Genomic DNA, 72,089 nt, shown 5'->3' on the forward strand with positions numbered 1-72,089 from the left:
AATTAGAGGTACTGATTTGTTTACATCACTGGGAAGCATTTTCTGCTTTTGGTATTGGTCAGACTGTTAAACTTCAGAAACAATGTGGCCTTATAGCAAAGGCACTAAGCCAGAAATCATGACACCTGGATTCTCACCTTGACTCTGCTACTCTCTATCAGTAAGACCTGGAACAAAAAGCTCTCTGAGCTCCTTCAGGAGGGCAAAATTTCTCCTTCTTTCTTATACTCAGAGTCCAGAAGAGCACCTAGAACAAAGTAAAAAACTACAAATAAATGTTTGTTGAATCAAGAAATACTTTAGTCAATTAGACAATCAATCAATACAGGAATTGTAGGCTAAAGAACTTGGTGCATTTTCAGCTGGTTACCCTGTGGTCATGCTTTGGGTCTGGATAGACTATGACAGGTGAGATGAGGAATGAAAACGTAAAAAACAGATTTTGTAAGGCTATAGCTGCCATAGGTAGTGATTCCTATGATGGATCTGGGTGAAGTAAATTGAAAACCTTTTGGAAAGGATTCCCTATTCTAGATGCCATTAAGAACATTCATGATTCATGGGGAAAGGTCAAAATATCAACATTTACAGGAGTTTGGAAGAAGTCACAGATGACTTTGAGGGGTTCAAGACGTCAGTGGAGGAAGTAATGGCAGATGTGATAGAAATAGCCAGAGAACTAGAATTAGAAGTGGAGCCTGATGTGGTCAATTAATCTTTGACAAGGGTCCCAAGAGTACACAATGGGGAAAGGATAGTCTCTTCAATAAATGGCATTGGGAAAACTGGACCACTATCTCATATCATACACAAAAACTAACACAAAATGAATTAAAGACTTAAATGTAAGACCTGGAACCATGCAACTCCTAGAAAAAAACATAGAGAAAAAGTTTCTTGACATTGGGTTTGGCAATAAATTTTCAGATATGACACCCAAAGCACAGGCAACAAAAGCAAAATAAACAAGCAAGACTACATCAAACTGAAAAGCTTCTACACAGCAAAAGAAACAATTAGTAGAGTGAAGAGGCAACCTATGGAATGGGAGAAAATATTTACAAATCAGATATCTGGTAAGGGCTTAATTTCCAAAATATATAAGGAACTCATACAACTTAATTACAAAAACAAAAAAACCCCAAATAATCCAACGTAAAAATGGTCAAAGGACTTGAATAGACATTTTTCCAAAGAAGACATATAAATGGACAACAGGTACACAAAAAGGTGTTCAACATCACTAATCATCAGGGAAATGCAAATCAAAACCACAATGACATATCATTTCACATCTGTTAGGATGGCTATGATAATAATTTAAAAAAGATTAAAAAGGTAGGCAAAGATGTAGAGAAAAAGGGACCCTTGAACACTGTTGGTGGGAATTTAAATTGGTGCTGCCACTGTGGAAAGCATTATGGTGGTTCTTTAAAAAATTAAAGACAGGGCTTCCCTGGTGGCGCAGTGGTTGAGAGTCCACCTGCCGATGCAGGGGACACGGGTTCGTGCCCCGGTCTGGGAAGATCCCACATGCCGCGGAGCGGCTGGGCCCGTGAGCCATGGCCGCTGAGCCTGCGCATCCGGAGCCTGTGCTCCACAACGGGAGAGGCCACAGCAGTGAGAGGCCCGTGTACCGCAAAAAAAAAAAAAAACAAACAGAACTGCCATATTATCCAGAAGTCTCATTTCTGGGCATATGTCTGAAGGAAACAAAATCAGTATCTTGAGGAGATATCTTCACCCCCATGTTCATTGTAGCATTATTCACAACAGCCATGACATGGTAACAATCTAATTGTCCATTGATGAATGAACAGGTAAAGAAAATGTGATATCTATATCTATGTCTGTATATCTATGTCCATATCTTTTGCTTTGATACGGCATACAATAAACACATGTCACTTTAAAGCTTATTTTTTTCTGTCTTTCAAATGAAAATGTAAGGGTTATATTCCATTTGATTATTTGTACTGTCTCCTGCTCTGCCTGATCCTTACTTTCTAACCCTGCAATGTTAAATAAAAAGAGATTCTTGTCTCAGAAAAAAAAAAAAAAAAAAAAAAAAAGTAGAGCCTGAAGATGGACTGGATCGCTGCAATCTCATGATGAAACTTGAACTGATGAGGGATTGCTTCTTATGGATGAACAAAGAAGGTGGTTTAATGAGATGGAAACTACTCTTGGTGAAGATGTCGTGAAGATTGTTAAAATGCAACAAAGGATCTAGAATATGACATAAACTTAGTTGATAAAGCAGAAGCAGGGTTTGAGAGATTGACTCTACAAGTTCTAGTGTGGGTAAAATGCTATCAAACAGCATTGCATGCCACAGAGAAACTGTTCATGAAAGGAAGAGTCAATCGATGCAGCAAACTTCACTGATGTCTTATTTTAAGAAGTTGCCACAGGGCTTCCCTGGTGGCGCAATGGTTGAGAGTCCGCCTGCCGATGCGGGGGACACGGGTTCGTGCCCCGGTCCAGGAGGATCCCGCATGCCGCGGAGCGGCTGGGCCCGTGAGCCATGGCCGCTGAGCCTGCGCGTCCGGAGCCTGTGCTCCGCAACGGGAGAGGCCACAACAGTGAGAGGCCCGCGTACCACACACACACGTACACAAAAAAAGAAAAAGAAGTTGCCACAATTGTCCTACCCTTCAGTAACTGCCACCCTGATCAGTCAGCAGCTGTCAACATGGAGGCAAGACCCTCCACCAGCAAAATGATTACGACTGACTGAAAGTTCAGATAATGGTTAACATTTTTTAGCAATAAAGTATTTTTGAATTAAGGGATGTACATTTTTAGACGTAATGCTATGGCACACTTAGTAGACTACAGTACGATGTAGATATAATTTCTGTATGCACTGGGAAACCAAAATCCATTTGACTCGCTTTATGGCAATATACCCTTTATTGCAGTGGTCTGGAACCAAACCCACAGTATCTCTGAGGCATGCCTGTATTTGCTAGCTTTTTAAAATGGATATTTTTAAAATTTATTTTCTTATGTAAATATTTATATTCATACCTAATTTTATGTTTTTAAGTTTGCTTTTTTTCCCTAAAGTATCCACAAATTGCATAAGCTTCAGGCTCCATGAAACTTGGATCTGTCCCACCTCTATTACATTCCCCACAGGAGACACTAAAGATGCAGTCATCTTTCCAGAAGGACATATTTAGGGCCTCTCCTTCAAGGCTTCTGCCCCATACATGTGAACATATGAAAATGAGCCTTCAACTGTGGAATTTCAATCCCCAGCTGACAAAGCCGCATATATTGCCCTTCAACTCTTGTCATGTGAGTATGTCTTTCTTCTTCCTTTTTCACTCATGCGGCTTCATCCCAGTCTTCCACTTGGTGACTCTTGATCCAGTGCTTCTAGCTCTCACCCCATGATTTTTCCTTCTCTAAGAGATCCCATGCCTCACTCCCAGCCACCCCTGGAAGCTTTTACCACAAAGGTCCCTGCTCATCAAACACTGCTCATCAAACATGGTTTTATACTCCAAGCCTTAAAGACACAGCTAATGGAACCCTTCATCGGGAATCCTGCTTCCTTGCTGGTTACCGCTGCAAGGGACCAGAGTCATCTTGTTGTCCTTTCCAGAACAAGGAAGTCCAGACAAATCCTGTTTCTCCATGAGGCACCCTGAGAAAGAGAGGGGAAACCCCTTCTATCAAAGTTTGGAACTTGGATCTCAAGAGCTTATAACAGAGAAAGTAATGTTCTTGGCTGCTTGACTTGACCTGACCCATGGAATCATAAAAAAGAGAAAAATAGTGTTTAAGTCAGTTACTGCCTGGCTTAAATGGTTTTCTGTGAGTAAACAGGAAAATTAACCACCATTCTCAACATTGTTTTGAAGGCAAATTGTGCTCTTACATTACAAATGACTGTCTTAATAAATGATTGTTGGGGACACAAACTGTTGGTACATTGAGTAAACAAACTGTTTCTTTTCAGTTTGTGAAGCTAAAACTCTTTCCCGCTCTTCCTGTAATTGGAGCTGGTTGTGACATAAGACATCACAGAATTGATCACCCAGGTGTCACTATGGCTAATTATTAAGACGAATACAAGTACATGGTATTTACCATCCTTCACCACCTTTATTTCTCTTCTAAAGTATAGAGTGGACCTTGACAAGGTTCACTTAAGTTCTGCAAGAAGGTTCGTAATGGGGAAGAAACTTTGCATTCTATTACAAGTTAATCACTAAAGGGATGTCACCTATAAGCTCAAATTATACACAGTGGCCCATCTCTGGGAGCCCTGCCTCCCAGGTAATGATCATTAAGCTAAAATACCTTTTGCTCACAGGAAACATCCTGACCAGGCCCATGTGTGAATGACGGCAGGAAGAAGGAAATTAGCACATCCCCTCAGAGGCTGACTGGAACCAGGAAATGTTGGACTTTATTCCCTCCCTTTTTATTATAAAAGAAGGCTGAATTCTAACTCAGGCAAGATGGTTCTTTGGGACATGAGTCCACTATCTTCTCGGTTTGCTGGCTCTCTGAATAAAGTCGCTCTTCCTTGCCCTAACAACTCGTCTCTCGATGTATTGGCCTGTCATACGGCAAGCAGTACGAGTTTGGACTCGGTAACAGGTTCCAAAGCTGCAAGAACTCTCATTCCCTCTCCACTGCTGTGGCCTCTGGGGATCACCCACTGTTTTCCGTTTAATGTTGCTTTAATCTGAGATTCAGTGCAGTAGGTCAGTGGAAGGTCCAGGTCTGACCTGGGGTAGAAGGACAGGGACCACGGCTCTCTGCACATTGCAAGAGTCTCCGTTCAAGTCTTCTAAAGCTGCCTTGAGCCACTCCAGTTCCCCATGGCTCATTAGTTTTAATTCAAGGAGGTAGAACTAGGCCTTATGATGACGCCTAGGCCAGTGCCACCCAAAGCGTGATCCTCAGACCAGTGCTGGTCCACAAGCTGCTGCCAGTCAAAGACAAGGGAAATACAGAAATTGAGAGAATGCTTTAAAAAACCTTTTGTAGGCAGCTGACATTGCTGTGCAACGTCACATCTAAGTACATATACCATCATTTTGTTAGGGGGAACAGACAGTTTGGTTGTTATCAGACTCCCAGAGTGAGTAACCTGTGATGTCCTGCACAGTAAGACCATGTGTTGGTCTGCAAGAAAGCAGAAGTGCGAAAAAAAAATTTTTTTTAACTAGTTCTCCATGATAGATTTTAAAGCTTTGGTCTAGGCTACCAAGAGGGAGCTGGGAGGCAGGGGAAATTGAATGAATGCAAATTGGAAAGAACCTGGGACCTCTGTAGAGACAGTCCTGATTTCTGCACAGTCTCAGAGTACTCTCCAGCTTTGCCATGCCCTTGGACTTGAAATTAGTGTACTAGGGCTAAGCTGTGTTGGCTCCCAGCTTGGTTGATATTCCACTGTAAACAGCCTCTTCAGAGACTGTGATGCACTTTCCTTCCAGCCAGGAGAGCAAAAAAAACTTGCAGCTTGTACAGTACTGGTGTCCAAAAGAAAAGCCACACAGGGACATCTAGTGGTAATAGGAAATTGCCAACCTGCTCCAAAGGAGTCCAAGAATTTCCAAACTACAAGCTGCTTGGGGACTTTAGATTCATTTATTGAATTTTACCCCACACTCTAGCAAATTAGTCACTGCATTTGAAGGTACTAATCCGTGTGATGTGCGGCCCCGGAAATGAAGCTGGACACCCTGGCCACCTGTTAGGACACCTCTAACAAGTCTCTGTACACCCAGAATGAAGCAAAGAGTGAAGGCAGTAGACAGATTCTTCAGGCGAGGGTGCTGGGGAGAGAATACAGATAGGAGACCCTCATTTTATGGACAATTACTTCAGCAGTGTCTTTCTAGCTGGCTGTAAAACAGACCTGACCCCAGAGAAGTAGAAAAGAGGCAGAGCTCCAAAATAAACTGAATACATTAAGAACGGTCCTCCAAACTTGCTGATCTATAAATAAGCATCTGCAGAACTCTTCATGAGTTATTGTGAGCTCTCCAGCAAGACGACAACGCCAAATCAAAGCTAGCCACCCAGACTGATAGAAACAAAGCCCTTAGAAGAAGCAGGTTTCTCCTGGCCTTTGATGGAAAGACTGAAGATAAAATAGATACAGTTGCATCAGATTTTTGTTGTCAAGCTGACTCTTTCACAGGCTGACAGATGTGCAAATAAATTAAATTAGGTCTAAATTAGCTGGTAAAAATCATAGTAGATTTTACCATGAAAAACATATCTAGGGCTTCCCTGATGGCGCAGTGGTTGAGAGTCCACCTGCCGATGCAGGGGACACGGGTTCGTGCCCCGGTCTGGGAAGATCCCACATGCTGTGGAGCGGCTGGGCCCGTGGGCCATGGCCGCTGAGCCTGTGCGTCTGGAGGCTGTGCTCCGCAACGGGAGAGGCCACAACAGTGAGAGGCCTGTGTACTGCAAAAAAAAAAAAAAAAAAAAAAAAAATATATATATATATATATATATATATCTCTAAAGTCTATAACTGCTGATTTTTGCCTCTTCTATGTGTAGCGAGGTCAAATTTTACATACTACAACTCATGCATCCTATCCTAATGTATAGCTTTAGAAAAGTACCTAATTGATGTAATAACAAAGTCCTTCTTTCGACCCACTTATCCCCGCCCATCTAATGACAAGAAAACTCTTGAACTTGTCCATTCATGCTCACTAGCCCCCTTCTTGATTACAATCACCCATTGCAGTTGAACTTGTATTGCAGTTCAAACTATTTATTCTAACAACTCAAGTTTCTCTCCCTTTCCCAAGTGAAATTTGGGCACAAGAAGATTAAACTGGGGAGGTGGTCTCTAGTCCCTGTGCTGTGTTTCTCTCCTGGCTCCTGCGTCTCTGAGTTGTAACTGGTTTCTCCAGCTCTCTGTTCTCAGACTGTCCTATCTAAATCCATGCTAAGTCCACGCTGGGGAAATCCATGGTCTGTTCTGTCAGCTCCTTTTGTGCCTGGTATTATCTCACTCTTCCCAACCAACCTCTTCTTAGGTCCCCACCTCTTCTATCTACCTCTCCCTGCAGTCCCTGCTGCAACTCTCAACGGAGTCATCCCTCACCACAGGGATCTCTTGATGGGTCCACCGGTTTCTCCACGATGCCACCAAGAGCATGTCAGAACTCCAGGAAACAGTCTGGGAAAGTGAGTCAATGGAGACCTGGAGCTCTCCCAGACCACTCCCATGACACTGATATTACTACTCTTTCAGCCTCTCATGTCACTTCAGAGGACCCTGTGAGATGCGCTCCTCCCACAGTTCCCTATGAGAAGCAGGGTGTGTTTGTTCTAGGGCTGCAATAGCAATTATCACGAATTCAGTGGCTTAAAGCAACAGAACATTGACTCTCTTCCAATTCTGGAGGCCAGAGTCTGAAATCAAGTGGTCAGCAGGGTGGGTTCTCCCTGGAGGCTCTGAGGGAGAATCCGGTCTATGCCTCTCTCCTAGCTTCTGCCGGCTTCTGGCGACTCTTGACATTCCTTGGCATGGGGCTGCATAACTCCGGTCGCTGCCTCTTTCTTCTCATTATCTTCTTCCCTCTCTATCTGTGTCTGTTTTCCCTTCTCATCTCTTATAAGGATTTGCCATTGGATTCAAAGCCCATCCTAGTCCAGAATAATCTCATCTCGAGATCATTAACTTAATTATATCTGCAAAAACCCTTTATTCCATAAGGTCACATTTATGGGTTCCAGGGTTTAGGACCTATACACATCTTCTTTTTTCTTTGGGTCGGGGGGTGCACTATTTAAACAAGGTAGGGGCCTCTACCTTCTCACAAAGGCCAGGGGTATGTACGTCCCTCCAGGGGATCCCAGTAGCATCCCAATCCCAGATCCATTCTCTCTGAACCCCTTCCTTTTTGCACCAGAATTGTTTCTGCTTCCTGTCCCTTTTCTATGAGGAATTCACCTGTCACATCTGCCCTCTTCCTACCTCTGGGCCTCTTTTTTTCTAGAAGGTACCTACCTTCCTCTTCCCTGGGGTGATAAAGACTCAAGGCATGCACTAGTGGCAAAAAAAAGTGTGCTTTAAGAGAGAGATTATATTATTTGTGAACATATTTCAAAAACATTATCTCCATTATATATATACAGACATACACAGAGTCTGTTATATTAAGACATTGGCCCCACATGACAACATCTTAACCAAAACTTTAAAGGAGAAATCCAGACTTGGAAAATAATCTAAAGATTTACTATGTATAAAAAAGATGACCACAGACATCCACTAATACAACTCAGCTTACATATAATCTTCCTCTCTAGAGGACAAGATATTGTTAAAGTGTTCGCGCAATGGGCAACTGTAATTGATAAGCTATAGGTTTTGATAAGCTGTAGTTCTAGCTTAAGTTTTGATAAGCTATAGTTCTAGGTCTTGGAAGAATTTGCTCACCTCTACCCTCTATGTTTTAATATTTTATTTTAGAACATCTCAAATATACATAAAAGTAGAGCAAACAGTATAACAATTCACCATGTACCTATCACTCAGCTTCAACAGTTCATAAACCATGACCAACTTTGTTCCCTTATACTTGATACCTTCGTGTCTCTCTTTATCCCATCCCTGAATTTTGAGGTTATCTTAGACATCACGTCATCTGTAAATATCTCATAGATTTTTCTAAAAGATAGAGACCCTTTTTTGCATATTCAATAACATGATCATACCTGAAAATGTTAAAATATTCTCTAATATCAAATATTCAATCATGCTCACATTTCCCCAGTTTTTTTGTTTTTTTTTTTCCGGTATGTGGGCCTCTCACTGTTGTGGCCTCTCCCGTTGCGGAGCACAGGCTCTGGACGCGCAGGCTCAGCGGCCATGGCTCACAGGCCCAGCCACTCCGCAGCATGTGGGATCTTCCCGGACCAGGGCACGAACCCATGTCCCCTGCATCGGCAGGCGGACTCTCAACCACTGCGCCACCAGGGAAGCCCATTTCCCCAGTTTTTTATTTTATCATTTTCACTTTGTTTTTAGCTTGTTTTTTGAATTAGAATCCAAATGACATCTATACATTGAGATGATAAATGTCTCAAATTGCTTTCAGTCTTTAGGCTCTCTGTCTGTCTGTACCTGTCTCCCTCTTTTTCTTTTCTCTCTTGAAGTTTTTGTTTTTTGATTTTTTCTCTTGAAGTTTTTGTTGAAGAAATGGGTGGTTTGTCCTATGAAGTTTTCTGTCTGAATTTTTCTGACTTTATCCTCTTCGTGATTTTTGTCCTCTGTATTTTCTGTAAATTTGTATTCAAAATAAGGTGGAGATTTATGAGGGATTTTTTGTCCAGACATCTTCATAGGTGGTGTTGTATAACACCCTCAGGGATGAATAATAATCCCTGGTTGTCTTCTTTTTGTGATGTTAGCAGACATTGATAATCATTGCTTAGATCCAATAATTCTTAAGGTGTTAAAATGATAAATTATTTTAAAATTCTTAGCTGGTAAGCTTCTAAGAGATATTTCCCCCTCAGGAGCAATTGTTTATGCTGAGGTACAGTTTGCATAGGAGAAGCAAGATGAATGCTTGGTTCTTTTTTTATATATATGTGGTCTTCTATATATATAATATTATATATAATTATATATAATATGTATATACATACAAGTATGTGTGCGTATATGCATGTATTTATTAACACATGGATTTAAACATCTTTTTTTTTTTTCGGTACGCAGGCCTCTTACTGTTGTGGCCTCTCCCGTCGCGGAGCACTGGCTCCGGATGCACAGGCTTAGCGGCCATGGCTCACGGGCCCAGCCACTCCACGGTATGTGGGATCTTCCCGGAACAGGGCACGAACCCATGTCCCCTGCATCGGCAGGCAGACTCTCAACCACTGCGCCACCAGGGAAGCCCTAAACATCTTTGATGCCTTACAACATATTGCAATTATTATACGTAGTGATACTCAAGTCATCCTCCCTTTGACAAGGGAGTCTCTTCACTTAGACTTCTGAGTCCTTTGGGGATGACACTAGTAGTCTTGAATAGAATCCTTGTTTTCTGATGTGACAAGATTCATCTTGCATTTCCTACAACTGGCTGCGAGGTCTTTTCAGTGGCTATAGATAGAAAATATTGTTATCTTTGTTTTGTTTTAGATAAAACACATCATAAGTTGAAACTAATACTTCCAATTCAAATTCAGGAATACGAGGTTTTTACTTAACCTAGCTGATTTCATATCTGTTTCTCTCTTCTGCCATGCCCCAAACCCTGGTTTCAATGACACCAATATAATTATTTATTTGCTTTATCAATACTACATACACGATGGTCTCAGAATAATATAAACACTACCGCCAACTATATCATTACTGTAAACAGGGTTTTTTTCTTTTGCAATTTATTTTGTCCCACTGGGGATGCACACTCCAACCGTTACGCCTTTAAAGTCACTTGGGAGAATTTCTCTGTGAGAGGATCAACAGGATACACTTTGAGGTTTCTTTTTCTTTTCACTTTCGATATTTAGGAGTTGCATTTTGTGTTTAATTTTATTTTTTTATTATGTAAAACATTTACATTTCCAAAGTTGCATCTTCAAAACAAGGTATCTAAAGAATAAAAAATAGGGGCTTCCCCGGTGGCGCAGTGGTTGAGAGTCCGCCTGCCAATGCAGGAGACATGGGTTCGTGCCCTGGTCCGGGAAGATCCCACGTGCCGCGGAGCGGCTGGGCCCGTGGGCCATGGCCACTGAGCCTGCGCCTCCGGAGCCTGTACTCCGCAACGGGAGAGGCCACGGCAGTGAGAGTCCCGCGTACCGCAAAGAAAAAAAAAAAAAAAAGAATAAAAAATAGTTTCTATCCCCCTTCCTTCCATCTCTTCCCTCCTTCTCCCATAGTTAGCTATTTTTTTAAACTTCATCGTTTGTCTTTTCATTGAGTTTTAAATAATCACACACACACACACACTCACACACACACAAACACACATTCTTATATCCTGGAGATTATTCCATAGTAACGTAGAGATTTTTCTGATTCTTTTTTTACACCTGCATAATAATCCATTGTGTGAATACATCATAGTTTATTCAACCATTTCTTATTGGTGAGTATTTGAATTATTTGCTATTATAAATGGTGCTTCAGTGAATAGCCTTGTTCACAAGTACTTTTATATTTTTGACCCATGTATCTTTGGAATAGATTCCTAAAAATGGAAATCTATGTAATTTTTCTAGTTCCTATTTTGAAATATAATTGAAAATACTAACTCCGAATTCTAAACATAATAGTTATTGGTTTTGGTTTTGGTAAAGGGCTTGGCGTAATTTTTGAATTAGTAAATTTAAAATTTGTTTGTGTGGCAGAGCAGTCACGATTTTCCTAGTGGAACAGTGTACTATTTCTCTATAAAAGAGTAATACATATAAATCCATCAAAGAAACTAGGGCAATTCTAAAAGCAATAACTGTGACTATGTTATATGTATGCAATATAAAATCACCATCATGAGCATAAATGTCCCAGGAAAAAAACAAAGATGTTAAGTTAGACCTCTGAGTTTTCCGTTCAGTCTCATTTGGCCATAGCTTATTCTGCTCTCTATTAGTGTAAACTACTTGGCATTGGGTATGAAGTGATTAAACATGAATGGTTTTAACTATCATTTCTGAGAAGTGAGTGATGTAACAATAGAGTTACACTGGAAGTGTCATGATTTCTATATATCTACTCCAAGCAAAAGGAGATTTTTCCAGCCAAGGGGGTTTTAAAATTTCAATATCCATCACAGTAGCATCAGGAGCACTGATCTCAGAAGACAAATACCATATGATATCACTTACATGTGGATTCTAAAATACAACAGAAATGAACCTCTCTACAAAACAAAAACAGACTTACAGACATAAACAGACTTGTAGTTGCCAAGGGGGAAGGGGGTGAGGGAGGGAAGGACTGGGAGTTTGGGATTAACAGATGCAAACTAGTATATATAGGATGGATAAACAACAAGGTCCTACTGTATAGCACAGGGAACTATATTCAGTATCCTGTGTTAAACCATAATGGAAAAGAATATGAAAAAGAATATATTTATATATATATGTATATATACATATTTATAAAACTGAGTCACTTTGCTGTACAGCAGAAATTAAGCACAACATTGAAAATCAACTATACTTCAATAATTTTTTTAAAAAAGAGCACTGATCTTAGAAAATTCAGCTACCAGGGAGAGAGCACATACAGACTCAAAGCATGCTGGTAAGAAGCTGTGTTTTCATAGAGGTCAATTAACAATATCTCAATCCTTTAACAATTAAGAAAATGCTTATAAGATTACAAATATTCCAGCATATAACATACCATATAGGACATAATAATTTAGAAAATAGATAATAATTTAAATATAAAAGGATCAATGTTGAAATAAAGTTTTCTTAGTCATTTTGATTAAATTCAGTTATTTAATGAAAAAGAACTAGAAAAATTTTCTGTATCCATTCATATTCTTTATATTCAATTGTATAGATCAGGCATTGACAAACTTTTTCCGTAAAAGGCCAGACAGCAAATATTAGACTTAGTGAGCCAAGGGGCAAAATCAAGTGTGTTATGTAGGAACTTATATAACAAATGAGAAAACAAATTTCCACATTTTCTATTGTTGAAATTCAAAAAATAATGATGATGGAGCACAAGTTTTTGTAATTCAGATCTACTAGTGAAAAGAATGGAATTTTATTCAAAGGATAATATTTTGCTTAAGTGGGTTTCAAGGTTAGCGTTCTCAATCATCAAATTTATTGCAAATGTTCATTCGGAAAAAAAAACACTTTTAGCTTGTCGGCCAAACAAAAACAAGTGGAAGGCCAGATTTGGTCCACAGGGCCAAGTGGAATGACCGCTGGCATGGAAAATTCTCATGATAGTATGGGTTCAATCAGTTCAACAGATCCTTTTGCTTTCTTTACAATCCCTAAATTAAAGAATCACCACTAGAAGGCAAACTCTCCACGTGTCTATTCATTGATGTAAACCAAACACCTAGAACAGCGCCTGGCACGTAGGTGGCCTATAGTAAATATTTCTTTCATGAAGCAATAGGTAAAATACATAAAATATTTATTTTATATATAGTTATTTGGACTAAGTGGAACCTAGCCAACTCATAGAGTCAAGATTCTGGGAGCCCAGGATGAAAAAAAACAAGAAACCCTACTTCACTTATTTCTGGGCATTCTATTTGTTTGTCCCACAATCAGTGCTACTAGCGACTGATCTACTCAAGTGGCAGCACGTTCAGTGTCTGAAGAAGGAAGTCTTAAAGTGGTGGTAACTCCATGCAGTTGTTTATTTATTTCTGAAAATTAACAAATGATAATTTGGTTTTGGTGGCAGCATGTTGGTGATTCAGAGGAAAATTAATTTAAAGATTATTATCCTAAGGCACTAAACCACAAAATGCTATTTAACACACAAGTTTAGCTTTGACCTCATTAATAGAGGCTACAAGCTTCCTACTATAATTATTCCCACATCTTGCTTTTCATATTTTATCACTGGAAAAAGAGGAGACCAACACCTGCCTCCAGAACAAATAGAATTTTTGGACTCAGAGAATATTTCAAATATTTTTCTAATTTAATCTCTTGATTTTAAATATGAAGACAGGGAGAGAGAAAGAGTATGTGATTTGCCTGTGTCTCATGTAAGTTAGTGGAAAGCTATCATTAGAACCAATTCTTGGTTCTCAACTCTGTCTTGTCATGAAAGATGAGTTATAAAGAAAGAGTAAATTACATTCCTTTAGCTATCAAGTTATAGATGAAGTAGCTCAGACAAGGATTTAGCACAGCCCTTATTTTCATGATTAATTCAACCCATGAGAAGATAAAATACAATTACTTCAGCAAATACTAACACAAAAATTTTACATTTGGGCCAGTAATACTATCTGTGCTACACTCTATACACCAGTAATCAGAACTTGATTAATTTTGATGAAACACTTGGTTGGGAGCAGGGTGCAGATGATAATTTCAAGAGAACAGACTGGGCACAGTTTGGGAACCAACTTGATTAAAGAAGCAATAAGGTTATCCAAATATTTGTTCCTTGTCCCATCTGTCTCTCTAAGGCAGCGCATTGCAAATGAGAACGAGAAGGTCAAGTTCACATACCACATATTTAGTTATAACTATTCTTATCATACTGAGGATATAACAGATTACCACTAATCTGATAAAATTATGACACATTAGAATGAATGCTGTTTTAATTGCATACTGTGGTAGAGTTTATAAGATGTTTTACATGTGTCTGATTTGAACCTCCTAACAATATCTTGAAGTGGGCAGGTGCAGTAAATTGGTTGTAAAAATAGCCTAAATTCTTCATCTCTTCAGGTATCCAGGCCCCTGGCTCACATGACTTTGCAATTCTTCTCACTAATAAGGTTGTCTGTGTCCTAGAGCTTTAATTCTGCAGTCATACATATGACTTTCTTTGGCCAGTAGCATGTTAGCAGATGTGATACATGCAGGATCTTGGAAAGGTGCTAACGCATTTCCATTTCCTCTCTTGCTCTTTGCCGTGGCCATGTTAACATATCCAGGCTAGCCTACGAAAGCAAGAGTCAGCATACTGTTTCTGTAAAAGATCAGATAGTAAATCTTTTTGGTTTTGTGGACCATGTGGTCTCTACTGCTACTATTCAACTACTCGACGCTGCCATTGTGACATGAAAGGAGCCGTAGCAAATATGAAAATGAATGAGCAAAATTGTGTTCTGATAAAACATTATTTATAGAAACAATACATGGGCTAGATTTGGCCAATGAGCCATAGTTTACTGACCCCCATACTAGAGGATGAGACACATGGAATAGAGTTGAGTTGCCCCAGTAATCCTAGTTTAGATCATTTGGAATCACCCAAGCTCCAGCCAATTCCTAGATATGCGAGACAGTTAGACACACGTCCACGAGAATCACTTAGCCAACCTGTAGCTCACAGCAGACACATGTGCAAACCCAGCCAACACCAGCCCAACCCTGCAGCATCATTTGCCAAACCCCTGAGTCACGGATGATTTGTTACATAGAAGTATTGTGGCAAAAGTATATTAATACCGTAGGTAAAGTCTTAATCTCGCCATTTTAGAATTAAAGATGGGGCTTAAGGAAGTTAAACATCTTGGTCATTGTCTCGTGCAGCCAGAAAGTGTCAGAGCCAAGATTCAAATTTAAGTGCTTTCAAATCTATTGTTCTATTCCACTATGTAAAACTGCTTCAATCCTTTACTTTTCTCTTTAGATGGGTTTATTAATATAGCAATATAGATATAGATACGTATAATGTAGGGTAAAAGATGAAGAATTTTAGGCAGCTCTGACTCTCCACTGATTCCCCTCTTAGCTTTTAGCTATGGAAAATCACGTCGCCCAGCCTTAAACTTTAGATGATTTTCTTTAAGTTGCTAATGCAGATCTCTTTGTGGTGTAGCACAGTCTATATCATCCTGGTTCTTATTTTCCGAAACTCCAGTAAGAGGAAATAACTTAAATGGCCTACGCTTGCACGCAGCTCCTCTCTCTCCATTTACCGCTCCCATTTCATGCAGGGCTGTCAGGGCTTTCTGAATTAAATGTGGCTTAGGGCCTGCGCCTGCGGCCTGAGGAGGCTCATAGGTCCTATAGCGCATCCTCAATCTTGTACTTGAGCTGTCAAGTGTGAGAGATTGGTGCCAAATTCAACCCAACATAGCCCCTTCCCAGTAGTCTGCCTTTGACAACCCCTCCTTGTCAAATCCAACAGTTTACATAGGATATATTGTGAATAAAGGACTCTGAAAGATACGAATGTAGAGGTGCTGCTTCCGTTGATAGCAGGAACACCTATCAGCTTCCCACAGGGCTGACATTTCAGGCTGGCAGCAGGGAGATGACCATAGGGTTCTTGTGCCGCTGTTTCTAAATGGATTGTAGAGACTTTCAAGGCAAATTGCCTCACTTCTCACCATCTGTCTCCAAAAATAGTCAGTGTGAAGCAACTATGCAACTCAAAAAAAAATTTTCTTTTGGTATTTATAAAGTAGAACCCTCAGGTGAATGGTTTCTAGAACTTACACAGGATTCCCTAGGCTTGAGCTATGAGTATTTTTAGTCCCATTCATGACATCACCTCTATCTTGAAACGGATATATCAGATTACCTTAGTCTTATGCCATTGAACGTTTGACTCATCCAACTCTCTTTGGTGTGAACCCATGCTCTCCAGGCCACACAAGCCTTCCTATAGTGTGCAGAGCACTGAGTCACGGAGTAACTTTGGTACCTTTGGCAGTGTTTCCCCAGAGAAAATCAAGAGAGGATTTCTGATCACAATTTAACTTCCAAGGCAGCTTGACCACAGGGCCAGAATGGAGTAATCCCTGGGATTCAAAACCACCAGACCAGGGGACAGTTATAGGACTGAGTTGCAGTGAATTCCTTGCTATTATGGTTTACACTCAAGTCTCATTTATGAGTCTACCTCTCAGGGCCTAGTCACAACAATACCCTGAAAGAGTAAGTGTTTGACTTTTCAAAGCAGAGGGCCCCACCCATTTGGCACTGATTAGATAAGGTTTTCTCAGTCTTTTAAAACCACAGAGCCCTTTAATATATGTCAAATTCTGATGTCCCACCACCATCTTTCAACATGTCCAAGCCAAATAAGTACATCTTAGAGATAGATGTCCCCACCGGCTAAGAAGATTCTACTCTACGTAGTACTACGTGAAATAACCATAGGGCTTATGTCCTAAATAATGATTCAGTATATTGTGTGTATGTGTAGATGCTAGCTGTAGAGATTTTGATAAAATCTGCCCCACCCTCCAGCCCCATTTGAGAGTCACTGCACCCTCTCACTAAAACTCCCATCACCACCCTAGATGATGCTTCTATAAGAATTACAGATAAATACCTTCTGATTTCTGCAGAAGAAACTTGACTTACTTATGGTAGAGTTAGTTTAGGGTTGGTGAGAGACCAAGGCTTGAGTGAAGGGAGTGGTGAAATTTGAAGAAGTAACTTGTTATCTAATTATTAAGTGCATACATAATGGTTAGTACTGGTGATGGTGGTGGTACTAACTCCTGTGTGTATGTGTGTGTGTGTGTGTGTGTGTGTGGTGAGTGTGGAGTCTGAGAATGGGGTGTGTGAATGCAGATGTGCATTCACACATTCATGTTTGTGTACACGAATGAGAATGTTTATATAAAGACAAAGAAAACACAATCCTTGCGTTCAAAGAGTTCTAATTAAGTGGTAGAAACATGAACATATCCATCAGGTCCCTCCTAGGTAACAGTGTTAATACAAACTGTGCAATATCTTCTCCACCTCTGTCCCATCACAAGTCAAAGCCACTTATAGCACAGACGTCCCTCCAGAGTCCAGTGTGTCATGTGGTCAGGTGGGGATTCCTTGGTACAGGAGACACTGGACCAGTAAATATTTTTTCCTTCATCCATCCTCCTCCATTACAACAGTTTCACTAATAAATTCCCCAACATCTACAGCTTCTCTTCTGAGTGAAAACACAGTTAGAAACCATTTTAAATTGTCTTTACAACTATTATTCAAACTTGGAAATTGAAGTAGGTGATCTCTAGACATTTTCATTTTTTCTTAAACATGTTCTGCACACATACATAGTTTTTATACCTCTAAGAACAAATAATTTAAATGTCCTTTCTTTTTCCTGATAGTTGTTAAGTAATGGATATCAAATATTAGTAGCTGAGTGGGTGACCAATAACCACAGTACATTCTGCTACTACTCTGAGAAGCATTACCAGGGAAGTAGAAAATTTATGAGAACAATTACAGAAGTGACAATGGTTAAACAAGTATCTTACACAAAACTCAGCTAACTGAATCTTTGTGCTCGATAGATTACTCAAATAATTTCCATATGGAGGACACTTTATTGTTTAGAATATCTTTTTTTCACATACATAGATCATTTGACCTTCAAAAAATATAACAAAAGTTTAAGGAAACTACAGATTGGACAGAGTAAATAGGTTACCCAAATCCAGAGGGTAGGGTGTCTGTGTGTGTGTGTGTGTGTGTGTGTGTGTGTGTGTGCGTGTTTATGCAGGCAGATCTAATCCTTAAATTTTGAACTTTTCACTTCTGAGCTCATGATCTTTTCCATTAATTATACCACAAAGCTTTCCTGATATGCAAAGCTGCTTTTAACATTAGGAAAAGAAGTGAAAAGAAACTTGTACAGAATTCTCCAGTCAATTGTCCAATATGTTTATGGACTTAAGAGCTGCTCAAATTATGAAACTTAAAATATAAACACAGTGACTTTTCATTTGTGTGGTAAACCTAAATGAACCATTATGAGCGCCACTAAAAGCACTACTTAAGAAATATGTATTAAAATTAAGAGTAATCAAGAGAGAGAAAAACTAATAATATAAATGGTGAGTATAAGAAAAATATCAATATTTTAAAAGTTCATCCTTTATTATAAAGGTTTAAGTACACATAATTCAAGACAAAAGATATAAATATGTATGGATGTATATAGGGTTTATATGTTTGTAAACATATGCTTTATGAATTTTTATGTTTATATTTTTATATAGAAACAAAACTGAGCATTATTTGATGCTAAATCCATTGGGTGAAAGTTTGCAGGAGGACAGGATTTGCACAGTCTCAATTTATCACCCTAAATACGATTACAAAAAGATAGCTTTACAGTGAATAAATCTGGTCGATACTACCTTACTGAACTGATCACCACTAATGGGACAAACTGACATCAAACGTGCTGTAATCTGAAGAACACAACGTTAACAAAAATGTTTAATTTGAATCTAAGAATGAGAAAATAATATACAAAACCAAATCAGATTAAGGATCATTCTAGAAAACCACCAGCCTAAACTTCTCAAAAAATGCCAGTCATAAAAGATAAAAAAAAAATGAAAGAACTCATCCATTTTATTGAAAACTAAATAGAAATGATAACAAAAGGCAGTGTGACATCCTTGTTTGATTCCTGGATCAAAAATAAAGCAGTTATAAAAGACATTATTGGAAAAACTGGGGAATTTAAATATGATCTGTGTATGTTAATAAATATTGTATTAGAGTTAAATTTCTTTGGTGTGAGAATGGTATGGTTATTTGGAGACTGCTTTGTACACAGGAGATAAATGTTGAAGTATTTAGGAATGAAATATCTTAAATGCATGATATAGTATCTGCAGCTTACTTTCAAATTGTTCAGAAAAAACACTGAGTGATAAGAGCTAAAGCAAATATGCGGAAATGTTAACAACTGGTAAATCTAGGTGAAAGACATATAGAAGTTCATTGTACTACTTTTCTGTAGGATTGAAACTTTTTTTTTTGCGGTACGTGGGCCTCTCACTGTTGTGGCCTCTCCTGTTGCGGAGCACGGGCTCCGGACGCGCAGGCTCAGCGGCCATGGCTCAAGGGCCTAGCCACTCTGAGCCATGTGGGATCTTCCCGGACCGGGGCACGAACCCGTGTCCCCTGCATCGGCAGGCGGACTCTCAATCACTGCGCCACCAGGGAAGCCCTGAAACTTCTGAAAATATGTTGGGAAAAATAAAACCAAATGAAATCGTTCTTTAAATTCTTTATTTCATATGCCGATTTCAGCAATACTGAAATACAAGTTTAACATACATGTACTTACTCTTTCTAAAGATTTAGAATATGAAATGTTGAATAATGTTACAAATTACAATCAAAATTTAAAACAAAGTACTTAAGAATAAGACAAAAGAGCTAAAAATTATGTTAAATTTCTAGTGCAAATATTAAAAAAGAATAAAGGATATTGGTGACATTAATATTCAGACTAGGTTTTCCCTATCTTAATTTCTCTGCTCCCTTCCCACTTAAAATCTTAAAAAGTATTTGTTACAAATTGGAAGTACAGAATTGTTAGAAAATCACTGGATGATGAGTTGTATGATTCTCTTTACAGGTACAACCTACTTCTCAGCAATCTGTAAGCCATTGACAGTGTAACTCCATATCCAAGGAAAAAAGCCAAAGCGCGATTTGGCTGGGGAAGGGGTATCAAATATGCAATTGTGTGGTAGATTCGTGCTCCAACAAAGAGCCTGAAGTGCAGGATGGCAGTAGAGAGATCTGGACCACTCAAGGAATACAGAAGGCCAATACCAAGAAATGGCACAATATTTTCGAGGTCATTCAAGTGGGCTCTGTGGAAAAAGATGACTTGTAAAACACAAATTTCAAAATCAGCAGAAATATATTCATTTTTTCCTCTCTTCTGAAACTAAATAGAAGTGTTAATGGATCTTAAACATGCAAAGTAAGATTCATTTTATTTCTCTCAAATTCCCTTGCTTCCTTACCCACTTGACTCTTATTTAGAATGTCTCGTTATCTTGTTTCTTTTATTTGTAGTGTATCTCAACATACAACAGAGAAGGTTTTTTGCACTTTCAAGACTATCAAAACTGCATCTGTATAATAAAACTCACTCCATTTTTATACATATAAAATATTTTTTCTTCTAAGGTCCATACAACAGCAATTCAAGATTCTTCTTATAAAAACTCCTCTTCCGAAAAGAACAAAATCGTTTTGGTTATGATCTTTCTTAAGACTCCTCCCTCACTTGTGCTAGTCTGCAAAATGGCTCCTGAGACCACCCTTGCCCATTCACCCAATCCACTAGGTTGCCAAGAATCAATTTACCAATTTAATATCAAGAAATTCATGCTCTCCACATCCATATAACAGAATACATAACTAGTCTTTCAAACATGGGAAAAAATTTAGCCAACCTATCCTCAAATTGCAAAAGGAATTAGTTAGTAGTGATGGAGCAAAGTGCAAAGTATACACAAAATTGATAGACAATAAAGAGAAAGACATATTTCCTTGATTGGGATTTCATACCACAGCTATAAGAAAACAGAAAGCATGGTTTAGACACAAGTTTTCCTCCAATTCATGGCACCTTGAATACAAGGCACATGTATTATTGACTTGACATTTTTTTAAACTGCTTAATCTTCAAAAATCTGGTACTCCTGTTCAAGTCTCCAGAGTTAAAAATAGCTTAAGAATCTAGACTAGAAATTGAGATTTTGATAGCGCTTATCAGCTATCGATACATATTTCAAAATGAAAAATATTGGTTTTATGTCACTCTCTTTTCTTTTAGCAAAAAACGTAACTATTACATATTGCCTGCTCAATGATCACCATTCTCCTCCCCTCCTTTCCTTTCTCCTGTTTCCGGTAGATTATCCTTTCTCATCACCTTTTTGACAAAGATGATGACAACATAAAGGTATGAAGAATGCGACAGTAACCTAGGTAAGTAACAGTCTTGAAAGATTTAAATAAACAACTGTCTGTTCCTGAATAAAAGCCAAGACAGAAAGGCATGGGAGTTCTTATCCCTTCTCTTTCATGGAACAACCCAAGGGTTACTGAGAGTGAGGTGGGCAAGAAAGGACAGGAATACTATTTCCTACTAAAGAAGAGCCCGCTTCACCAATTACACCAAGGGTATTTGTTTGGGTCCTTTGAACTCTCCTGCTGGACCACAGATACATCTTCATCTCCCATCTTGGCCATGTTACTTTTCTCCTTCACAACATTCTAAAAGGACAGACGTTTTAAAGTTGGGAAAGAACCTATAATGGTGAGACTCTGTGGAAATGTGTTTACTTCTAAGCCTGTGTTAAGCAATTGGCAAAGAGAAGAGAAGAAAGTCAAAGACAATGAGGGGTAAAGAGCTCCAGTGGAGGGAGAGGGAAGGAAGTTCAAAGGCAGGGCTTCCTTGGACCTTACTGGCCCCTCCATTTTTTTCTGGCTTCCCTCTCTCTCTTTATCTTATTCTCTTTTCAATTCTCTTTCCCTGTCCTTGGCCCTCAAAACGGTCTCAGAGATAGCATTCCTTATTGTCCTAGTAAGGCCTGTTTTCAATGGAGCCTCAAACTCTGTGTTAATTTACGCTATTTTATATGCTCTTCTTTTTTAGACCCTGAGCCAGGCACGTGCTTACCCAACTCTCCCAGTCAGCTCCTGCTGTAGTTCAGTATCATCCTTCCACCAGAACCCTTTCTCTGCTCAAACAACAGAACTCATCCTAGAGGGGCAGCTGCCTTCGTTTTCACGTCATTCCTAGACAGCTACCAAAATCTAATACCTGGTAGACATCCATCTTTATGTGTGACCACCTTCTACCGGGGTCTATTTCCCCCCCTCCATCATCCTGTGTTCCTGTTTCCTTTCTCCTTCAGGCAGATGCTCCTTGGGGCAAGCTTGCTCTGACCTTCCCATCAGCCCTGCTCTGTGCTTATGATGCGCCAGTCACACCTTCTTAGTCAGATCAGAACCACTCGGATCTCAGCATCACCCTGACCTTGACCAGAGTTGCTAGACATCTTTGAGAATTATCAGGGGATGGCCAACTACAAAAGGAGCTTCACACCAGACCTGCTGACTCCCTTCTCTTGCCCAAAGTACTTCATGATCAGCATACAGCAGCAGTATGTCCAAATTCCCACAAAGAAAGTTTCCCAAATTGACGTGATCTCTCCTCTCCTTCTCCTAACATTCTTCAGCTTCTTCCTTTATGAAATATTCTTAAATACCCTAGGAACTAATACCCTGTACCTCACGACTTAACATCTAAAGGGAGACTGCTTTATTTCATTCTCTAACTACATGAATGTTGGTCCCCCTCAAGGGCAGGAACCCAGTCTTAAAGCTATTTTATAGCACTCCAATAAAAGAAGTGACCGTGAGACACACACGGTAATCTCTCAATAAATGCTTCCTTCATGCATTGGGGCCAGAAGGGAAGACATCTGGCTCAAATCCTAGCCCATGCTCCAGTTCCTTGAAGAATCCCCAGCGAGTATCACCTGGACTCCACTGAACGGTTTCAGTGAAGGGGTATTCTCTACCTTTGAACATAGCCTATTCTAAACATCTCTCCTCTTCCTAAGTACCACCCCCCTTTTCCTCTTTTGAATGCTACCCTGTATTTCTCCAGCTGCCCTGATTACCGTACAACTTTCTTTTTACCTTGTTGTAGGGAACACATTTGGTCTTGAATTCTTTCTAGAACAAGATGGGATAGGATTAAATAAATGCATAATGTAAAAGGTTTTCTAATCATCACTGATTTCTGTCTGCCCAGAATATAACTAACTTTAGGCTACTTATCTTGACATTTCAACACATATTACTTTATATTTTTAATTAAGTGTTCCATATGTGTAGAATGTATTAATTTTATCACTATTGCATACCTGAAAGCATAATTTTCACTTCCTTTGTAGCCAAGTTCTGTCCCTGTCACTGAAATACGCTAATAGAAATAACGTGATAATTACATGTGGAAGTAATGAAAAAGAAAAATTCTAGGTTAAAAATGCAAAGTGGAGATTCTGGAAACTCTTTCTCTGAAAAGTATCTCCAAAAGAGATTTGTTAGTAGGAAATTTTTTGATGGGACTGATCCGATCTCAAAAAAATACACCTGGAAACTGGATGCCTTGCCTTTCCTGGACACTCTCTTTCTTGCCGCACTGAAAAGCCAGTGTCTGATCGCCAGGAGGCGCTGGACACACAGTGGCTGCACCTCCTCAAGGACACTGACTCCTTTCACAGCTAAGGTCAATCATTCTCACTAAATTTTATTTGTTGTTCACAACCTGATGAGATCAGCTTAGATAATGGCTTTCTCCTTTAGAAATACAATCCCATGGGCAAGGAGAGACAGAAGTAGGGGCTGGGAAGGGAGAGTGGGGAGGAATCTAAAAATCCCCCAATAAAATACCTGTTGCTAAGTTTTCATAGGTGAGACTTACTTTGATCTTCCTTTCAAACTTACTAATGCTACTAAAGGTCTAATTGTTGTCACTTTCAAGTTCTGGGCAATTTTATGAGCATAGGGTCATGATTAGCATCATGTATTTGATTACCTTCCCTAAAAGGGATGCACAAAAAGGATGAGATAAAGCTTTAAACTGCTTACTTTCTCTTTAGTGGTTTTGATAACTCCACAAAGCTTTATTCACCTTTTCTAATTTTTATTCTTTTTCATCATAACACATATAGTTTTCCTCTGATACTGTTTGAAATTTTCACATTGATTCTTTGAGAGATTCCTGAGACTATTTTAGATCCATATTCTTGACACAATCCATTTTAAAACTGGCCACTTTGGGGTTTCCCTGGTGGCGCAGTGGTTGAGAGTCCACCTGCTGATGCAGGGGACACGGGTTCGTGCCCCGGTCCGGGAGGATCCCATATGCTGCGGAGCGGCTGGGCCCGTGAGCCATGGCCGCTGAGCCTGCACATCCAGAGCCTGTGCTCCGCAAAAAAAAAAAAAACCTGGCCACTTTAATCAGTAGGACTGCTGAATTAACAAATATATAACTAAGTGAAGCAAAAGTTAAAATTTTATTCTATCTAGCATAGACTTCCTCTTAGAAAAAGCCATTCTTGCTTGATAAATAATTTGAGATTAAACTTTTGCATAAATAAAAAAATTAAATTTCGGTACTGGAGGAGCAGAGAAGTACATGGGGTAAAAGAACAGCCTGCAAAATGGTGTAATGCTGACCATTTTGTGAGGTGACAAGGGCACAATGCAACTTTCCCAGGGAGAGGATGCTGAAGGACAGAGCACTGTAACATACAACTTGAAATGTTTGTGTTGCCATACTGTAAACTCTGCACCTTGATTTAGTCAGGTCTATTTTTATCACATTTTTAACTTGATTTGTTGACAGAGTTGAGGAAAGAACCAAGTTTACATCAGCCTAACAAAATGCAGAACACGGAAACATGCACAAATGCAGGATTGCAGACTGAGTTAATCTTGAGACTATATACCATAAGGGAATCTGCAGAGATCTTGGGAGGGGCTTCAGACTTTCCAGGAAGTCAAAAGTGATGATGCAAATATGATCTAGATTCCAAAGGGATTTGATGCTGCAGCAGATACATGAATTACAGAAGTAAATTTTTTTCTTTCAGTCCCCATTTCATTATCTATTTATACTCAACAAATTGAAGAAGTGTAGTCAAATATATTCATGATGTTTCATATCTTAACTATTCATCACAAAACTAAATATCTAAATGTTTATGTATGGCTATGAAAACTCTTCACTGCTTCTTTAATTTTATATAATTTTGCTTATCCTGTGAAATGTGTCTAGAATTGTACTCCAGTTTAGATGAGCATTAGAAAATACTAAATGAAGACGGTACATAACTTTAATGTTTCACATGTTAGAAAAAGGTAACTAATGGATTGGCAATGGAATCTCAATATAAAAAATTCTGCGGTGGGGAGAAGGTTGGCCAAGATGGTGACAGAGGGGACTCCTGAACTCCCCTCTTTCCACAGATACACCAAATGGACAGTTACACATGGAGCAATTACCTCTGAAAGAAATCCAGAAACTAGCTGAGCAACTTCTACTCATTGAGAGAATGAGAAAATACGCACATCGAAATGGATAAGGAAAGGCTGAGAAAATCTTGCTATAAACCCCACCCCCAGAACAGCACCATACAGTCGGAAAGGAATTCTCAACTCCCAGCTTCTCCCTGAGGAGAAAAGGGTTTAGAACTCATATTTAGTGACCCAACCTTTAAGACTTTCACCCAAAAACAGGCCCCCACCAAAACATCTAACTCTGTAAGTCAGTGAGGATTGCATTTTGGAGACCCAAAGGACTATAGCAAACAAAAGCAAAGTTGTTAACAGGTGCATGAGACTTGCTGTAGCTATTCCCCCAGGACTCAGTACAGAGGGAACAGGCAAAAATGCCGACCTCCCAGTCTTTCCCAGATAGAGATCCACCTGCATACTTTAAAAACTGCTACCTAAAGGTCAAGCTTCCAGTTAGCCTGCGTCTAGGGTCTGGCTTTGATCCTTCCTAGGAAAGCCAGTAGACACCTGCTCCATTTTCTCCTTCTAGCCCAAAACAAGTCGCCAGTATCTCCCCAGAAGGAGCTTACACACATCTGCACCTCAGCTTTTATGGCTGCAGCCCAAGTGATGGGTCTCTGGATCACCTGGCTCTGACAGCCAATAGTGGTACCATTCACAAGTCCCACAGGAATACAGCAAACAAAGGAGCAGTTCTCAACAAGCACAAGCACTTGCCGCAGCTACCCCCACCCCCAAGGCTCAGTGAAGAGGGAGCAGGCAAAAATGTCCATCTTCCAGTCTTTCCCTAAAAGGCATTCATCTGTATATTTTAAAGCTGCTGCTGAGGGTCAGGCTCCTAATTCAGTATGCATCTAGGGGCTGGCTATAATCCTCCTCAGAGACTGGAGAAGCCAGAAGACACATCCCTCACCTTCTCCCTCTAGCCCTCCAAGTTGCCAGTATCTCCTTGGAAGGAGCTTGTACGCACTTCTGGCACCCCAACTTTTGCAGTTACTACTGAAGGGACAGGCTCCTGGATTGCCTGGCTCTGACAGCCAATGGGGCTTGCATTCATGACTTCCACAGGACTACAGCAAACAAGGAAGCAGTTTCTTTTTTTTTTTTTGCGGTACTTGGGCCTCTCACTGTTGCGACCTCTCCCGTCGCGGAGCACAGGCTCCGGACGCGCAGGCTCAGCGGCCATGGCTCACGGGCCCAGCCGCTCCGTGGCATGTGGGATCTTCCCGGACCGGGGCACGAACCCGTGTCCCCTGCATCGGCAGGCGGACTCTCAACCACTGCGCCACCAGGGAAGCCCGGAAGCAGTTTCTTAATAGGTACAAGAGCTCTCCCCACAGCTATACACATGAGCCCAGGAAAAATGCCCAAATCCCAGTTTCTCTCTGGAAGGGGCTTAACTACCTACTTTCCCAGCTGTTGTTTGAGAGTCCAGCTTCCAATCTGCTTGCAGCTAGCTGCTGACTGTGATCCTCCCCTTTGGAACACCTGAAAAGTCTTGGCACACACTCAAAAACTGGGAGCCAGTAGAAACAAAGAAGGCAGCTTGGACAATCACAAAGGCTTGAGAGACAACCAGGAGCTCAAGCTAATTGACAAGGTTCATCTCCCACATGAGACCACTCTGTCAAGACTGGGAGTGGTGGTTGTTTTATCTAATGCACAGAAACCAACACAGAGAATAAAGAAAAATAAAGAAACAGAGAAATATGTTCTAAACAAAAGAACAAGATAAATCTACAGAAACAGACCTTACTGAAACAGAGATAAGTGATTTACCTGATGGAAATATTGGTCATAAGATGCTCATCAAGGTCAGGAGAGCAATGCATGAGCAAAGTGAGAATTTCAACAGAAATAGAAAATATTTTTAAAGTAACAAACAGAAATCACAGAGTTGAAGAATATGACTGAATTAAAAAATTCAATAAAGGAGGTCACAACAGATTAGATGAAGCGGAAGAAAGGTTCAGCAAACTTGAAGACAGTGCAGCAGAATTCATCCATCAGAGAAACAAAAAGAAAAAATAATGAAGAGTGACAACAGCTTAAGGAACTTATTGGAAAACCCTCAAAAAGACCAATATATGCATTATAGAGGTAACAGAAGTATGAGACTGAAAAGGGGGCAGAAACTTACCCAAAGAAGTAATGACTGAAAATGTTCCTAATCTGAAGAAAGAAATAGACATTCAACTACAAAAACCGCAGAAAGTACCAAAACAGATGAATCCAAAGAGACCCACACCAAGACACGTTATAATTAACTTATCAAAAGTTAAAGACAAGGAGAGAAGCTTAAAAGCAGCAAGAGAAAAGCAACTTGTTTCATACAAGGGAACCCACATAAGATTATCAGCAGAATTTTTTATCAGAAATTTTGCAAGCCAGAGAGAGTGGGATGATATATTCAAAGTTCTGTAAGAAAAAAACTACCAACTAAGAATACATTACCCAACCGATCCTTCTCAAACTCTTCCAAAAAAATAAAAGAGGAGGGAACATTTACAAACTCATTTTACAAATCCAGTATTACCCTGATATCCAAGTCAGATAAGGACACTACAAGAAAAGAAAATTACAGGCCAATATCCCTGATGAACACGAGGCAAAAATCCCCAACAAAATATTAGCAAAACAAATTAAACAGTTTAATTGAAAGGATCAAAAGCATCATACTCCACTATCAAGTGAGATTTATTCCAGGGATGCAAGGATAGTTCAACATCTGCAAATCAATCTGTGTGATACTCTACATTAACAAAATGAAAGATAAAAATCTTCTCAGGGGCTTCCCTGGTGGCACAGTGGTTGAGAATCTGCCTGCCAATGCAGGGGACACGGGTTTGAGCCCTGGTCTGGGAAGATCCCACATGCCGCGGAGCAACTGGGCCCGTGAGCCACAACTACTGAGCCTGCGCTTCTAGAGCCTGTGCTCCGCAACAAGAGAGGCCGTGACAGTGAGAGGCCCGCGCACCGTCATGAAGAGTGGCCCCTGCTCGCCGCAACTAGAGAAAGCCCTCATACAGAAACGAAGACCCAACACAGCCAAAAATAAACAAATAAATTAATTTTTTAAAAATCTTCTCAATAGAAGCAGAAAAAGCATTTGACAACCCAAAACCCTTTCATGATAAAAACTCACAACAGACTGGTTATAGATGGAATGTACTTCAATGTAATAAAGGCTATATGTGATAAGTCCACAGCTAACATGGTTCTCAATGGTGAAAAGCCAAAAATTTTTCCTCTAAGATCAGGAACAAGACAAGGATGCCCATTCTCATCACTTTTATTCAACATAGTACTGGAAATCCTAGTCAGAGCAATTAATCAAGAAAAAGAAATAGTCATCCAAAACAGAAAGAAAGAAGTAAAACTGTCTCTATTTGTAGATGATATGATATTATATTAAAAACACTCACCTAATTCCACCAAAAACTGTTAGAAGTAATAAATGAATTCAGTATAGTCTCAGGATATGAAATCAATAAACAAAAATATTTTGTTGGAGAATATCAAAGCCAAATTCTTGCTCAAATTTCAATAAAACTACAATGAAAAAAAATCAGTTGCATTTCTATACACTAACAATGAACTATCAGAAAGAGAAACTTAAAAAACAATTCCATTTAAAATAGCAGCAAAAAGAATAAAATACTTAGAAATTAATTTAAACAAAGAGGTGAAAGATCTATACACTGAAAACTATAAGACACTGATGACAGAAATAAAAGTCATAAATAAATGAAAAGATATTCTCTTTTCATAGATTGGAAGAATTAATATTAATATTGCTAAAATGTCCACACTACCCAAAGCAATCTACAGATTTAATGTACTCCCTCTCAAAATCCCAGTGGCATTTTTAAAGAACTTTTTTAAAATCCCAAAATTTGTGTGAAACCACAAATGACCCTGAATATCCAAAGCAATCTTGAGAAATAAAAACAAAGCTGGAGGCATCATACTTCCTGATTTCAAACTACATTAAAAAACTATAGTAATCCAGGCAGTATTGTATTGGCATAAAAGCAGACACATCGTTCAAAGGAACAGAACAGAGAGTCCAGAAATAAACCCATACATAGTCAATTATTTTTTTACAAAGGAGCCAAGAATACACAATAGGGAAGGACAGCCTCTGCAATAAATTGTGTCAGGAAAACTACATTTCCACAAGCAAAATAATGAAACTGGACCCTATCTTACACCATACACAAAAATCAACTCAAAATGGATTAAAAACTTGAACATAAGACCTGAAACCATAAAACTTCTAGAAGGAAAAGACAGTCGGTAAGCTCTTTGACATTGGCCTTAGCAATGATTTTTTAGATTTGACACCAAAAGCAAAGACAACAAAAGCAAAAACAAACAAATGAGACTCCATCAAATCAAAAAACTTCTGCTCAGCAAAAGAAACCATCGACAAAATTGAAAGGCAACTTATGGAATAGGAGGAAATATTTGCAAACCACATATCTGATAAGGGCTTATATTCAAAATATATAAGGAACTCATACAATTCCATAGCCCAAAACAAATAAACAAGTAAAAATAACTCAATTAAAAAAGGAGACCCCATTAGCCATTTTTCCAAAGAAGACATCCAACTGGCCAAGAGGTACATAAAAGGTGCTCAACATCACCAATCATCCTAAATCAAAATGAGTTATCACATTATACCTGTTAGGATGGCTACTATGAAAAGGACAAGAGATAGAAAATGCTTGCCAGGTTGTGGAGAAAAGGGAACTCTTCCACACTGTTGCTGGGAATGTAAACTGGTACAACCACTATGGAAAACAGTATGGAAGTTCCTCAAACAATTAAAAAGAGAACTACCATTATCCCAAAGAGATGTCTGCACTTCCATATTCATTGCAGCATTATTCACAACAGCCAAGACATGGAAACAACCTAACCATACACACACACACACACACTGGAATATTATTTAGTCTTAAAAAAAAAAAAAGGAAATCCTGTCATTTGGATGAAACTGGAGGGCATTAGGCAAAATGAAATAATTAAGACAGAGAAAAACAAATATTATATGGTATTACTTATACACGGAATCTACCAAAAGGAAAAAAATCAAATTCATAGAAACAGAAAGTAGTGGTAGCCAGGGCGCTAGAGGTTGGGGGAAATACGGAGAGGTTGATAAAAAGGTACGAATCGTCAGTCATAAGATGAACAACGTCTGAGGATCTAAAGTATAACATGCTGACTATAGTTTATAACACTGTATTGTGTTACTGTATAACTGAAAGTTGCTATAGGAGTAGAAATTAAATGTTCTCACCAAAAAAGAGAGGAGGGGAAATGAAATATGTGAGGTGATGGATGTGTTAATTAACTCAATAGAGGGAATTCTTTCACAACATATACATATATCAAATGACATTGTACACTTCAAACATCTTACAATTTTATTTGTCAATAATACCTCTGTAAAGATGAAAAAAAGTTTGCAATTTACATGACTTTATGCCAAGGATTAAGAAATATACTCCAGAACTAGAATTCAATGTGCTTTTAAAATAAGTATATTCCTGGTATTATTAGGAAACTGTGTAGATGGTATCTTGGCTTACTGCTTTTCACTGTTCACTGCATTCTCAGTATATTAAACATAATATCTACAAAGAAGAGAGAGAGAGAGATTGGAAAGGGAGAGATTTCCCAAGTTCATATTTTGAATCTTATGCAAAAATACCTAGTTCTTCAAACTTTTACACAAACTGACAGTTTCATCTCTGGAGAAAGATGACAAAAACTGCAAGAATCTACCATCCTCATTTCACCTCCTACCTGTCATTACTTTTGATAAATCCCTACACAGAACAAAGTCATTAACCCCAACAAAGTGCACAGAAAAGCTAAATTGGAAATATGTGCAATCACAGTGATAGTTGGAGACACCTAGATCGCTAATTTTCTATAATTATATGGACTAGGTAAAATGACAGACTTTTCTTCCTTCTTTCTTCAAGACCCCAACATCCTCACTTAACTCTGGTCCCCAAATTCTTTGATCAAGTAAATCATTTCAGAAGACAGTGGGTTCACCTTCGTACACGTTCCACTCTGTCATCTGTCCGAAGATACTTCTTGGCAATCTCTCCTTTGCCAAAGCTTGCGCAGTCTTCCGGGTTGGCAAAAACCTATTCCAAATAAAGAGGAAAAAACCTATTTCAAATGCCAAGTAACACGGGGGTAACTGTATCTGATAAGTTATTTACATTTTAACGGAAGGAAATACAGGCATCCAAGTTGGCCATTATGAAAAAAAAAATGGGAGCAATAGATCAAACCCAGGGGTAGCAGAAAGCATCTCTCCTTAAAATCTGAATTTTTATTAACAGTGTAAAAACAAATTTTAAGAGAAGCATAAATAACGTAAATAAAAACCAATGTATAAAAATAGGGAAAAGGAAGCCAAAATGGAAAAACAGAGCATAATTCTAAGTCCTCATTGACTATTACGGTGAACTGGCATTTTTTTACAGTAATGTTGGTGCACTTGCCCTCAAGAGTATTAATATTTCTAACTGGTTGGCTCATATGAAAGTCATAAGTTTACTTGCCAAGGATATCAGAGAACAGGCATGCAGCATAAAAGGGTGAGGGGCAGGAAAAGTATTTTGTACTTTGTTAGGATATATGTGCCTCTTTTCTTTTTCTGAATTAACTAGAAGTTTGCGTTGAACAATACAGTGAAATATAAGAAGTTGAATCGCATTCCTATAAACACCAAGGACATGTTCTAGGGCATACTTCATGCATTCCTTCCTGCCATTATTATGATGTTTGAAATGAGTTCCCCATTCCCTGAAACTTGAAACATGCATTTAAAAATATTTAAGTATGTCCCAGTATTTAATAATATATAATAAAGAAAAACACGAACTCTAAAATTAGCCTTAATTTAAGCTGAGGAACGTCATAAATATTATAATATTATTCTTAATATGACATGAGCATTTATTTCAGGTAAAGATGTTGAGGAGAACTGATGGGCAGCAGTGTGATACAGTATCAGCTCTTGAGGTCAGATCTGTCTGTCTTGTCCTTAAATAATTGCCTGGCACACAGTGGATGTTCAATAAATACATTTCGCATAAGTAAATAAAGGTATTACAATGTAAAGTGCATGAGATTTTCATTTAAACCAATCTGAATTTGAATCTCAGCCTCACCCTTTATTGCTGTGTAACCTTGGGAAAGCTACTTAATCTCTCTGACTTGTATTTCCTCATCTATAAAATGGGAACAGTAATGCTCATCTCACATGATAATGCTAACAATTATGTAAAATGCTTCCATGATCCGACACACACACAGAGTGGCATGGCTCCTAACATATATCACTGGCACTCCACAAACTGGAATTCCCTTCCCCTTTTAAGACAAGCAACATTTCTGCTATCCTTGGTGCCATGACATTTCTAGAGGACAGTGTGGATTTGGTGGTAGCAGCCACTTTATAGCCTGCTGCTCTAACACCTTGCCCCATTAGAGAGTTAAACATGTGGGTATGTGCCCCCCATTAAAATGCAGATATCCCTGGGAAGAAATGACACCTCAAGACAGTAATGAGGAAATACCTTAGGAAGGACTGTGACTTCTAGATAAAAGCAAGGCTCTGGAGGACAAAAACTCAGGACAGGGACTAAAAGAGAAATGATGGTTTCCAGAAAGAAGCTGCTGAATAGGCACAGGGACCACACCAATCAAGAGCATTTAACTTTGTCGATGTAGCTTTGCTTTACCCCCATCACTGTTGTCATAAACCCTGCCTGAATATAGGTTATGTGTTTCAAAAACTTTCTACCACCCTCTCCAAGCCTCCAGTTTTAAAAAAATCATTCTTATCACAATGGGTAGAAATATTATCCACTTAAGAATTCATAACCACACAAAATTCAAATGTCTTATCCCAATCATAAGAGGTTCTGCTGATAATAAGAACTTTAATTCTATCCCCAAAGGCATATCCTTGACTGTAACAGAGCTGAAAACACCAGTTCACTGTCTAGAAAATGACTATTTTCTAAACTCTAGTAGGCAAAATTAACTTCAAAATCACAAAAAGTTTCCTTGAAAACTTTGATACTCCAGAAATCTCATATGCTAAGTGGCATGACAAAAGGTAAAAGCTACAATGAAAAAACTATTTACTAGTTTCTAGGAAAAAGCACCCATTCCATAAATATATCAGAACCACCTGTACCAAATGATTACATATTTCATTTGCAGTATTACAATATGCCACTGGGCTTTACAAAAAATAATTTAAGAAAATTGCTTTCCAGAATCTCAACTCTTAAAAGAAAATACTGCCTCCAATGTCTTACCTTTCTTGTCAATCTATAGAATGCAGTTGCAGTACTCATAAACATCATTTTTGAAAGAACAATCGTTGTGTAGGAGGCAAAGGCCATGAATACTTCATTCTCCATTAGATGCGTGAGGTCGACCATTGTTTCAATTTTGGTCTGGAATCTTAAAAAAATTTTAGACAAGATAGGAAAAAGCAGACAGAAATACCCCAAATAACTTGACAGTCACTTGACGTGCTTATACTGCAGCATTAACCACACTGTTCTTAAAGATATCTTGGGTAGGGCTTCCCTGGTGGCGCAGTGGTTGAGAGTCCGTCTGCCGATGCAGGGGACACGGGTTCGTGCCCCAGTCTGGGAAGACCCCACATGCCGCGGAGCGGCTGGGCCCGTGAACCATGGCCGCTGAGCCTGCGTGTCCGGAGCTTGTGCTCCGCAACGGGAGAGGCCACAACAGTGAGAGGCCCACGTACCGCAAAAAAAAAAAAAAAAAAAAAGATATTCTGGGTTATTTGAAGAAGAAATAATCAGTTAGGTTTAATGCCAAAATGAATACTATTATGGTTTTTTCTAGTTCTATATCATTAAGCTTGAAGACATCAAACAAGTACTGAGTGAAAATGAAAATGCAGGGGGTATTACAAGTGAAAATAAACAGGTGAACTGCTCTAAAGATAGAAATATAATCATATTTTTGCATCAAGATGAGCCACAAGTTGGACACACACAAAAACAGAATCCATGGATCTCTTCAGAAACATCAAACTACGTACATAGTACTTAGTATCATTAATGTTCGATTAGAAATGCTTAAGTTCTAACATATGTCCTCCTTTACAAACCCAACTTAACAGCCTTTTGTCCTTTCAGTCGTATTCAAGATCTCAGACTCCAGGGTTCTAATTCCAGTCACACCATTTTGCTATTAACCTTGGTTGAGAAACTTAGCCTCTGTGAAACTGAATTTCTTCATTTGTAAGGTAGGAATAGTAATACCTCCTAACTTAGCGTGTTGTTGTCAGGATTTAATTGAGATAACATGTGGAACATACCTAACACAGTGCCTGGCCCATGAAAACCCTCAATAAAGTTTATGATCTCCTGTTCACAATCACTGCTGTCATCAAGACCATGGTCATCATTCACATCAACACACATGAAGAGGGTGAAGCAGGATAATGGAAACATAAAATAACAGGCTTGCAAATGCAAGGTGAAAAATTGGCATTTATGATGCTTTTGTAGAAGGCACAAGGGGAGGAGGATTAACTTTACGTAAGTCTTCAGGTCACTTCACATTCCATATTTACTTCCACCTAAAAGCAGTCAGGAGTAAACTGAAGGTAACGCCCTGAGTCTGGTGTCGGAAGTATAACCGGGAAAGTGCTCAGGAAGGAGACAGAGGCACACACGGGTGATGCTGAAGTCCAAGTGGGTAGAAACTTAGGGTAAAGCTGAAATTCCGCACTATCTGAGAGTAATTCTTTTTAACCTCCTCTGTTCTATTATCAACCCCACTACCTACATCTTCTATGTCTTCTACATAAACAAATATCTTTTCTCATACCCAAGCTTAAACGCTATTTTTCAGGCTTAGCACGGAGTGTTGTCTCCTGTAGACCATATCTGTTCCTGCCTTTAAAACTCAACCCCTGCACGCAACCTAGAGTGATCATTCTGATCAATCTATCTATCTACCAATAATCTGTAAACCTACATATCTTTCTATACTCTGCTACCGGTCATGCAGTTGTCTGTATGTTACTGTTGAATGGGACATAAATCACATATATAATACATGTATATTTAATTTTATAAGACTTGGCTACACATCCAATTATACCACGTACTTTATGTGCATTGCCTTACATAATTTTCATAACCATAAAATTATAATTCTCATAAGTATATCTATTCTACAGATGAATGAAATGGAAATCTGAGATACTTAGCGGCCATGCTGGGACACAAACCCAGGTCTCTGACCTCACGTCTTGTATACCAACCACACTGCACTGTCTCCTTCAAGAGACTGCAAACCGCTTAATTCTGATTCAACTAACACTGACTGAGTGCCTACCCTGCAGCTGGCAGCGCTGGCATGCCTTCCATCTGTTATCTTCCTTCCTTTTCCAATTATGCTGCAAGTTAAGTATTACTCCCATTTTGCAAATAAAAAACCCAAAGCTTCTTAAGCAACCCCTATTTTAAAAGGTAGGCTAAAAATATACTCCTTGGATTCAGACAAATAGAAATGTACAGTTGACCCCTGAATAACATGGGTTTGTACTGTGTGGGTCCATTTATATTTGGATTTTTTCAATACTAAATACCAGCATGCTAAACAATTAGCAGCTGGTTGAATCTGCAGATGCAGAACCATGGATACAGAGGAACCGAGTATAAGAAGGGGGCGGAGGTAAGTCATACGTGGATTTTCGACCGCGTGGAAGGCTGGCCCCCCTAACCCCCCACATTGTTCAAGGCTCAACCGTATTTAGTTTAAATACACACACACACACACACACACACACAGTAGCAAATTAACCCACCTCCAACAGTCAGCAGTCTTGAAAGCAAGTATGTTAGATAGATGCTGCCAACTAAAAATAGCACTCACCATCTGATTCTACAAGCAGGAAGTCACTAGCCAATGCCATCGCTGACCTTTAACACACCCTGAAAGGAGTTCAGGGCAGGGCAGGAATGAGGCACTGTGTGCTCTGGGGAAAAGTGGCAGAAGAGGCCTTCAGAGAGTTAGCTATTTTCAGGAGAAATTTTTATGAGCCCAATTTTTTGTATCTTCTCATACCTAGAAAAGCACTAACATCGTTAGTGGAGACATCTGTTCCTCATAACCAGCAGCAAACTTCTACTAAGATGTGTGTTTGAGTGCACATACCTGCTTCAGCAAAATCATATATATACTGATACCCACACCTCCTCAAGAGCTACAGTCCTCAGAAAGCCCCAACTACAGCTGAACTCCCAGCTCTCACGTTGTGTGTTTTTTTCAGTTGACGTTTCTCAGTGCAAAATAATACTTTTAGCAACATTTAATGTATCTGCTCTTGTTCTAGTATGGCCGGGGGGGGGGGGGCGGGGGGAGGGAGTCATGAATAAACTGCACTCTCCTTCAGCATGCAGGTAGAGTAATTAGCTTAATAAGGAAGCCCTAAGTCCTATGCCTCTGGACAGAGATATGAAGAAACACAACAGAGGTGTTAATTTTTTTTTAATTTAAGAAATGTTTATCAAGTAGGAAATGCTGCTATTCAACCATCATTTTAAAAGTCAGTTTCTGTACCTCCCCACCAATGTTCTCAGAATGAAGTGTATTTAGCAACCAGAGGATGGTTTTCTCTCAGTGCAAATGGGTATAGAAAGGATAGAGAAAAAGTAGAAGACTTCCAGACCTGTTGGTGGGAAAACAACACAAAGACATGAGCAGTTGGAGGCAAAGGTCAATGGGAGGCTTTTTGTCTAAATGTGAACAACACACAAAGTGTCCTTTACACAGAGAGTTTCTCAATCACCAAAATGTGCCTTAGCTCAAGTCTGTGGCTTTTGGGAGCTTCTGGTATCACACACTATGGGTCCACAAATCGCCTCTCAGGATCAACATGGTCCACTCCCAGCACATCTGAGGGTGGGGTGAGGAGAGTTAAAGACAAGGCATTAAGAAATAGGGGTCATTTACAGCACAAAATTAGGTGGTGCTGATCTAGACTTTCTTTTTTGAAGCTAATTTGTCAGTAAGTTGCCTTGAACCTGCATCATGCCTGGGCACTGCACTCTAAAAATAGTTAGTGGAAACTTTGTACATGAAAGGTCACCAGGAGGGAGGAGAGCAGTATAGTAGTAATAATACTTCAGAGGGTAAAGTGTTCAGTGATTTGAGTAGTCTAGGAGTGCAGTAGAAATAATCTAAGAAAAGTAAGCAGAGCAAAACATGAAACTTGGTGATGAGTTATAGAAAATAAATGATTCCAATGATGTATTCTATTTGGACAGTGTACTGTTCCTTTTATTGTCCAGCATTGGTTGGCACAGTGGAGAATATCTCTACCTATATCGCCAGAGTGGGGGGCTCAGTCCCCTAATGTGGAGGTGATGCCTTTACAAAGGACAAAGAGCTGTGTGTCGAGCTCACACAGACTGTGCAACTAGACTGTGGTCCAGGTGGATGCAACTCTGCCACTTACCCACTGTGATTAATTTACCTTACCTGTAAAAATGAGGTTAATAATACTTCCTCCCTCACAGGACTCTTGTGAGCATTAAGTGAATAACGTGCTTAGAAAGGCAGTGGGACCCAGTAAGTGCTATACAAGTATTTGGTAAATAAATAAGTGCTGTTCTAGGCACTGAGGATACAATTTTAGAGTTTTCAAAAGCCATCACATTATCTCACTTGAGAATTTGGAGAACTCTAAGGTACTCAGAGCAAATATTTGTCTCTACCTTTAACATATAAGGAAACTGAGGCCCAGAGAGGTAGAATGAGTAATTGACCCAAATTCACAGTGGAGGGCCCAAGACTGGAGCCCAGCTTTCTCAAGTGTTGAACTTGTGGGCTATCTACCATCAAGGCTAAACATTTTAGACTTCCCTGGCCTTCTGGGGACCTCCTTCTGTCAAATCCCCTTCCTGTCTTGTCCCCCGCACCCCCCAGAATCCCACCCCTGCTCCCTTAGTATCTACCACAGTTGAGTGATAGATACTACCAACTGAGAAATATTCCTCTTCTCTTTATAGGCCGTTAGCCAAAAAGAGCAAAGTTCTCTTATCTATAGCAGCCTTTCTACATCAATATTGTGCAACACACAGTATGTGAGCACGCATTCCCATGGCCATGACTCTGCAATTTTAGACTTTTTAAAGCAACAGAACAGTATCCATGAGACAAAGGAAAAAGATAATTCAGTGGTCTCATTGCTGTTTATGAGTTCTAGATTTTACTGAATAGACTGAGGTGACTGCAGACAAGGCCTGCAAGTTTCAGGGCCCAGGTGTTGGGAGGAAAATGCTTCTGGCTCTGGTGGGGGGGAGGTGGGGGGAGGCCGTTACCAGGGGCCTATGCTGACCTCTTCTGGACTCAGCATTTAAGAAACTCCACTCTCAAACAAACCCTCAGAAAAACTGTCCTTGTCTGCCACAGAGAGTAATATTCAAATTTGGACCGATTTGCCATTTTTCAAGATGAACAAAGGTGGTCAACACACATAGGCCTCTTATTTTGGAAGAAGCAGAAGACAGTAAAACTCAATACCAGCCTAACTCCCAGGGGATGCAAAAGGTGTGTCTAGTTTTCATAGCAGGCTAGGGATCTGAGGACACTGGGCTAGACTGGGTTAAAGCCTGTTAGCTGGAGACCTGGAGAAGTTTCCAAGGCCATTATTCAACAATGTTTGATTACAGCCCAATTGGCACGTTCTTGGATAGTAAACAGGCAGAGGAAAAAGGAGAAAATAAATGTGGTGCCTGGACTACTAAGAGGCCTTGGGACTATTTCAAAGGAAGCAGGGAGATGGAATCTGCATGCACCCTGGTCCCCACCACCCCAGTCCAGCAACAGCAGTAACAGCTGAGGCCTGAACTCCCAAAGAAGGCTTCCTTTCTCCTTTACTCCTTCCACGTGGCTTTCGCCTCCAGACCTGGGGGCTGAGAATCCTCCCAGGGTTCCAGTCAGCAGACTCTAACAATCTCCAATTCATCTAATAGGGTCTAGTTCATGTCCTCCTCCACTTTGTTAATTATTATTATTTTTTAACTTTGCTAATGTTTCTGTGGCTTATCAAAGCAAACCAAGAGAAGCAAGTCCTGTCTTTCAGGAGGTACAAAGGCCAGTTTGCCCTTGAACTCGGAGCCGCTGCAGGATTTTACACCCTTAGGATGAACAGAAGTTGCTTAAACTGCAACCACTTTCTAGATTACTATTACTTGCACGTACTTTTTATTCCCCAAAAGTTCAAGGGGGCCCTTTCAAAGTGGATGCTACCTTGGTCTGAGAATACAAAGTGGGTCAATCATCACTTAAACACAAAAAGACTTATTCTCTCAAGTTTTAGTCCTGGAGCTTGACAATTCACCTGCAAGGGGGACAGGAATGAAACTCCCTTTTAAAAGTGATGGACTGAAAAGCAAACATATAGCAGCTACATGGAACAAAGAAGCTTCAGGTCGGCAGAGACCCTCAAGCTTACACCTGCCACCCCGGTCCCCTTCCCGCCGCCTCCCTCTCCTTACCCGCCGCTTACACACCCCTCCCGGGCACGTACTGTGAATCCGAGCAGGAGAAAGACAGCGACCTGGTCCCAGAGGCGGGTTGCGCAGGCGCTCGGTGACTTTCATTGCGAGGGCGGGCGGGTGGGAGGCAGGCGCCACGCCCTCTCTGGTTAATTTCCTCGGAACTTGCTCTCGGGCGCCGAAAGCACGACTTCCAACCTCGCCAAGGCCCTCCCCTAAATCGCCTGATTTTTCTCCCCCTGGAGTAACCCCCGCCCACCGGTTCTCCTCTCTAAACCCTTCTTTTTGGCGCCGGCGCAAAGTCTCCTCCCGAAAGGCCATTTCCCCTCTGCAGCGCCTCGGGACGTTAGCCATTGTATTGGGACACATCAAGTTTGGGCGTGGGAGAGGAGGGAAAGGAGGCCGACTTATATGTAGCCGCAAACAATTTTAAAAGATCTCAATGTTGAAAGCTTTGAAAGCTTTAGAGAATATTCAGATCTCGGGGGCTGGGGGGACGCTGATTAGAAGTCTTTGATAAATCAATTACCTTTTGTTGAACTTCTCTTTCCCTGCTCTGGTGGCAAAGCTTCCTCGAAAGGCTGGCACTGACACAATGTAACATTTGGTGAAGATCACCTATAGTCTTCCAGTCTTCCAAATCCGTGATCCTAGACAATTTGCCTCCTCATTCTGTCCCCTCCTGTTCAGAGTCCAAAATGGAACTGGAGGAGCTTAAACTGGATCATTACAGTCCATTACACAATTCATTACACAATCAGTTTAGTATGGTTTTTTGCAGGGACTTTCAAGAATGTTAGGGTTAGAAGGTGTAGTTATTCTAACACCAATATCTAGATTAAGGATATTTCCAAGCTTCCTAGTACCCACAACAGTATTTATGGATCTAACTTCCATGGCTTTATGTAAACATGTTTAAGGATTTATGCTTTCCATCTACGTTACTTCTCACTTGGTCATACTTCTCATCCATTTACCACCTGCTATGTGTGGTGTACTTCCTTTTTTCTTTTTTTTTGTCCTAATTCTACCTCCTTTAGACTTTAAAGGGTGCCTCCAGGACTAGCTAAGATTTGATGGACAAATCCATATTCTACCAAAAAAGGAAGTAAGATTTACCAGTTTGCTCTAGGAAACAGCAATTAATCACAGGCCTGAGAACAGTTTCTATAGGAGCATATCAGTAGAAGTATCGGAAAATCTAGCATCAGCAGACGTTAGTGCTTCATTTTCATTGTCTGTGTCTTTTGAAAACTACATATATTTATTCTCCTATCTTGGTAATGTACACTGGAACCTGGCTGTGACACTGACTGGAATAGGGCAGAATGTGAGATAATTCTGAATTCCTGCCAAGGGATTTTAGTCCTACAAGTATTTAAAAGACTCTTTTCATTTATTATGAGGTAATACAGCTCTAATCTTGTGGATAAATTTACAGAAAAAGGTACAGTGAGCTATTATTTAAATAATTGATATACAGAATTCCAGGTGAGCGGTTCTAACAGGTTTTTGAAAAGAAAGGAGCACCAAACTCATCTGATGCTCTAATTATAAAATGACTTCAAACTATTAATCAATCAATGAATAAATACTGGATTCCTGCTCTCCATAAACCATGTACAATTATTGCCTGTCTGTTATATATATATGAAACTGTCTTTGGCACAATAATCAGCACTTGCCTATAATGAATGAATTTAGTAGACAGTTACGTCGTGAATGCAAGGCACTTGGTTTGATGCTAAAATCCAAAACTAAGATAAATAACATCAAATAATTGTGCTCAAGGAGTTTACAATCAGGTAGACACAAAAGCCGGAAAAAAGAAGTTGCCACTAAACTTAAGGATGAAAAGATTTCAATTTAGCAATGAGAATGATAATTGGGGTATGATCTACAGCAGTAACAGGAAAAAGGTTATGAAAAAATTTAGATTTCTGCTCATCTTTGTTGTATGCTCTTAGATGAGTAAGGAAGAGAATGAGTTATTTTTTCAGCTTGTTTTATTTTGGGTAAAGGTAAGGGTACAAACTTGGAACCCTCCATTTTAAGCCTATAATGAAATCTTTCAGGGAAACTCGAGCCAAAGTTCAGGACAAGTAATTCCACAGTAAATATTAAAACAGTTTAAAAGGTCACTGATTTGGGGTGGGGAGAGCAAAGGTCATTCAGCAAAATGTAGCCGCTACAACAAAGAAAATGGAGGTCAAATCAGAAAGATCTGGAAGAACAAAGCGTTAGAAATCTAGCCGATCCTGCCTTTTAAAAAACAGACAAACGAGAAATGTCAGAAAGGATTGCTATCACCACTAGACTAGGTTTCCAGTAAAGTGGGAAGGAATCAGGTGCCCCTCACTCCTTTTAATTTTCTTAGATCTTTGTTTTTTTCTCTAAATCCATAGAACAGATGCCCCCACAAATCTGAAACTAAGGGTACAGACCCTTCTTGGAGATTTCAGTGAACATATGTGAGAACGTGTCTTAAGATTAAGGGAAGCAAAAAGTGAAATAAAAATAAGTAACATTCTAAACATACAAATATTATTTTAGAATTATAGTATACTTTTTAAAGGTATTCTAGATTGTTTGTCTCTCCCAAAAAACCCTATAAGGGAGTTCTTATTTTTCCTATTTTATAGATACTGAGATCCAGAGGAGTTTGGAAATTGTACTAACTTCTGAAATAAAATATGAACCTCATACCTGCTGGAGTTAAAAGAAGCCACAATGAGAGGAACAGGACTAAAAAAAATGATAAAACTCATGAAGCTAATCCAGAGAATGTGGTAAAGGTTTAGGATAAACAAGTGGGTCAAAAGAACAGAATAGAATCCAGAAATAGAATCACACTCAGTTGGTCAATTGATTTTCAGCAAAGGTTCCAAAGCAATGCAATAGAGAAAGGAAAGTTTTCAATGAATGGAGCTGGAACAAACGGAGAGCCATATGGAAAAAAAAGGAACTTCAACCCCCAGCTCACACCATACACAAAAATAATTCAAGGTGGATCACAGACCTAAAGGCTAACACTATAAAGCTTCTACAACAAAACACAGGAAAATATCTTCATGACCTTGGAGTAGGCAAAGATTTCTTAGGCCAGACACAAAAAGCATTATCCGTAAGAGAAAAAAAATGATAAATTGGACTTTATCAAAATTAAGAATTCTGCTCATCAAAAGACATCATTAAGAAGATGAATAGGCAAACTACAGTCTGGGAGAAAATATTCTCAATACGTTTATCTAACAAAGAACTCGTATGCAAAATATATAAAGAATACCTATAACGATAATTAGGAGACAAAATATATAATTAAAAATAGAAAAAGTATGCAAAAGATTTGAACAGACACTTCGCAAAAGAACATATCTGAATGGTTAAGAAGCATATGCAAAGGTGTCCAGTGGCATTAGTCTTCAGAGATATGCAGTCAGATAACAATGAGATACTCACATGGGTCTCTTTCGGGGCTCATTGTTTTATTCCTTAGCTCTATTTTTCTATCACTGAACCAATGCACTGTCTTAATTATTAATTACATAATTAGTAAGACAAGTCTTTTCAGCTAGTTTTTGAGGAGAGCCTTGGCTATCCTTAACCCTTTCGTTGAAGTTTCATGAACAATTCCTGATCATGATTTTGATTACATTTTGAGATAAACCTAAGTTAGCCATGAAGCTTTAGTTTTTTAATATATTGCTGGGTTCACTTTGCTGTTAATTTTGGTTTGGAGTTTGCCTCTTGGTTCATGGATGAGATTAGCCTGTAGTTTTCTGGTTTTTTATACTGTCCTTGTCTAGTTTTGGTATCAAGTTATATCAGCCTCACAGAGTGTGTTGGGCAGTGTTCACCCTTTTTCTATTATTTTAAGAGTTTGTATAAAGGTTTGGATAATCTGTTTCTTGACTACCTATAGAGTTTACCTGTAAAGCCCTCTGGACCTCATGTTTCCCTTTGGGTAGGATTTTTTTTTAACTAACAGTCCAGATTTTTAAATGGTTATTGAAGAGAATTCAGTCTTTTTCTTTGTGGGTCAGTTTTGGAAAGTTATATTTTCTAAGCAGTTTATTACTATGAGGTTATTATAATGTTTTCCTCATCTTTTTAATGTTTGCTGCATCAGTAGTTAGGGTCCCATTTTATTCATAATAGAATTTATTTGTGCTTTCTCTTCTTTCTTGATCAATTTTTGGCTTTGTGATCCTTTCTACTAAATGTTTATTTCACGTTTCATTACTTTACGCTTCCCTCTTTTACTTCCTTCCTTCCTTCAAATATCTTTGTATTATTCTATAGCTCTCTTTTTGACTTGTTTCTTTGTTCATTGATATTTTTACTTTTTGCTCCTTCCTCATAATATAACTGAATTCAAGTTATAAATATCCATCAAAAAAAATCACAATGAGATATTTCTTCCCAAACATTAGGATGGCAAGAATTGAAAACACAGACAAGATCAAATACTGACAAGGGTATGAAGCAAATGGGATTCTCACATGTTGCCTGTGAGAGTAAAAAAATGGGATACCCACACTAGGAAAACTGTCTTGTAGTTTCTTATAAAGATAAACTTAGACCTAGGCTACAATCCAACATTTCCACTCTGAGGAATAACTCAAGGGAAAAGAGGACATTTAGACACAAAAAGGATTGTTTAAGAATTTCTTTGCTGCTTTATATGCAATTGCCGAAAACTGCGAAAACCGAAACGTCCATCAGCAGAAGAATGGGAAAACAAACTGTGGTATATACATATAAAACACTACCCACAGCACAATTTAAAAATAATAATAGACTACAGATACACACAATAACATGACTAAGTCTCAACACTATGTTAAGCAAAAAAAAAAAATGAGACACAAAGGAGTATATACTCTATGATTCATTTATATGAAGTTCAAAAACAGGCAAACTAATCTACGATAACAACAATGAGAAACGTGGTTGTTTCTAGTGGGATAAGGGTGATAATTAGCTGGAAAGGAGCATAAGAAAACTTTCTGGAGTGATGAAAATGTTCAGGATATTAGTTACATGCAAGTATACATTTGTCAAAACCATTGAACTGTATACTTAAAATCTGTGCACTTCACTGTATACTAATTAAACCTCAATAACAGATTATTTTTTTAAAAACTCATGAACTCTATGGAAAGTGGCCATGAGCTAAGTCTAAAATAATTACATATCCATCTCTAACAATTCTGTCTTAATACTGGATTGAAAGTGTTGAAGGTAAATATACTATGGCAGAGTCTGTGAAATTCCTGGTTTATTTTCTGTGTTTCTCCCTCTTCTAAGGAAACGATAGATATTGCTGTTTGTTATTCCCAGAAGAGGGATACTCTTAAGTGCAATTGTCTGCCGGGGGTTAAGAAGGACATCATCCCTTGCATTCAAGCAGCAATACCTAATCTTGCCAAGATTCTCTGGCAAATGTTTCGGGCAACATGGAGAGATAACTCTACGTTTGTAGGACTGATGTTCACTTTTCCTGCATGCACCACTATACTGATTCACAGGCCCTACTATGGGTCCAGGGTAGGCATCCCAACACTCCAGCCACAAAAATTCAGTCCTATACACACTTAGGTTAATTTAATCAAGCCCTTCAGTGTAGATGATATATTGGATGTAGATATTCAAACACTGAATTGACAGAAGCAAACCTGAAAATATGATTTCAAGTTTAGAAAACAAGCAGTAGGCACCATTTGCTATCTCCATAATTGCTTTCGTGTTTTTGACGTCATGTAAGTTAACTGACAACAATCACCAGGACATACTAATAAAAGTTACCATGGTTTCTATCATGGGGGTTCTTTTAAAAATATTAGAGCCTTCCGTATGCTGAGAGAAATCACTTGGCAAATCTCGTAGAACCTATTTTTTCCTGCCAAGCCTGCTTAAAATTCTTTTTCTCAGTTTTGATTTAGTAACTTTAGATCTCTGCATTATGTTGTGTTTTGCACGGAGCTACTGACTTCAGCTAAGGAACCGTGAACAATAATTATTTTGCATGACTAAGCGCTGGTACACCATCGTCAGACAGGCACTTTACAGTACCACTAGTTTCAAAATTTAGAACAGAACTGTCAAACAAGCAAATGCCTACACCAAAGACTTCTATTTTCAAGCTACAGGCATGAGTTCTATGATGTGCAATAATAGAGTGAATCCTTGTGTTCTCGTGAAAGCTCCTGATTTGACAGTCCTGGAAACGAAAGCCTGTTTCTTTCTAGAACAGATATATCAGTGGTAGCAACAGTACAAGTTTTCAAGCAGGGCTGAGGTATGGCATGAGTGGTAGGAAAGGGAGACTCCAGGCACTGAGATTATTAAATGTTTTTAAGAAGGACTGGTTTTAGGGTGAGCAGAGAACAATTTGCCCTGAACTGAGAACATCTGATTTGGTTCATCTTGGGTGCACATCTTTCCAATTATTCCAGAGAACTTTTATGGAGTTATCAATTTATACCCACTAAAATTTTTTATCCTAGAAATAATATAAATCTAATTCAAATATTTCTCAACATTGTACAAAGCTCAAGAATGGAGCATGTGACAGTAAACATTCATAGACAGGGGCATACATTTTATATAAATTAAATGTCTTATACCTTTTCAGTACAACCAGGTATGGTCTATCAGGAACGAAGGGCCAAACAATTTCTGTTTATAAAGTTAACTTGTAATCCCTTTTAAATTTTATAACACCTCAGTTTTTTTCTCTCTGTCTTTTCTTCTACTGATAATTTGCTTCTTAAAAGAACACTTTAGAACAAGTATTAGCTTCCTTGCATAGATTAGGAAACCGAAGAACAGACATTAATGACCTTGAAATGGCATATGGCAATTAAAAAATAAAAGGGAGGGACTTCCTTGGTGGCGCAGTGGTTAAGAATCCGCCTGCCAATGCAGGGCACATGGGTTCAAGCCCTCATCTGGGAAGATCCCACATGCCGCGGAGCAACTAAGCCCGTGTGCTACAACTACTGAGCCTGCACTCTGGAGCCCACAAGCCACAGCTACTGAAGCCTGTGTGTCACAACTACTGAAGCCCACGCGCCTAGAGCCCGTGCTCCACAATAAGAGAAGTCACCGCAGTGAGAACCGTGCACTGCAACGAAGAGTAGCCCCCGCTCACCACAACTAGAGAAAGCCCACGCACAGCAACAAAGACCCTACGCAGCCTAAATAAATAAATAAATGAACGAATAAATAAATCAAATAAATAAATTAAATAAAGGGGAGGGTGGGAACATGGCTAAGATGCCACACAGGTGCCTCTGTCTTTATTTTACATTTAAGTATTTAACTTAATATTAAAATATTTTAAATATTTCCTTTTTATTGGCCCAGACAAGTGTTCAGTCTCTCCAAAATTAATTCATACTACTAGATTTATTATTGCTGATTTATAAATCAGAATTCAATTTATTAGGTAAAAAAGGAGAGTTGTTCCTTTCCACTGATCAGATAGTCATATCTTCTTTACAAAATGCTCCCTTCCTAGGTGGAAAACCAAATGGGAAATAATAAATTGTCCAGAACAAAAGAAATACCTCATCCAGGCTATAGCAGAATTGGAGAATTATCTCAGGTTCCCTTCAGAGGATACCTTTCCAGTAACCACAGAAATAACACCAGAATTTTTAAACTGGATTCTCCAATTTTAGCCTTTCCCTACTAGTATAGCCTACCCAGCACTGCCTGTTGACGCACAAATGTGATCAATCCACTCTTCTAGAAACTTGTAGTAGAACTTAAGAAACAATGATTTCCACCAACAGTGCCCTTTCTTATCTCTTGTAACAGTCTTTATTTTAATATCTTTTTTATCTGATACTAGTATTGCTACTCCAGCTTTCTTTTGATTTCCATTTGCTTGGAATATCTTTTCCCATCCCTTCACTTTCGGTCTGTATATGTCCCTAGGTCTGAAGTGGGTCTCTTTTAGACGGCAAATATATGGGTCTTGTTTTTGTATCCATTCAGCCAGTCTGTATCTTTTGGTTGGGGCATTTAAGAAAACCATAATTCAGAAAAGAGACATGTACCACAATGTTCACTGCAGCACTATTTACAATAGCCAGGACGTGGAAGCAACCTAAATGTCCATCGACAGATGAATGGATAAAGAAGATGTGGCACATATATACAATGGAATATTACTCAGCCATAAAAAGAAATGAAATTGAGTTATTTGTAGTGAGGTGGATGGACCTAGAGTCTGTCATACAGACTGAAGTAAGTCAGAAAGAGAAAGACAAATGCCATATGCTAACACATATATATGGAATCTAAAAAATATGGTACTGATGAAACTAGTGGCGGGGCAGGAATAATGATGCAGACATAGAGAATGGACTGGAGGACACGGGCGGTGGGGAAGGGTAAGCTGGGGTGAAGTGAGAGACTGGCATGGACATATGTACACTACCAAATGTAAAATAGATAGCTAGTGGGAAGCAGCTGCATAACACAGGGAGGTCAGCTCGGTGCTTTGCGACGACTTAGAGGGGTGGGATAGGGAGGGTGGGAGGGACGTTCAAGAGGGAGGGGATATGGGGATATATGTATACATATAGTTGATTCACTTTGTTGTACAACAGAAACTAACACAACATTGTAAAGCAATTATACTCCAATAAAGACGTAAAAAAAATCAATCAATAAACAAGGAAAAAAAAAAAGAAACAATGATTTCAACTGATCTGTCTTTCCAAACTCATCTGTAAGATGCATCAGATTGGATGACAGTTAAAGTACTTAGGAAATGGGATGAGTCTTCTTACCTGGTTTGGTCAACTTCTATGGCATCAAAATCTTGACAGTGACAGTGAGGTCAACTGTACGTGCACCCACTTATAACAGTACCCAAAAGAGTAAGTACGTGTAACTCAAGTTTCTCTCTGTGAAAAGAGTATGAAAATCACTAAACAGACGTTTTGAAAATAAACAATACATCTTAGTACACAAATAAAAATTGTGAAATTCGTATTAGGGAAAGTTTGCAATTTTACGATTTCCAGACACCCTCAGAAGTTGGCAAATAAAAAAAGAGAGAGGGTTTAAATAGTTCTATGTGAGATAGAAGAGACATGAAAAGCAGTCAGGCTTACTAGAGCAGAAACCTTACAAACCAGGGCCAGAAGGTGAGCAGGAACAGTTAGGAGAAGGATGGAGAAAGAGAGGAAGTGGCTAGTGAAAAAGAGGAACTTCACAGGGAGAAGAGACATAGCTAATGAGGATTTTCAAATGAGGATTCTAAGCATAGTATGTAATGTAACCCTCCTCTTCTTTTCCCATCAGTCTTCAGTGAAGTACCCAACCCTCTGAAGACTTAAGGAATTGGTTTTTCGTCAGGAACTCATGAGAGGTACTAAGCTGGGCTCCAGCTAACAAGTTGAGAATGTAGACGCCTCCTGAGCACAGCCATGTCTTGGTTAAACAACTAATATACAATGAACACACCGCAGGCTCTGATCACAGTGCCAGTTCCCCCTTGGGGAGAAACTGGCAGTCTTTGGATTCAATAGCTCAATAACGCAATAACTTGCTTCAGAATGGACTTTTCCCCTACATGTTCTACTCTGTTTTTGTCCAGTAAAACCTATGCTGCATCTTGTTTTGGAAACCTTATTGTGAAGTCTCAGTCTTTACTTGGACACTTGCTCACAGTGCAGTCTATATATATGCAAGTCTGTATATGACGTCTATGGAAAGTGCTGACTGGCTGCAGGCAATAACGGTCTCCATGTCCTCCATCTCTTTGTAAGATCAATGACCCTCTATTCTGCTACTCACACAGCATAGGAAAGATAGGGGTGGGGTTTAAACCCCTATTAAGATGAAAGTGTTGCTTCCTGCTTCACATGAGATCTGAAAAGAGATTGCTCTACATTGGCGGTGACAGGACACTTTATGTCAACTCTATGAAGTTTCCATCCCCCATCATCTCTGTCAGCAGTGGTTTAGGAACGCCAAACTATTTTAATAGCTTATGGGGCCAGTATACAAACTCTTTGAGGTATAGTTGATGTACAATATTATATATCTTTCAGATGTACAAGGTAATGATTCACAATTTTAAAATAGTTATTATAAAATAATTAACTGTTCCCGCTGAACTACTGGCCCTGGTTTCTAAGGTTTCTACTCTAGTAAACCTCTCTTCTTTTTACGTCTCTTCTATCTCACATAGAACTATTTAAACCCTCTCTCTTTTTTATTTGCCAACTTTTTTTGAGGGTGTCTGGGAATCATAAAATAGAAAACTTTCCCTAATACGAATTTCACAATTTTTATTCTTGAACTAAGATGTACTGTTTATTTTCAAAATGTCTGTTTAGTGATTTTCATACTCTTTTCACAGAGAGAAACTTGAGTTATACATAAGTACTCTTTTGGGTACTGTTATAGTTATTATAAAATATTAGCTATATTCCCTGTATTGTACTATATAACCCTGTAGCTTATTTATTTTACACATGGTAGTTTGTACCTCTTAATCCCCTACCCCTATGTTGCCCCTCCCCTCTTCCCTCTCCACTGGTAACCACTGGTTAGTTCTCTGTATCTGTGAGTCTGTTTCTTTTTTGTTATATTTACCAGTTTGTTTTGTTTTCTTAATTCCACATATAATTGATATCATACAGTATTTGTCTTTCAACTTATTTCACTTAGCATAATACCCTCCAAGTTCTCCATCCATGTAGTTGCAAATGGCAAAATTTCATTCTTTTTTATGGCCAAGTAGTATTCCATTGTGTGTGTGTGTGTATATATATATATATATATATATATATATATATATATATATATAAATAATACCACTTATTCTTTATCCATTCATCTGTTGATGGACACTTAGGTTGCTTCCATACATTGGCAATTATAAATAATGCTGCTATCTTAACTGTACAGGCATACTTTGCAGATATTCCAGGTTCAGTTCCAGACCACCACAATAAAGTGAATATCACAGTAAAGAAAGTCATAGAAATTTTTTGGTTTCCCATGGCAAGTAAAAGTTATATTTGCACTATACGTAGTCTCTTTAATGTGCAAAGCATTATGTCCAAAAAAATAATGTACATACCTTTAAAAAATACTTTATTGCTAAAAAATGCTAACCATCATAAAAGTCTTTAGCGAGTTGTAATCTTTTTGCTGGTGCAGTCTTTAAAATATTGTGAGAATTATCAAAATGTGACACAGAGACACGAAGTGAGCAAATGCTGGTGGAAAGATGGCGCTGATAGACTTTCTCAATGCAGGGTTGCCGCAAACCTTCAACTTGTAAAAAGCACAGTGTCTGTGAAGTGCAATAAAATGAGATCTGCCTGTGTATGAAATCCCAAGCCAGGCAGAGAAAGCAGAGACTAGGGGGACAGTCTAGATGGATTGTCTACTCTGGGGTTTGTCAATTGACACTGGTTCCCCCCATTTCCATTGCAATACCCTCTGTTGACTTATCTGAGAATATCTTCTCTCTTACATCAGTCTATCTGAAATCCATAGAGCTTCTTGTTTTGAAGCTTTTACCTAGGTAAAAGTGATTTCATTTCTGCTGAACTCTTGCAGCAGATTATATTTACCTCCTTTATAGTATGTTTACATTAAACTGTAATTTAATTACTTTTGTATTTTAACACTCCTACTAGTCTACTCTTACTCACCTTTAAATGTACGGTATATAAATGTACAGAGCCCTAAGTTTGTTGAAAAACATTGTGCCTGTGTGCACGCACACACACACAAACACAAAAAGACCAGAAGAAAATAAACTAAATGGTGATAGTTATTTTCCCTGGCTTAAAGTCATCCATATGATTTCCATTTTCTTCCTTATACTTCTCTTTATTGTTGAAAGTGTCCATCATAACATGTATTACTTTTTAACGTAAAATACAATGATAAATATATTTGATCAGAAATCCAAATATTTGATTAGTTCCTTTGGCCAAAGATACTTTAGGCCCTTTATTTCACAAGACGCTCTCAAGTGATATCAATAAAACCCCAATCACTTATCATCTAGGGTTATTTGCCAGAAGGATAAAGAATCCTATTAGTTCATATCATGAAAACAGACTCTAGTAGCATCTGCTCAAGTGGTTTTCAAACTGTTCTTTTCAGTAGAATTCTATTTTCAAGAGAAATCTTACACAGCACCTTAATATCTAGAATAATTGACAGCAAGGTGCAGGTTTCTCAAATGGTCTGAAGTCTTTAGTAATTGGAGCAAATATGCACTTACTTGGTTAGAAAATCCCTGAATCACCCCCTTGGAACCTTAGGGTTCGTCTAGTCCAACCCTCTCATTTTACCAGAGAGGAAATTGAGGCACAGAGAGGTTATCATGCCTGTCCAAGACCAATCAGCTAGTAACTAGAACCTACATGTTCTAAGTCTAAGGTTCTGGCTCTTATATCATACGGTCCTGAATCTCGTTTGGGATTATTTTAGAGCATTACATTTATCTGACCTAACTCCAGATTGTGACGTACATCCAAGTGAGTCCTTACCCTCTGCTTACACCCTAGTCTCAATGTCTAAAGTCCTGCTTTCATTTCAGACCCCAGGGAAGCTTTCCCTGTCAAGAACTTCTCTCACCAAATGGCTATTTGCTGACTTCCCAGGGCTTGTTCTCAATGCCTGGTCTGTTATCGGACCATGTGCTCTTCACTACGTTGCTCCTCCTTTAACAGACTGATGATGTGTCTGAACCTAAAAGTATTGACATCTTTTCTGTCTATTCCACATTTGGCCTGATTTTACAGTTGAAAGCACTCCAGTCTCCACGTGCCTATCTCTAAATTCACCATTCCAGGCTGAGCAATACATCTAGATCTTCCTCCATTCTGTTTTCTCTTTCTTGCCCAACCCATATGTCAAATCCTTGAGTATGTTCTATCTTGGTCTTACAAATTGGAGTAGTACATGTCTCTCTCTCTCTTTTTCTTTCAGGGACACGAGTCTACAGGGTAATGACATAAGACAACAAATGACTAAGTGCTCAAATGAGTAGAACAGGCAATACCAGCTTCGCTGGTTTAGAAAAGGAAAGTTCAATCTGGGTTAAAACAGGAAAATGCTTTTGAAGAAGACAGCACTTTTTGGTACCATTGGATAGACAGTTAGGAGGGGGACAATGTGAGCCAAAGAACAGTCTGAAATACAGCGAAATTGACCAGGATTAAGAAAAATGTTGTAGAGGAGATTTGTGAAAGGTTATTTTTTGCGGGAATTAAAATGAATTCTTTTACAGGGTACATTAAAATAATTTTAGTCACCAATCCTTCAAAAAATTCTGGTTTAGATGTATGGCCACATCCTTCCCTTTATTTATTATCATTAAGTGGTCTTAAGTGAAACCATGAAGTAGGCAATAGTTCATCTGGCAGAAAAGGTCAGCCAGGCTTATCTTTGAACCTAGAAATACATGAAAATGTCTGCATTGCTTTCCTGGATCTAATAGTCAGTGGCCACAGTCCTTTTGTGATAAATCACGGTAACTGCCTACAACCTGAGGTTGATCTCAGAAAGTTTGGGCTCCTTCCCTGCCTAACTTCTCTGTATATATTTGTTAGAACTTTTTATGTTAGAAGTATCAGAATGCCCAACTCAAATCCAATTAAAAGGGATTTATTAACTCACAAAACTGGGTAGTCCACAGGTATATCTAGTTTCCATAAGGAAACTTGGATCAAGTTTCATAAAATAAAATTGGGATGTCTCTCTTTCACTCTGCTCTGCTTCCTTGCTGTTGGCTGAATTCCAGGCAACATTTCCCCTCATGCTTTCAAGATAGCCCTGTCTCTGGAAACACATTAAGTCACAAGGTAAACATTCTTGTCCCTAATTGGTTTCAACAGAGTCAAATATCCATCTCGGAAATTGTATAGATGAAATACACTGCATGACTTACACTGGTTACGTCAACTTGGAAGATGTTTTCGAATGCGATTAATATTTAAATTGGTGAACCTTGAATAAGCAGATTATCCTCCATAATGTAGGTGGGCCTCATCCAATCAGTTGAAGACCTGAATAGAACAAAAAAATTGGCCTCTCAGAGCAAGAAAGACTCCTTCAGTTGACTGCCTTTGGTCTTCATCTGCACCATCGGTCTCCTGGGTCTCCAAGCTGCCAGCCCACACTGAAGATTTTGGGCTTCCCGGCCTCCATTATCACATGAGCCAGGCATTTATAATAACCCTATCTATCTATCCATCTATCTATCATCTATCTATCTACATCACCTATCTATCATCTATCTATCTACATCATCTATCTATCATCTATCTACCTATTTGTCATCTATCTATCTATCCTACTGTGTCTCTAGAGAACTCTGACTAGTACAACCACTGAGTGGCTCCTTATAAGACAATGAACAAATATCCACTGAGACTTAGCAATTTTCTACGACCTTTGGTCTCATTTCTGAGACCAAGTGACTGGCTTTGAATCTCAGTTCAGCTTTTTGTTAGCTATACAACCAGTAAGTTACCTGACCCCTCTGTTCCTTATTTTCTCCTTCTCTGTTCTTCATTTAAAGATAATAGCACCTACCTCACAGCATTGTTGTGGTGATAAAAAAATAAAGAAATACATGTTAAATGATTTAAACAGGGCCAAGAACACAGAAATTATTCTATTATGTTACTAAATATTACTATTATCTTCATCATCATCATCATCACCTCATTTGATCCCTACTTCTTCCTCCCCATTTACTGGGTTTCCAGTTTTTCCATATTATATTATCCAGGACTCTCAGCTGAACTTTCCTGGCCTAGTTTTTTCAGGCTCCTTCTGGCTCTTCTATCAGAATTTACTCATGCCAAGAAGTTATTCATCAATGCATTCTTTCTATAATTTACAAAGCTGAACAGACAGCCTAGAATCACAGATTTTTAGAACTCATGGAGATCACCTAGTCCCACAGGTTACAAAGTAGGGTGCACAGGAACCTTAATATCTTGATTCAATCCTGAGGCGAAAGTATTCGGAGTTATATTTTTAGTGTAAAATTTAAGAAAAAAATAAGCTCATTATTTAATGAATGGATTCACAATAGTATATATATGACTTACCATAAATATGTATTAGGCTGTAAATGCTCCAAGATTTTTTTTTAACTAATAGAACAGTATAATCAAAAAAGTTGAGAGATCAGTGATCTGACCTATTCCTCTTACTTCACAGAGGAGGCAAGTGACTCCAGAGAATGGAGCAACTTACCCAAGATCTCAACTGTGAGTAGAAAAACCTGGTTGTCCATGGGAGACAGTGTGAGATGCCCAGAGCTAAATTACTTAACCCCACTGGATCTCAGTTTCCTCAACTTTAAAGGGGAAATCATGAACCCTACCAAAGAAAACTGTTATGAGTGTTAAATTAAATGAGAGCATATTTAAAGAGGGCAGTACAGTGCTTGGTCCAATTTAGAGGCTTGATTAATGTTAGTTCTCCTTTAGTGTCTGAGTAGAGGTATTTCTATGGAAAACAATAGTGCTTTTCAAAAACTGGAATAAATAGCACTGTATTATTTGTTGCTAATAAAGATAAATGTCACTAAGTAAAAATTTTCCAATTCAAAATATTTTTTAAAGGATGCAAAGACTATAATAATAATAATAAACCTATCTACCACAGTAGACTCGTAGCTCAGGGATGTAGGAGTAAGGGGCTCCTTTGCTACCCTCCCTCCAAATCAACCCATACGGGTCAACACTGTTGCTGGTACCAGGATTCTCTATTGAGGAGTCTAAGAACAGTAATCTGTTTGGAAAGGGAAGCCAGGAACTTGACCTAAAGCTGGTTATATAGAAAGCACACTGTTTACTTAATGTGTGTTTATTTGGGGTCGTATTTTAAGGGGGGTTTTCTATTGCTCCACCCCCACCCCAGCCATCACTGGTTGTTGCCACTCACTGTCACACACGCCTGTATTCTTAGCCTGGCAGTCCTCCCATTCCCTCTCAAAGTCCTATGCAAAAAATAGTAAATCTCCTTCATATTCCTATGTGCTCTAAATAGCTGCTATACTATGCGAACTCTCCACTGGCGACTTAATAAGTCTTCCCATCCCTAAATCAAAACTAATTAGCTTTGTTTTTCAAATTGCTGACACTGGCGGTCTTCGCTATAACAAACCTCTGTGTGATTAGTGATATAACGGCTGGTGCTGAGCTTGGGCAAATATTTATAGAGTAATCATATTGGATAGGGTTGAATAACCTCTTGGATTAACTGAGAGCTTCTGCCAGGCAGAGCTGCAAAATGGTGCTAATTTAACGGTACAGTCCGTTGTTCCGTCCGCTGATACAACCTCTACGACAATGATACAAATATAATCAGGGATATTAGGGCACAGTGTGATTCCTTTATTGGCAGTCTTGGCAATAATGTGCCAGAAGAATCCAAGTATCACTTTGCGTATATAGACTATGCGGTAGGTAAATGGAAGTTCATACAGGGAGAAGGTTACGGATCTACACGCCTAACACCACGACGAGCCTGAGGTAAGTAGTCACTGGATAAGTAATAGTACTAATATACATTATTAGTGTATTAGACCCCAGAGGAACAATTTTGCTTTTATTTACTTTCAGGAACAGTAAACAGATCCTAACGAGGCAAGCCAGTTTTAATGCTGAAGGTGGATTTCTTCTATATCAAGCTGAATTGATATGAACTCCAACTTCTCACAGACACAGTGAGTAAATCTGAAAATATACGGTTAACTCTTAACATGCAGTCCTTAACCTGCAGTCTGAAAGGAGACTCGGACCTTGGGAAGCAAGAGGTGAAGGCAGTAGCTTTTAAAGGTCATGCGGTTAAGCAGTGGCCAAACAGACTAGAAATCCCATTTTACACACCCTACCCAGTGCTTTCCCAGCCTGGGCATAGAGACCTAGTATAGCAAAATACTGTAATATTGACATCCAAATGACTTGAGGAAACTGGGTCTTTTTCTTACACATATTCCTTACTCGTATTGTTATATAATTTTTAGTTTAATAAAGACTATATATTTGCTATGTATAGGTGCTAAGACACAGAGCTTTCTATTTGCATAGATTAATTGCAATTGCACCATTTTTAAAATACAGCTTAGCTATCTGCCTTAGATACTCCAAGCGGTTGGCTACATTTAGATGTGAGGAAGAGGCAGAGTAATTCTTAAAGAGTTCTATGTTTCTTATAACTGACTTGACTGACAGTCCTTAAGTGCTATTTCTTTCAAAGCAAATATGACTCACAGCCCTTAGGTAGAGTGTGTGCACAGGCTGGAAATATTGATCTGTCCACATCCCAGAAACATTAAGACACAATAGAAAGAATTTTTAACTTAATTCTGAATAATGCAATAGGAAAAACATAGGAACAGTACACAATCGACAATGGTAATGTATCTGTAATGTTTTATAATGTCAAGGATTTAATTTAAACTCGAGAAAAAGAAACTGTGTTTCCAGCCCGAACTCACCCCCTTCAGCTTAACTGTGACAGTTCTAAGAACAGCAGGTGCCTAAAGAAACTTATTTAAAGATATAAATCATGTGAATTATTTAGTCATTGAGGACAAGGTACCTACCTTGTAAGTCACTCTAGTCACCAGCTCAAAATTTACAAATGAGAGGCAGTTTGATAAGTCTTCCCTTTGGAGTTTGCTAATAGTGGAATAAAAATGTGCTCCCAATTGCTCCACGGCAACACTGGCCAGAGGTGAATAGAGGAAGAGGCAGTTGCGAAAGGCGGCAGGGGACCCAGAGGTCCCATTTGGTAGATGCTCCCTCCCTGGTGCTTCCTGAACTACTTGGAAACCACTTTTGCTATTTTCCCCCGGTCAGCCTTCTTGCTACAATCATTTCTGGTTCCCACAGAAGGCAGAAGAGAAGAATCAATACTGCTGTGGGTTACAAAACATGAAGTTTTCTCAATTTTGGCTTCAATGGCTCTCCCAGCCCCACAGAAGTGCCCACAGCTGGATTCTTCCTTCCAGCAGTGGTTCAATGACAGGGTTGCAGGCTACAATGCTGTCACTACCTGAAGAGTAGCATTTTCAATTTTTTTTTTTAAAGTTAAGCTTTCTACAAATAGCTCTGTTTCCATTTAATAAATGTATATAATACTTTCCTAGGGCAATAACGATTGGCTTCCACAATTACATTATTTGGGGAGCAAATGTCAATGGATGAGAGAAAAATGGGCTAAAGGCAGAGAGAGCTGGTGAGCACGGGAGGAAAAGGACTGACAGGTCTCTGAAGGACATCTCCTTGCCTGCTGAGTTCTCCTCTTCTCGCCCTCCACCTCCCACCGCAAATCATCGCCACTGTCTCTCACCCACTCCTTTCTCAGAATCTCTCTGGAGTCTGCAATACTGTGCTTATCTCTTGTCACATAGATCAGAGTTATTGCTTGGAAAATTGTCCACTTAGCCTTCATCTGTAGGCTAAGACTTGCCTCCTACAGTGAAATCAGCCCAGTCCTTAGGCAGAGGTATTTTAAGCATTCATATTTAAGTTTTATCTTGGTGCTAAATCAATTTGTTTGCTATCATGACCCTGTGACTAGTGCAGCCAAGTCTCCCCAGGGCTGGGTTCGGGCCCTGAGCCATCTTTATCACTAGTCCTTCACCTAATTTGCAGCCCATCCCTGCAACTAGGTTCTTGACATTCACTACTGAATATCTGAATACCTGTCTCTTTAGATTGTTGCCAGTTCTCTCTACAGGGATGGGGTCTCTGTAGACTCTATAACTACCTGCTCTGTCTCTGCTTAAGGTGATACATGAGGTTCCCTCTAAGCTTGGTTCATATCGAAGCTGTTTTTCCCACTTGGAGTCATCTCCTAATTTCAGATTCCCTTTCTATATTCACATTGTTGTCTTCCCAAAGCTAGATCATTAATTTAGTTATAAGCCTATAGAAGATCTGAGAGTGTCTGTGGACTCTTGGACCTGACCTTCTCTGGTCTGGTTCAGTTCCACAAGTATAATACATGTAATAAGTAATAAAAAGCATGAATGCTAATAGTAACTTCTCTTTGTTGAATTACTTACAAGGTACTTAGCACTGTGATGTTAAGTATTATTTTAATATTCACAACCATCTTTTAATTTATACAGAGCTGCTAGCCTGGTGATAGGCATAAGGACATCTCTTTCCCAATTACGGAAATACTGTAATACTTTCTCATGGGTTAGTAAATAGCCATGGCCTCAGTCTTCCAAGTGCCCTCCCCATCAGACTTCCCAGCTCCCAGGCTCTCTTGCCATCAGCTGCCCTCTCCAGGAACGGGAATTAAAAAGTCGATGCCTTGGACATATATACACTACCAAATGTAAGGTAGATAGCTAGTGGGAAGCAGCCGCATAGCACAGGGAGATCAGCTCGGTGCTTTGTGACCACCTGGAGGGGTGGGATAGGGAGGATGGGAGGGAGGGAGACGCAAGAGGGAAGATATATGGGAACATATGTATATGTATAACTGATTCACTTTGTTATAAAGCAGAAACTAACACACCATTGTAAAATAAGTATACTCCAATAAAGATGTAAAAAATAAATTAAATAAATAAATAAAAATAAAAGAATGGCAAAATAAATGCTTCATCTGTAACTTCAAAAAAAAAAACAAAATCGACAAACCATTATTCATCAATGTGGCAAAGAAAATGTTCTGATTTTTACTTCAGAAATAAAATTGGATAAAGAAAGCAGTTATAAAGTTATCTAAACAGAATACTTCCACCTTGCCATTCATGCTCCTTCTAAAGCAAAAATGAATCAGTTATTTCTTTCTCGGCTCTAAAATTCATATCAAACAAAGGGAGGGCTACTGGATAGTAAGATTGGGAAAAAGCTCAACCAAATCGCTGTATGTTCTCTAAAAAAACTGCTTCATTACCTTCTTTATTTTCCTCCTTTCTATGTCAAACATAATCAGAAAAACCAACAGCAGTTTCTCACTTGTAGCCATGTGGTATAAAAAAAGTGATATATTTGGAGTTGTTCTGCAACAGTTCAGTCTTGGGCAAATAAAATATTTTACTGAAAAAAAAATTTAAAAAAATTAAAAATAAATAAAAATAAATAAAATAAATAAATAAAAAGTCGATGCCTGGCATCTCATTGGTGGCTGCCATGCCATCCTGGTTGCCAAATATTTTTAATATCAGTCCCTGTATGTATTGTCCTTAATCTACAAATTAGAAAAATGAGGCTCAGAGAAGTTTGCTTGCCAAGGCCACACAATAAGGAAATGAGAAAGCAGAGACTCAAGTCCATGTCTCTCTGTCTTCATAGACCATTTTCTTCCCCCCATACCCATAGCTCATAGACACAGAGAGATGGTTCTCAAACTTGTCTGATAGTAAAAGTAAGCTTTTGTCAAAGTTATAGATTCCTGGGCTCTTCCCTTTGGAGATTCTGACCCAAATCAACCTAGTGCTGGGCTAGAATCTACACGTTCAAGGTGATTCTTATGGTTATTCAAGCTTTGGTAACACTGCACTACAGTATTTTTTCCAGAATACAATTTGAGACGGACTAGAATTATGGTGATACCTGCATGTCTTAAGTGAGCACATAAAGCCTTTAACACCATTCCTGAATCATAGAAAATGTTCTTGAACAGAACAGGATATGTGTTTCAGGTAGCAGGCTAGTCACTGCTTGTTTTAGGTTAAGGTGGTGCAGTCCAAAAGTACAGTCACTCTTTGTCATCTCTGGAAACATCATTAGAGATAACCAATAATTAGAATGAAGCAAGATTACAGTTTAGCTTCTCCCAAGCGGTTAGTGCTGAGAGTGGGGAGTGTGTGCTCTGGTCTCAGAACACATTTCTTATTAAAAAAATCAAAAAAAAAAATTGCAGTTTACAAATAGGTCAAGTGAAAAGGACATAGAAGGAGAGCTAAAACAAAAACAATTCCGCGAAAACTGGAGAGGGGACACTGAGTTTACTAAGAAAAACATCCTGGTTCTAAAAATTATCAATTTACCCCAGTAGCATTCCAAAATCTGCTCCGCATTCACCTGTGAATAAAGAACTTAAGGGAACTTAAATGCATGTGTTTATCTGTGGTGGCCATTGGTGTTTCCCCCCGTGTTTGTCCCCATTCTGTAGCCATGTTTTTTCCGGTAATGTCTGACAACGTGGTTTGTCACATAAAGCCTTTTCAGTAGCTTCTCCCTCCTGACATCCTGTCTCTCATTTCTGCTGTTAGCAAAAGCTCATCGTGAAACATAAAAAGATGTCCAGAGAAAAGGCAAGAATCACATATTAATTGCACACGGCAGGATTAGGTTGCAATTCTCTTTCTCAGGAAAAGGCTTACAAAGAAACAGGAAGAAAAAGAGCAAAATAGATGAGCAGTTGTCTCCAGTCTTCTCTTATAATGAGAACTGATTCATTAAATATTTCTGAGGACGGCAGAGTCATCTAACTCAGTAGAACCTCCTAGATGCTCTTCCTGACGTGTAAATCATCGATGATCAGGAGAAACCTACGGTGGAGCTGAAATTTACTACCACAGGACATGGCCCAAGCTGGGCTGGTTCTCTTCCAAGTGACAAACCCTGCCAAACGCTTAAACACCTGCCACAGTTAACAGTACACAAACTCCTTTAGACAACTGAGAAACAGCTCATCGGATAAACCAATAAGTAAAATAAAGTGCAAAATGTACCCTCAGCAGAGGCTGATAAAATAAAACATTTAAATAAATTTAACTGAATGCTTCCAAATGGCACATCCGACAATGAGAGGAATGCACAGTGGTGAAAGCCATGGAGAGAAAAACAATATTGAGCCATTTTTCTATAATTCTAGAAAGCTGAACCCATATCTAACTGCACCCTCATCATCTACAAATAATGTAACTTTCCACTCTAGAGTGAAGAAAAATGAAATAAAATAGAACAATAGCAACAACAATAATAATAAAGCTTAAAATTACATGGTACAAGGGACTTGGAATAGGAACCCTGTCTTCCCTTATTTATTTGGGTGAACAATAAAGCTTTTCTTCGTTTACTTAGTAGGTTTTTTTTTTCCTCCAGTACTTAACACCTGTATGAAAGTTCCTGACTTAAGAGGTAGGGCTTAGCTAATGAGGTGTGTCAACACGACTGGAAGCCCATTTCTAAATGAAAATTGCACTGTGCTGTGAGTACAATCCCTTCGGGTTGAAGAGGGCATTTATAAAGCAGCAGGGGTAGTAGCCCGGGCTTTCTCTGTAAGAAGGGGCTGGTAGGGTTACCACAGCTAGCGGAGAGAGACGCTGAACTAGAGCTATGGGCTAAAGTGATAATTCTCCTCCAAATTAGTCATATTTCTCCAGGTTACCTTCATAGATAGCGAGCAAAGGCAGATATAATCCCTATCCTAATTGTAAACCAGCACCAGACTAATTATATTTCCATTTACCCCAGATACTCTAAAATCATAGGCTTTCTGTTTGCTAATTCCTCTTATTCATGGCTTTATGGCTCCAGAGGAGGCTTTGGGGAGTACGAATTGAAAAACAGTGAAGCGGGTTAGTTCCACATAGACATTAACTATGAAAAAGTAATGGAATGAAGGAGAAAAGGGGGAGGGAAGAAAAAGCCTCGTATTTAGTTCAGACTGATTTCAGTCAAGACTGCAGAAGGATTTGAGGCCTTGCCACATATGCATGGGAGTCAAGGTCACAGCTGCAAGAGGACAATGCAATGTTACAGACACCCAGCCTGTGTTTCTTATCCAGTAAACAGAGCCATTCTGTGATGAGCTCCACTCCCTTTGTCTTAGAATGTGTTTTATCTGTATCCTAGTTTTTATTTAACATCTATGTAATTATGAGTATTTTTATGTCAACTCATTAACATTAGCTTGGGAGGGACCCATGCGCCAAAGCTCTTGGGATAATGCAGAAAATCATACAATGTTGGAAGCTGACAAGTAGGATAAATTCCTCTTATTCATGAATAAGAGGAAACAAATTCATTCAAGTCTTTCATTACTGTTACCCCCATGCTCCTTTCCTCAGTACTCACCCTGTATGATGCATGTGGTTCAAGTCTGTGTCAGGGGAATGATAACATTAGAATATTATATAATTGTATGCTGGGAGAAGGCAGTGTGTGTGCGCGCACACACGCATGTTTGTGTGTGTCTGTACTGGAGAGAGAGAGAGAGAGAGAGAGAGAGAGAGCGAGAGAGAGAGAGAGAGAGAGAGAGAGAGAGAGAGAGAGAGAGAGAGAGAGGAGAGAGAGATCAGGCTACATAATTCTTGATTGAAAACAAACACTCTTAAAACCGGCTTGAAGGCTTTATTTATCTATAGCTTTCTGATGCAAGTAAATAATAAAAATCTTTCAAGCTATTGCCAAGATCATACAACTTTTGTCTCCCAAGTATCCCCCCCACCCCGCTCCGGTCACAATTAAAACGGGGATCATGGCACCAATATGGTGATGTCACTATCACAAAAGGCCAGGCATTATCTTGGTCTTTAGTTGAGGAATGTTCATTGCTGGTTCACCAGGTCAGTACGGGTTCCCAGGGTAGAGGAAGAGAAGGAATTAAGGTTGAACAGGGCCAAGTGAGCAAACTCTCTGATAGCAAAAGTTTATGCCCTCCCTTGAAATAGGGGCGTTTACGGTGGACACATATTACCCCGAGGCAGCGTGCAGCCAGAATTTGATCCTCCACGACTACACATCAAGGGATTTAATGGTCAGCTCCTCTATATGATAAGACTCACATTTATGCCACACATTTAGACCACACCCACAGCCTGAAAGAGTTCCTTGCATAAATGAAGTGCTTAAGCAGCATTGCTTGCAATCATAATCAAGAGAAAATTTAATAATTTTCTGTGAAAAATTTTGCTTTAAAGCAGACAATTTGCCTGTGTTTTTAGTTTCTTAGACCTTTTTAAAAAAGTTTATTGTATTGAAGTGTAGTTGATTTATAATGCTGTATTAGTTTCTGTTATACACAAAGTGATTCAGTTTTTTATATATATATATATATATATATATATATATATATAAAAATTTTCATGGTCTTTTCCATTATGGTTTATTACAGGATATTGAATAGAGTTCCCTGTGCTATACGGTAAGACCTCATTGTTTATCTAGTCTATGTATAATAGTTTGAATCTGCTAATCCCAAACTTCCGGTCTATCCCTCCCCCACTCCCCCCACCTTTGACAGCCACAAGTCTGTTCTCTGTCTGTGACCTTAGACCTTTCTTATCTAGGTCAGGAAACATTGAGGAACTGAATTTAAATTCAAAGGTTGCCTGGTAAATACCGTTGGCCCTCCGTACCCACAGGCTCCACATCCACGGATTCAACTAACTGCAGGTTGAAAATAATTGGAAAAAACTCCAGAAAGTTTTAAAAAGCAAAATTTGAATTTGCTGCATGCTGGCAACTATCCACATGGCATTTACATTGTATTGACTACTATTTACGTAGCATTTACATTGTATTAGGTTTTATAAGTAATCTAGAGATGATTTAATGTATACAGGAGGATGTGCGTGTTATGTGTTAATATTTCACCATTTTATATAAGGGCCTTGAACATGTGGGAGTTTTTGGTATTGCCAGGCGTGGAGGCTGTCCTGGAACCAGTCTCCCATGGATACCAAGGAATGACTGCTTGGAATCAGAGAAATGGAAATTGTGTATTCCCAAGAGATGATATTCTCATCAAGCTATGAAGACTCATGAGTCATTCTTCTCCACTGAAGGGTTCTTCTTGCCAATTTTCTCACATATTTGTGTTCTCTAGTCAAGTTACCCTCTTTCTTTTGAATGTTGTTCTTTCCCTGGAAACACATTCATTTATCCTACTTTTTTTTCTGGATGCTATAAAAATCTTATCGTTTGTATTTATTATCACCATGTTCCCCATTTTTGTTTAATCATCATTTTTTCCTGCCTATCTCTAGAATATTCTCCCAACTAACTTGATTTTTTTTTTTTTTTTTGCGGTACGCGGGCCTCTCACCGTTGTGGCCTCTCCCGTTGCGGAGCACAGGCTCCGGACGCGCAGGCTCAGCGGCCATGGCTCACGGGCCCAGCCGCTCCGCGGCACGTGGGATCTTCCCGGACCGGGGCACGAACCTGTGTCCCCTACATCGGCAGGCAGACTCTCAATCACTGCGCCACCAGGGAAGCCCCCTAACTTGTTCATTTTTAAGGTCTAGCTTAAGACCTTTCTTTCTTCACCTACCCTGATGATATTCTGATTCAGTCTGATACACAACCATCACATGTAAGGCAGTGAATTAACTACTAAGTGGATATGAACGTTTGTGAGATATGGTACTGGCTTTCATCATTCAGTATCAGTGTCACATTGATGAGCCTGTTATACTACTTTAGAGAATCATAGAGTAGGGTAACCATGTGCACTAGGTTGCTGCATTCACATCCTGCCCTAACATTTGCTAACTGTGTGATCTTGAACATCAATTTACTGAACTCCTTTGTGACTGTTTCCTCATCTGTAAAATAGGAATTTTAATAACAGCTTCTACTTGGTGGGGTTATAGTGAGAGTTAAATGAATTAACGTGCTTACATTTCTTAGAACAATCGCTGGCAAACAAAACACACAAACAAAAACAATGTGTTTGCAATTATTATGCACTACTTTCTCAACTGTTAAAACCTTCATATTTATTTCTTTTCCATTACCCGTAGGCACAGAGACATCTAGTATATTATCATGTGGGTGGTCTTCACTGTCACCTCCTTTTCTGACTCTGTTAGTCATGGAGACATGGATGGTCAATAATACTTCCTCGCGTTCATTCGTTCAGTCATTTGCTCACTAAAAAATATTTATTGAGTCCTTGCTCTATGCCAGGCTCATTTAACTTTGGAGATACAACAATAAACAAGATAGGAATAAGCCACCTGACCTCATGAAGCTCTTATAGAAGAGAGAGGCTTATACAAATGAAATTAAAAAGAAACAAGAAAATTACAAGAAAATGGTGATATAAAGGCTATAAAGAAAATGAAAGGGGGGATTATTTGTGAACACAAACTTGTGACTCATCATGAGCAGGGAGAGAGCATTTCAGGCTAATGAGACCAGTGAAAAGGCCCAAGAAAGAAAACAACCAAGAAAGAAGCAAAAAGCCTTGATATTTTAAGAAGTAGAATAAGATCCTGTGGCTGTTAATGATATGGGAGACGTGACAGAAATCTACTAATGGGAGACGTTGGAAGCCATGGTTAGGAGTTTGGATTTTACTCTTATCAAAACAAAAATCAACTGAACGGTTCTTTTTTAAAAAATTAGAGTGGAGCTGATTTACGATCTCTGTGTTGAGGGTAGAACAGATTGTAGGGGCAAAAAATGCAAGCTGGAGTCCCATCGGGAGGTCACTGCCATCGTCAAGGCCATGTAGATGGTGAGAGATGGACAATTTAAGGTGTATTTTGGAGGTAAAGCAGACCATCTACCTGCCAAGTAAATGGGTGAGACCTTAGCACTGAGAAACCACTTTCTCAGGAAGCCAAGAAGCGAGGCAGGTAGATAGCACTTCCACAGGGTGGGTGGGGGGCAGGGGTCATTTGGAATCATTCTGTTTAATTAAATTATAAAGAATACAAATTAAGACAAAAAATGTATCCCAAATCTAAATTTACTAACAAACGATCCAAAAGCCCTTTTCCGGACAGAATTATAAAGTAGGTAATGTTTGTCTTTGGCTTTACAATTCATACTTTAAAAAATATTGTTAATAATTTTTGAGAGTTTAGTATAAACGAAATGCCCTTCATTCATTTTTCCATTTAATTCGCTTAACAGCCCTTTAGGCATTTACTATGATTATGTCCAATTTTATAGATGTGGTAAAATTGCATCTCAGTGAAGTAACTTTTCCAAGATGAATGAGCCAGACACAAGACAGCTAGCATTCAACCCAAGTGACTGACACAAGAATCCTAATTGAACCACTATTTTACAACCTTGATGACATCACCTAACTCTCTGTCTCACTCTTTTTCTGTCACACACACACACACACACACACACACACTCTCTCTCTCTCTCTTTCTCTCTCTCTCTCTCTCCCCTCAGAGAGAATCTATTACTTTCAGTCTCTCCAAATCCACTAATGACCTCCCGAGTTTTGATAAATTACATCTTTCATTTCAATAGTAGAACCACTAATTGTGAAAATCAAGCTTGAGCAAGGCAGTAGAAGAGATACTTCCTGAAACAGAGCAGGCTTACGGGGGCCTCCGATAGCACATCATAGCCGGCGCTGTGGATAAGTGTGGCCTTAGCACGGAAAGGATGAATGATAGATGATTTGGAAGAAATAAAGGACAGGAGTGTTAAAATGTTTTAGGGCAGGGGACATTCAAATAAATGCTATTGGATGATTTATCTTCCAAAAGGTGTTATATTTACTGCTGAAACACACCTCCATGTCTGCCAGAAATGTGGCCATAAAAAATCTATGTGGGGCTTCCCTGGTGGCGCAGTGGTTGAGAGTCCGCCTGCCAATGCAGGGGACACGGGTTCGTGCCCGGTCCGGGAAGATCCCACATGCCGTGCAGTGGCTGGGCCCATGAGCCATGGCCGCTGAGCCTGCGCGTCCGGAGCCTGTGCTCCGCAGCGGGAGAGGCCACAACAGTCAGAGGCCCGTGTACCGCAAAAAAAAAAAAAAAAACAATCTATGTGTGCAAAAAATTTACACTGTAGCGAGCTGACCTCCACCTTTCATTTACTAAAGCCACCACCTTAGCTGCGAGAACGCATTTCCAACTTCCTCTTAGACTTCAACACCTGGATGTCCCCCAGCACCTCAAGCAGGATTTATTGAAAATTCAGCTCGTTACCTTCTCTCCAGACATTTAATATTTGAAATCTTAGTTAACACACCATTTCAGCAGTTGCCAATACCATCAACTTCAAAGGTTTCATAATTGACTCCCTTACTCTCCCTCAGCTCTCCAATTCCAATCCAAAGCAATAGCATATACAGACATTTCTTCTCTCAAATTATCTCACACATCTACACTTCTTTACCATCTGCACTGTGACTCATGTAGTTCAAGTCTTCCACATGCCTCAAGTGCAATATCTCAGACCAGTTTTCTGAAAATCAGAATTGAGGACAAAGCCAAAGTGCTAACACTTAATACTGAGGGGAAGAGTGAGGGGAAAGAAGCAGCGAGGTGGAGAAGAAGGAAAAGGAAGCACAAGGTGATCTGTTTCCGACCGGCACAGTTTCTCAAGGAAATCCAGGTGCTTCCTCAGTTCCACAAGATAGAATGAAAACACGGTTAGGAAGAATCTATGGGAGAAGAAGCAGAAGCAGATTTTCTTCAGATCCTGTCTTCCATCTCTTATTGGTCAAAGTCTCCTCCTCTGGGCTTTAACTTTCTTACACTTCCATCTTGGCTTCTGGGTCCCTCTGGACAACTACTGAAGAAGTTGGAATCTCCAAGTACCCTCTCAGGTAGGAACTAAGCACTAGAGCTACTCTGGCTCCCCAGTTGCAGCGTGTAGCATGGAGGTTGTGCCGAAGCCCAGCCCTCACCTCCTGGGGAAGGTGTAAACAATTGGAGGTTTGGGACCATAAAGTTACTCAGAACGTAGCACGAAATGGTGTAAGCAGTTGCTAACAGCAATCTGGACAGAAAAGAAGGCAAATCACTGAGACTGGGGTGGAGAGGCAAGTCTGGGATTACACAAACCGAATCTGTTAACGTTTACTCGGTGATACTCAGTTCTGCTCACAACCTCTAATAACCTCTAATAAAGTACAGGTCTTAGATGTATAGAAGATGTCCCCACTTCTTCCCCAGAGGGAGGTACAAATCCAGTCATCTAAGATCGTGCTTGTTGCCATCTCCTAAAAGAGCTTAAAAGAGCTTAAAGAAGGTTAGCAGCCCAAGCTACATTCCCAGCTGCTATAATGACATTTATCAATTTCTCTCTTCTATCCATTTTAGATTTTCCTCTCCCTTGGCCAGAACTCCAGCTGGTCTGTATTTCTTACCTAGTGAGTGACCTGGCCCTCCTTTCTGGAAGTGTCTGAGCTATAGCTTCCTTGTCCTTGACAGGCTGAGATCGCTACCACAGCCTGTTCAAAATTATCAGAGGGGACACAGAGCACCAAGGGAAGATCCAGTGAATATCGTCCATTCCGGACATGTTCCTTGCTGCCTTACTTCTGTAGTAGAAGCTCTGGCTCCTGAGAGTAAAGAGTACCATTTATCTTGACCTTTAGAGTAACTCCTTTTTGCCTCCTGATTTATTGGCACAGAAACCCCAGAGGGACCAAACAGTATTTACAGCTTCCAGTTCTAACCTCATAGAGCCTACATGTTTCTAGGATAAGAGGTAAATGAGAGAAAGAAATGCAGTGCAAACAGACAAACCCTTCTTCTGTCCTTTTATTCTTCATCCTAAACATTCTTGCTGTAAGGGACATGGCTCCATATACTGGTTTTTATCACCTCAAATATACTGCCCTAACCCCTCAAAGATTCCTCTAAGCTGATGCCTTAACGGAGGCTTCAATGGCTGTTCCACATTTTGTCAAGCTGCCTACTTATGAGCCATGGGGAAGACACAAGTATTTCATGGGAATGAGCCCGATGCTGTACCTCCTTTGCCCAACAATGGCTCTCTTAGCCCAGGGCAATATTGTGTGTTGACCAGGTCAATGGTCAAGGCTTTCTGTAGAGGATTAAAATGTATGCTGCCATGGGCATTGCAGGCAGGAAAAACAAACCTCTACAGTTGACCATTGAACAACACAGGTTTGAACTGCATGGGGCCACTGACATGTGGATCTTTTTTTCAATGAATTCATACTACAGTATTATGTGATGTGAGGTTCGGTAAATCCACAAATATGGAACCACAGATACCAGTGGTCGATTGTAAAGTTATATGTGGAGTTTCGACTGCATGGGGGTCAGCACCATATTGTTCAAGGGTCAACTGTATTAGTTTTCTATTGCAGCTCTAAAAAATCATCAGTCACTTAAAACAACACAAACTGTCTTACAGTTCTGTAGATCAGAAATCTGCCGTGGATCTCAGTGGGCTAAGATCAAGGTGTTGGCAGGGTGCATTCCTTTCTGGAGATTCTAGCCGGGGTTGGGGGGCTGCTTCCTTGCCTTTTCCAGTTTCTAGAGGTTACCTTGGTTCATGGTTGCCTTCCTCCATCTTCCAAGCCATCGATGTTGAGCTGAGTCCTTACACCATCATCTCTCTGGTTCTCTCTTCCAATCCTCTCTTCTACTTCTACGGACTATTAGAATTAACATTGGGTCCACCTAGAAAACCCAGGAAAATCTATCTTAAGGTCAGCTCATTAGCAACTTTAATTCCCCCTGCAGCTTTAATTCTCATTTGCCATGTAACCTAACATATTCAGAGGTTTCAGGGATTAGGGTATAGACATGTTTGGGGGAAGGCATAGCATTGTTCTGCCTCCATACCTACATCCAGAATAATGTACTTGGTTGAACCACATGAAATTGTCATCTATGTAAGACAAAAATGGTCATATATTGACAAATTCATCTGCTTCAATCTATTATCCGTTCTGGTAAGGATAAATTACTGCCTCCTCCAAGATGAAAGATGTTCGATGTCATTGACCTGCCACCATGTGGCTGACTCTTCTCTCCAAAAAAATAGTGGCATACAAGGGCTGTTAGTCATTGCTGCTAGTGGATTGTACATTCAACAGTGCCGGTGCTCAGGTCTGGTCCTGACTGTATCACTTCCATCCTATGATGATTTGCTGCTGTGTCCATTTAACACTTTGATGCATGAGATCCAGAAACACTCAATTCATGAGAGGCAGCTCTGGTCCCATTCTCATTCGCTGTCCCGTGATCAGCAACTCAGTCTCTATGAGGGCTCTGAAACATCCAGGGAGCTATTTTTAAAAAGAGAGAGTAGCCTCACTCTAGAACCCTAAAGGTCTACACTGCTACTCTTCTCCTGTGGAATCCTTATTCACCATGATGTTTACCTCTAGCACTGTTGAAAATAGTGGGTCAGATGGTCTAAATGGCAGGGTAGCTTGTCTGTAGCCTGCACCTCTGACGTGCCATCCTGTGCACTGTGCCCAGACATGAACTGGCAGATTTCCAAATCACTTTGATAAATAAGTAATGTATGCTGCATTCCAAATCCAAAAAGACCCATCAGGTACTGGGCCTCTTTCTTAGTGGTAAGAGGTACAAGGTACATTCTTCTTAGTGATAAGAGGTACAAGTCATTTATTAATAGTTTTCCCAACATGTCCCAAACCAGTAGGTCCCTAAATGCTTCAGTGATGTGTCAAGCCCCTGAATCTTCCTGGGGTTTATCTTTTTCCCTTTGTCACCTACATGCTTTATGAAAGCATCCAGGCCACTTGCCACCTCTTGTTCACCAGGTGCAGTTAACATGACATCATCAACATAGATGAGCTGCATGACAGCCTGAAAGAATGTTACAATAATCCAGTTCCCTGTGTTATGACAGAAAGGGGGAGAGTTGTGAAGCCCTGTAGAAAACAATGAAGGGTATATATCAGTGGGGATCTAAGAGCATTCATCAAATCAACAGCTGCATGCCGTATACCAGAGGCTATGCTGATCTATTGCAGTAAAGAACTTTCATGTGGAGCCACTGCTATTGGGGGTCCCAGTTCATGGCAATCCTGTCATGATCTATATGGTTATTGCAGAAGCCAGATGAGTGAATTGAGCAGGCAGGGGTTAGGACATAATTCCACTATCCCTGTATCCTTCAACTCTTGAATGAAAGCTCTAAACTCTGCAGTCCCTCCTGGGATGCAATGTTGCTTCTGATTATAGGGACTTCCACTTGGTCCTTCCAATCATAATGGACCTTACTCCACAGATCAGAGAACCAATGAGAGGGTTCTTCTCACAGCTAAGCA

At 39.4% G+C, this 72,089-nt stretch overlaps 1 protein-coding gene across 8 annotated transcripts; it reads right to left on the minus strand.

Annotated features, from left to right (window-relative positions):
* Nucleotides 1-19,666: 19,666 nt before the first annotated feature.
* Nucleotides 19,667-49,017, minus strand: MGST1 (microsomal glutathione S-transferase 1). 8 transcript variants are annotated; one of them, XM_060166807.1, is made up of 4 exons: nt 48,920-49,017; nt 33,879-34,026; nt 31,591-31,685; nt 19,667-20,276 (listed from the first exon to the last, which is right to left on the minus strand). In XM_060166807.1, the coding sequence occupies exons 2-4, from the start codon at nt 34,002-34,004 to the stop codon at nt 20,030-20,032; spliced, it is 468 nt and encodes a 155-aa protein (XP_060022790.1). In that variant the 5' UTR covers nt 34,005-34,026; nt 48,920-49,017; the 3' UTR covers nt 19,667-20,029. The 8 variants fall into 8 exon arrangements, with proteins under 8 accessions (XP_060022790.1, XP_060022789.1, XP_060022788.1 ...); XM_060166806.1 differs by lacking the exon at nt 48,920-49,017 and adding an exon at nt 40,642-40,782; XM_060166805.1 differs by lacking the exon at nt 48,920-49,017 and adding an exon at nt 40,113-40,233.
* Between the last annotated feature and the right edge of the window lie 23,072 nt (nt 49,018-72,089).

Source organism: Lagenorhynchus albirostris, chromosome 11 (assembly GCF_949774975.1).
Source record: "Lagenorhynchus albirostris chromosome 11, mLagAlb1.1, whole genome shotgun sequence".
NCBI classification, from domain to species: Eukaryota; Metazoa; Chordata; class Mammalia; order Artiodactyla; family Delphinidae; genus Lagenorhynchus; species Lagenorhynchus albirostris.

Coding starts and splice junctions, on each gene's coding strand:
- MGST1 (XM_060166807.1), bottom strand. CDS start 34,004: ATGGTCGACCTCACGCATCTAATGGAGAATGAAGTATTCATGGCCTTT. Junction 31,686..33,878: donor TCTATAGATTGACAAGAAAG/GTAAGACATTGG, acceptor TATTTGGAATAG/GTTTTTGCCAACCCGGAAGA. Junction 20,277..31,590: donor AGAGTGGAACGTGTACGAAG/GTGAACCCACTG, acceptor CTTTTTCCACAG/AGCCCACTTGAATGACCTCG.